The sequence below is a fragment of the Solea senegalensis genome, unplaced genomic scaffold (genome assembly GCF_019176455.1).
Source record: "Solea senegalensis isolate Sse05_10M unplaced genomic scaffold, IFAPA_SoseM_1 scf7180000013241, whole genome shotgun sequence".
NCBI lineage: Eukaryota > Metazoa > Chordata > Actinopteri > Pleuronectiformes > Soleidae > Solea > Solea senegalensis.
The window spans coordinates 96-72,184 of record NW_025320783.1 but is presented as its reverse complement, the minus strand read 5'-3'; the positions used below and the strand labels follow the sequence as shown (position 1 = coordinate 72,184).

Below are 72,089 nucleotides of genomic sequence, written 5' to 3'. Positions count from 1 at the left end.
GGGATTCGAACCAGTGTCCCTGGGCAGGGTGGTATCCAAAAGGGAGCAACACAGACCGCTGGGCCAATTGAAATGCCTTTATAAAAGCTGCACGGTCTAGTTTGTCATCTGAAATGACACCAAACCGTCATACTATAGTATGTAGTCTAAAATCAGTCAAACCATCATACTACAGTATGTCGTCCAATTAACCCAAAAAAGTCATAGTATAGTCATACTATAGTATGACTTTTTTGACTGATTTTGGACAACATATTATACTGTGACTTTTTTGACCGATTTTGGACGACATACTATAGTATGATTTTTTTGACTGATTTTGGACGACATACTATACTTTGACCTTTTTGACTGATTCTACTTGAAGCTCTTACTTACTTCTAGCTCTTATTTGTACCCAAATGTTTAAATGCACTTTTGTAAGTCGCTTTGGATAAAAGCGTCTGCTAAATGACATGTAATGTAATGTAATGTAATTTTGGACCACATACTATACTATGACTTTTTTGACCCATTTTGGACGACATACTATACTATGACTTTTTTGACTGATTTTGGACGACATACTTTACTATGACTTTTTTGGGTGATTTTGGTCGACATACTGTAGTATGATGGTTTGACTGATTTTGGACTACATACTATAGTATGACGGTTTGGTGTCATTTCAGATGACAAACTATACCGTGCAGGTGGTATAAAGGCATTTCAATTGGCCCAGTGGTCTGTGTTGCACCCTTTTGGATACCAGCCTGCCCAGGGACACTGGTTCAAATCCCACCGCTCACAGTATCTAAGACACTTTTACGCATTTTGGACGACATACTATACTGTGACTTTTTTGGCTGATTTTGGACGACATACTATACTATGACTTTTGTGACCAATATTGGACGACATACTATACTATGACTTTTTTGACCAATATTGGACGACATACTATACTATGACTTTTTGACCCATTTTGGACCTATATACTATACTATTTTTTGACTTTGAATACTATACTATGACTTTTGACCAATATTACATACCTATGACTTTTTGAAACGACATACTATAGTATGACTTTTTTGACTGACTTTGGACAACATACTATACTATGACCTTTTGACTGATTTTGGACGACATACTATACTATGACTTTTTGGCTGATTTTGGACGACATACTATACTGTGACTTTTTTGACCAATATTGGACGACATACTATACTATGACCTTTTTGACTGATTTTGGACGACATACTATACTATTACTTTTTGACTGATTTTGGACGACATACTATACTATGACTTTTTTGACCAATATTGGATGACATACTATACTATGACTTTATTGACTGATTTTGGACGACATATTATACTATGACTTTTTTGGGTGATTTTTTGAGGACATATTATACTATGACTTTTATGACTGATTTTGGACGACATACTATAGTATTACGGTTTGGTGTCATTTCAGATGACAAAGTATACAGTGCAGCCGTTGTAGCAGTATTTCAATTGGCCCAGCAGTCTGGGTTGCAACCTTTTGGATACCAGCCTGCCCAGTGACACTGGTTCGAATCCCACCCCTCACAGTATCTAAGACACTTTTACACATTTTGGACGACATACTGTAGTTTGACTTTTTTGAGTGATTTTGGACGACATACTATACGATGACTTTTTTGGGCGATTTTGGACAACATACTATACTATGACATTTTTGACTGATTTTGGACGACATACTATACTATGACATTTTTGACTGATTTTGAACGACATACTAAACTATGACTTTTTGAGTGATTTTGACATACTATACTATGACATTTTTGACTGATTTTGGACTACATTCTATACTATGACTTTTTTGAATGATTTTGAACGACATGCTATAGTATGACTTTTTTGACTGATTTTGGACGACTTACTATACTATGACTTTTTGACTGATTTTGGATGACATACTATACTATGACTTTTTGGGTGATTTTGGACTACATACTATACTATGACTTTTTTGAATGATTTAGGACGACATACTATAGTAAGACTTTTTTTGGTGATTTTGGACGACATACTATAAGTATGACTTTTTTGACTGATTTTGGACGAAATACTACACTATGACTTTTTTTGGTGATTTTGGACGACATACACAAGGCAATCAGAGATGGCAGATTTCACCCCATTCACGCAACAGACAGACACACAGAGCCACCAAAAACAATACTTCGCTCCCACTAACGGGGGAAATAAAAATGGCTTTCATTCAAATGATTGTTTCAGCATGTTCGGTTTAGTTAAGTTGATCAGGGTCCACAATTAGCACACATTTAAAAATAGAAATTTTGTAACTAAATCAGATGCAATAATATCAGCAAAATAAGGACGAAAAATTACATAATGACATGAAAATAGAATACAATGACGGAAAAAGAGGAATTAAGTGTAGGCCATTCATTTACATTCTCTGTACCATCAGGTGAGTTCCGTAATCTGTAATCATTAGTCTTACCCAGTCCTGTACCAGCGATCTTGTGAAATAACTTCTCTGGTTTTTTCTGGATCGTCCCAGTACCCGTGCATGACACAAGTGCCTCTGATCATAATCTCTCCTGATTCTCCCAGAGGTACAATCACCCCAGTAGTAGGGTCCACCACCTTTGCCTGTACACACAGTCACACTGTGAGTCACAGTGCTGTCATGGAGATGTCAAAGGTTGTGCAAAAAGAAAACATACCTCAGTGTGGCTCATGATGCATCCACCAGTGTTTAACTTCAGTTCATCGTTGTCTTGTGGAAACCCCAGAAATGCAACAGGACTAGTCTCTGTGGTTCCATAACCTAACTTAAATCATAATGATTACATGTTTGTATGCTGGTGAAGTGAAACATTTGCTTTATTTCAAAAAGGTATAGGACATGCAAATCAAATACTTACGACTATCTCTTTCATGTTCATGTCTTTTGTCAGTTTTCGTACAATATCAGGGGGGCAGGAGGAACCTCCCATCATTCCTGAAGCACAAAAAAACAGACAAGGAGGTTGCAATAATGAAAATACATTGCACTGAATTTAAGATGACATAGTTTTGTCTTACCAGACTCAACTGATGACAGGTCATACTTGTGTAAATCTGGTTGGCTAAGCAAGTCGATGAACATTGTGGGAGTGCCGTAGATGAAATTGCACCTAATGGAGTGGGGAGTGGGAGACGATTAACTATTTTACTGCATAGCATGCATATGATGCAAGTCATTTTGGCTGATAAGCTGTATGATGTACTTTTCACTCTGAATGGCCTCCAAATTGGCCTTCGTGTTGTAGCCAGAACTAGGAAAGACAAGCGTAACACCGTGCACTGCCATGCAAATCCCTCCAAGCACTGAGCCAAAGCAGTGGTACATTGGCACAGGGACGCACACTCGCACCTGGGGCTGATGAAAAATATAAATTAACATTAATTTAAATTAATTAAAGATCTCTCACATTTTTACTGTTGGCATTTTCTGTAAAGCAAGACTTACTTTTGATGCATAACCCACTCGAAGACCCATAAAGTAGGCATTATTGACAATATTGTGATGGGAAAGAACTGTTCCTTTCGGGCTTCCTGTAGTTCCCTAAAAGAAAGGCAGATGACTCAGTGTATATCATCCATAGATCAATTAAGACTCTACAATGTTGGGAAAGTTATGTCATTATTCAGTCACCTCTTGTCATGGCGGAGCATAAAATCATTCAAATACACAGATAAATCAGTGAGTTTTACTGTTGGAGTTTTGACTATATACTGATCTCTAAAGAACAATGAAAATTCAGTGTGAACAGTCAACATGTCAAACCATGAGAAACAGCCCAGCTGTTCAATCCTGTCAGTGAAAAACAGAAATTTAAATCTGTTTTGGGCACAATCTAAACAAATGGGAAAATCTTATTACATTCTTTTCCATTGTTGTTTAAATGGAACATTCCGAACAAAGAAGTAAAGCCGTTTTTCAGAGCATCTATCAGAGCACATTGGATCTTGTGCATGAGGGTTACCGATGTGAACTGAATATTGATGGGGTCATCGAAGGACAGCTTCTTCTGTAGCTCCATCAGCTCTTTGTGGTGTCGACTCTCTCCTGCTTGCATCACATCCTCCACGTGCAGCATCCCTGGCTGTCTGCTGTCCGTCACGATCACCATACGCAAGTCTGGCAGCCTGGCAGAGCCAAGAAACTTACGTTATAACAGAGGAAGTGAAAAAAGGGGAGATGATGGCAGGTCTGTCTTACCTGGAGCTTTGGATCATACCAGCTGGTGCCTCATCAATCTCTGGGCAGATCTCCCTCAGCATCTCACAGAACATCTGACTTTTAAAGTGAGTAGGGCAGACCACTGCCTTACACTGGACCTGGACACATCAATTCTGTACATTTAATGCTAATGTGTAAAGATTTAGTTTATATAAGACAACAAGCTTTCAGTCCAAATGGATGTGATCTTGTCTTTTTTGTGCAAATATGTGGTCATGAAAGTATGTTAAGTAAGTAACAATAAACAGAACAAAGAGCAATTTTACCTTCTTGAGTGTAAACTCCACTTCGTTAACTCTGTAGGACGGGTTCAATGAAACCTTCAGAGACATGAGTATAGTTTCAAGTCAAGTCCATTCATACGTCCTCTCAACACACATTACATAGGATGTGTCAGTGGTCAATGGCCCACAAACTTAGGAAAATAATGAAAACTAAAATTGGAAAAACATTTTCATTAACTGAAATAAAAATGAAAACAAGAGTTTGAAAAACTAACTACAAAAGCTGGAACTGAATTATGTTTTTAAGAAACTAATTAAAACTAGTAAGTAAAATTGCACTAAATTAATTTCATACATAATTCTTTTTACAAAAAACTAAAACTAACACTAAAACTAATAAAAACTAAACTAATCTTAAGCATTTACAAAAAATAAAAAAATTAATAAAAACTAGCAAACCCACTCTAAACTAATTAAAACTAACTTCTTTTAAAAACGGAATGTCAAAACGAAATCGAAAAAAAATATATGTATGTATGACTTGACAACATGAAGAAGTGCTCGCAGAAAGTTTCAGAATAGAAGCAGTTCCTGCTTCAGCAGTCGGACATAATAAATGCGTCAAGCACCGCCCCTGCCCAGCTGGTGTATACACACAAAAGCTCCCAGAGTTAGGACAAAGCCTGTTCTCTCTCGGATGAAGGATGCACTATATAAATAATGTTAAATTGTTTCTGTAAACAAAGTAAAAAAAGGCAGAGTTTTATATTCTCATTAATAACGCAAAAGACTATTTCGATCCACTCAGCTCTACTAAAATGCCATTTTAAAGATACACATGGTTCCCAGACTAACCAGTATAATCCCAGCCTTGGCTGAAGCGAACTGGAAAAGGATCCATTCATAAATGTTGGGTCCCCAAAGTCCCAGTCTGTCGCCTCGCTTCAGGCCCAGAGCAAGAAGACCAGCAGCTGCCTGGTCTACCTGCACCGATGAAAGTGGGGAAAAAAACATATAATAAAATGATTTATTCATGTTGCATGCCAGAGTCAGAGCTTGACATTGAAATAAAATGTTCCAGAAAGCCAACAAGGGAAACACACATCTTGCTGAAATTGTGCAAAGGATTTCCGGATGCCGTCCTGCAGGAAGACGACAGCTTCACGGTCCGGCCAGCGCTGCACTGTGTTGTCCAGGCTCTGAGCCACGGTCTGGGAGAGCAGAGAGACGGTGGAGGTGCCGTGGACGTAGCTGCAGGTCAGAGAGGGTTTGTGTGGAGGACTGTCCACATGGAGTGACCGGGACCTGAGAAAGAAGACCAACTTTAGGGACGAGTCAAGAACGAGAGAAAGGCACAATATAATATCTCTCAATTAGATTCTAGATTCTAGTCAACTTTTATCAACTAAAATAAGAGCAGTGCTTAACTAACTAACTAACTAAAACAGTATTTTAAAAATAAAATACCCAACTTACAAATGAAAAATAAACTACAAAATACAGCAACCACACCATGTATTAAAATAAACTATTGTATTTTTACTGTAAAATACTAACTCTTCATCAGTATCTTTATTTACTTTCTTGGTGTTCAGTGACAGATGAAGTGACGGAGTATCAGGGCTAAACTAAAAAGAAAAAAATATTCACAGAATAAAGTTGTAATATTAAAAAAATGCAATATTGCGAGAATAAAGTCATTAAAAATAACACAGATCTATGCCACGTGAGCACTAAGGGTTAAAGATATACGTTTGCACACACACATGCATGGAATAATACCATTTATTTATAAGAAAATCAAATTTACAAAAAGCCTACACTTTTTTTGTGTGTTGAAATACAGTAGTTTTATATATTCCTTCCATCCAATTAATTACAGTCAAAGGGTCAAATTACAGTTTCTTATCAATGCAACACCTCATGAACTAACGTGTGTGAGGACATGAGGGACATGAACTCACCAACGCTCCTGGAACAAACTCTTGCTGCATGACGCGAGCGCCGTGCTGCGTTTGAGTCCATCGACAAATCTGAGCCTGTCAACACAGAACCTGAGCACTGACGACGAAACTAGCCCAGACATTTGTGTGACTCTGTGTTGAATTCGGTCTGACTGGATATTGCCTCCAGTTTATTTGAGTAGATGCCACAGACTGACAGAACCTGCCTCTCTGGTTTAACCTGCAAATATTTAACACCCACTCATGATCACTGGATCAATGTAAGGCACACTGGAGTTTAAATCTGTGCTCACATTTAAAAAAAAAACATTGTGACATGTAACAAAAACCTAATATAATGAAATGAAATTTTAAAAAACAAACGTATTTCTTGTAGAAGTGAGCAACAACCTTGTAGGTCAGCTGTTTCAAATAGCACCCATCATCTTGGAATCTTTAACAGGAACATATTCCGTCGGGTTAATAAACATCTACTGAGGTGATCTGCAGACAGCAGACGTGCACGTGTCACAGAGAAACTACAACAGATGTCATCAAAAATGCTTCATCTACGTGTATCCAGTAAGACTTAATACAGAGCTGATAAAGAGCTGTGTTGAATCTTATATAAATCTGTAACACACTGGCACACAGAAAACTCATTCAGAGAAGACAAACAACCAAAGTCTAAAGACCAAAGATCGAAACACTTTTTAATCCAGCTGGACAGGCAAAGTCACAACACAGCAAAACAGTCTCAGTCACAGAGACGGGCAAGAGCGAGGCCAAATCCACAATCCGAAAATACAAACCAGGTTGTCGAACAAAATTGTGAGAGAGCACTGGGAGACAGTTCAGCAAGAACATGTTATGAAGCCTTTAGATTAATGATTTAACTGGTGCTATGTTGCTCTCATGTAACGGGGGCTGTTTTTGATACCACTCGTGTCCACTCATATGTTTATCTGCATTCAAATAATTTGCAGCGGTTGTATTAACTCTAGTCAACTCAGTTAACTCAAAAAAAATAAACAGAAATCGCTCCCTTATATTTTGACATTAAGTGGCGGGCCACATGGAATCGAGTGGAGGGCCGCTTGTGGCCCGCGGGCCGCTAGTTTGAGCCCTCTGCTCTGGACCTTTTAAGTTTATTTATTTAGTAAATCTGATCGTGTTTAATTTGAGTTAAAAATGTAAATACTTCACTCAAAGTAACTCTTCTGTCCTCTCAACAGGAGAGTTGAACGAGAATCCTCCTCGACCTGCTGTGAATGCTGAACATAAAGACTTTACTCTCTATGTGGATGAGAGAGTTGTGTTAACGGAGATGGAAAATGAAAAACACGACACATGCGTTTGCTTTCTTCTTAAGTAGACTTGAGTAACTGCTGAAAGTACAAAAATAAAGTGAGTTAAAGGTTGTCAGCGTCCGCAGGCCCATTTTTAAACGACCTCACAGATTTCTCTCACAGTCAAAACAACTGTTATTTTATTACTGGATTTCATAGCCGGCGTCGTGAACTCAACATGATCCGTTCGACTCTGTTTTCTTTCCAAATCTGCTACAGTATGAAACGTTCGCTGGAAATCTGACCCTTGCGGATAGCGCTGATGACTTTTTAAAAACATGCTCGGTCAAAATCTTGCAGAGAGGACTCATTCAGACAAGGACGAGTAAATGTCAATCCCACGCATCTTCTCCCTGTTTATTCACCCGTGTGGTGCAGGTGAGCATGAATCTGTGCAAATGAACTGACGCCTTGTTGTACTTGATGGATCCAGGGTTACATTTGACTGCTTCAAGTGCACGAACAATGTGTCCGCGGTGCCAGCAATCATCGTTAGACACCAACCCTTTTATTATGCAGTGTCAGTCACGGGCAGGCTTTGTTATTACTGCAGCGTAAAATCGACATTTCACCACGGCGAGAAATATGAGCCAGAATGACACTTTAAACTTAAAGCCTGTGCTTATTATGGCTTTGGTTTGTGGGTTAATACAAATGTATATAACAGCAGTGACACAAGCGACTGTTCCTGCAGGGGGCAGCATCTGTCTGAGAAACAGAGGACTCTTGTGTTTCAGTGTTTCTACAGTGGTAGAATCAACATTTAGATGCCTTGTCCTAACTTAAATGTCATGAATTTGAACATTTGATAGAAAGCATGAAGCATTTAACCCTTAGTGCACCACTAATACACAATTCCTTATATGGACATCCTGTGTTTACAGGTCACTTTTTTTCATGTTCTTGATTCGTGTTGTTGATCAAAGTTATGATTTTATATCACATATTATATATTAAATAATATATATATATATATATATACATAATATACATATTATATAATATATATTAAAAAACTGAGAGTAGTGATACAAAATAGACTTTTTTTTGTTCATAAAAACGATCCAAGCAAAGCTCGAATTATGATGTATTTCCAAATGACACATTTGATTTTTTAAGTGTGAGGTTCAGATTGCCTATAGGTTGAGCTGAAAAAAGGATATAAGACACTCCATATTGCACATTCTTATAGCCTCTATATATACGTTTTAATATAGTAATGGAAAAAAGTGGCCTAAAATAGAAGCACACTCCTGGGATCATTCAAATGTTGTCGTCTGTAAAGTTAAAGCTTGTTTTTTTTACAAAGGAATCACATTTTCTCTTTAAAATCCTGGACTTCCACTTAAACACTTTACTAAGACTGTTTTAACTGCATTTGATATGTAGCTAAATGGAACGACGACGATCAAAACAGAGGTTGATTTTCAGTCATGCGATGGGGTTTCAGTGGCAAACACTAAATGTAAACGCTCAAATAAGAGCAACTCAGATGTACAGTATTTCACACAGACTATCAAATAATTTCCACATGTGTACCCCGGATTAAAAACCAGTCAGTTATAAAAAGCAAATACACAGAGATCAATAACATTGATGGTTCACGCTGGTTATTTGCATATTAACAGACGCAGTAATAATAGCAGCAGCAGTGGAGATGAATGAGAGAAGCTTCTGTCGATCAGCGCTGTCACATTTTCTTTTTTCCAAATATTAGATACAAAGAAAAACTCCCAGTCGGCATTTTGTAATGCACAGACATACGGCGCATACATACGCGGGTCCTGAACTCTCACTGAGGGTCACTGCTGGTCACCTGTGCGAGGCCAGTATGTGAAACAGCCACACACACACACACACACACTCACACACACTCACACTGCCTCTGCAATTCTACTTTCCCTGGACTCAGCCATTTCCCAGCTGACCCCTCAGCTGTTAGCAACACATGTCCACATGATAACTGTTGCCATAGGTCATAACTCAGCACGCTGGTTTTACAGCCACTAATGATTTTCATGGAGTCCCCTTTGCTTCAGTCTGCGATATCAGGAGTGTCCTGTTTTGTCCTAAATTAGAAACGTTTCACTGGTTTCATTTTAGCCCAAACATTAAAAGTTAAAAGTTTTTAGTACCTGCTCCTGTGGTATTGTTAATATGAATTTCAAGTCTATATGATTTCAGTCTGGCACAGCTTTCCTTCTTTTATAATGTTTTTATTTCATGTTTCATCCCCCTTGTCAAAAGACGCCTCCGTCTTAAAAGTGCAAAACAAATCTCTTGGGTACAAATCAAGTGCCTTGTCTTGATATTTGCGATTTATAAATATGACTGAGGTCACAGTGCCAGCCACGGACAGAAATAATGATAAAACAACGCAGCACTAAGTTGCATCTGCTCCTTGAGTTATTTCATTTATTTATTTATTTATTTATTTATTTGCTGAGTCCTCGCCCCTCAAAAATGAATCAATCATTCTCCGTCCCGAAAGCAAACAGCTCACATCCGCTCCTGTGTGGAGAATCTAAAGTGTTTGCTTCCTACCTATCCATCACACGACCTATTTAGACATTCTTCAGACGTGCATTACATGATCCATCACGCTCTGCACTTGTCCCGCCATTGGCTGATGATCATTGTCGCTCCTCACAAAGCCCATAGATGTGGGTTTCCTTTTCAGGCGAGAGGGCACGGCCCTGTCTCCTCCAGAATCTGATGGCTGAATTTAGACACCCTGTCATCCAGAGGCCAAAGCCCAGGTCAGAGGTCATGGGGGTTGGTGTGGTTGCCAAGGAGGAGTCCAGCGACGAGGCAAAGCCACTGGTGCTCATTGGTCCTGTGCAAACAGCAGATCTGCCCGGCGTGACCGTGACCCTGACAAGCCTGAGAGCAGATGGGCCCAAGCCGATTGTATAATCACAATCAGACCATGAGTAGCTAAGTGTCGATGAATGATAGAGATGCTTATATGCAGAGTGGGGAGAGCTAGGGCAGAACTGACTTTTGTTATTGTGATCTGTGACAATTTCAATCCATCCATCCATTCATCTTCTACAGCTTTATCCTCCACACTGCTGGTGCCAATCCCGGCTGACATAGGGCAAAAGGCGGGTTACGCCCTGGACAGGTCGCCAGTCCCTCACAGGGCCACATAGAGACAAACAGCCATTCACTCTCACACTCACACCTACGGTCAATTTAGAGGGTCCAATTTGCCAAATAACCAGATCTGCATGTTTTTAGACGGTGGGAGGAAACCCAGAGGAAACTCACGCACACACGGGGAGAACTTCATGCAGAAATGCCCTTGTTGAAGCCGGGTCTTCTTGCTGCAGTGCATTGATTCATTCAAAGATATAATATGTGACATGAGCTAATGTTATACATTTTTGCATCAGCGCGCGGAAGGAAATATTTGACAGTGCATTTTTGACAGGGTATTTTTACTTTCCATTTTGCTCTGTGTATTTGTCATTAACTACTAAGCTCCATCCAAAAAATAGCAAGGGAAGCCAGATGAAAAGACAAGACAACAGATTCCACTACTTGCTACTTGAACTAGGTATTTTCCTACTGTCTTGATTGAGAGATTCCTAGCGGCTGAAATGATATACTATTTTTTAAAAGGGTAATGATGTTATAAACCAAATCTAATCCCTCCAAATCAAACAGTTATTATACAATAACACTTCAAGTTCAGGCCTCATAACCTAGAGACACAATTTGCCATATAATGTGCATGTGTGTGAGGAAAATGCTGTGATATTTTGGTAACTCACAGAGACTTTCATCTACAGCATCATACTGTGGTGACATCATGAGAAAGTTGTCCCCCCCCCTGTCTGAAGAGACTTGCTGTTGCCATGGGGCCCCTGGAAATTGTAGTGTGGCTCCTGGTAAATGAAGGCTGTTGGGGGAAGGGACACGATGGCAAGTAAATAAAAGTACCATTTGCATGGTGTTTGCTTGACACCCTTTAAGCCAAGTTCTGCTCCGTAACTGGGGGTGCACCCATGTAGCCTATGCAGCGGAGACCCCCGCCTCCCCAAAACTTGGAGGACATTGGGGTGCTTTTGCTCGGAACAGGGCACCCCACCGTGACTGACAGCAGCTCCACACATTCACCCAGTGAGAAAAGAGGACGATGTATGACAAAAAGAGGAAGGAGACGGCATTGTCGGAGCAGTCTGGAGGCAGCAACTCACCATTCACAACAACATATAATTAGCATTTGACATAGACATCAGCCAAGAAAAACATTATAAAGCTTAGTGGGGAATTGTATATAATATTCAGGGGCTCTGGAAGTAAGACAGACATGATCCCAAAAGTCTCCGCCAGCTTTAAAATAGCTTGAAATGTCTTGACAAACGTTGACTACCATCGGCCACAACTACAAGCAAATACCGTGGTCTGAAAACCTCATACTTCACACTGTACCCAGTCACTCTCTTCCCATGAGCCCCCTTTGATACCTGATATTAAGACACGCAGGCTCGTGCTGTGACCTTACAATCACTTTTTGCTGGAGGACATCTAACACCCCGACCCTTAATCCTGTCATGCTGCTGCAGCAGAGCGGGCAAGTGGAGAAGGAGGCGGCTGCGAAGGCATTTGGCGACTTAAGAACTCATGACCCGCTGGGATTAATGAGCATTCTGAGAGGCGCCTTATTGACTCGATGCCTATTTCTGCTGCGTCCACCTTGAAGTGCGAGGAAGCCACATACATAAAATTAGTAACATCTACATGTAATGTTGTCAAACTTAATCAAAATACTTCAGCAATTGTTATATTTTAGGCACAGTGTGGACTTTTTTTTTCTTTAGTGGTGTTGCTCCAAGAATGTCTGCTTGTCAGTCGGTTTACCACTTTAATCCAGAGGGAATTACTGGATGGATTGTTGTGAAGTTTGGCACAGATGTTGAAGGCTATTGAAGGATGTTGAGAGTGATCCTCTGACTGCCCATTAAAATTGAATCTTGCCTCGAATACCGGCAAAGCCAGTTTGAATTGTATTTTTAGTGCTAATGAGCAAATATAGGCAATTTCTCTGAAATAAAAATGGACCGGCTCAAACAACATTTCCAACAAAGCATCAGCATGTAAACATTTTGCTTATTATAGAGTGCAGACAGGACGCATTTCTACCTTTGCGTGAGTGGAATGATTCACAAGCAGACGTTTTACGAATAATGAAGATGATGACAGGTGACTCCCACTATCCTTAACTGAACTGTCACAAGTCAGTCATCATCTAACCGCTTTATCCTCCACCAGAGGGTCGCGGGGGGTGCTGTGCCAATCTCAGCTACATCGGGCAATAGGCGGGGTACACCCTGGACAGTTCGCCAGTCCATCGCAGGGCCACACACAACTAGAGACAAACAACCATTCACTCTCACACTCACTCCTACGGTCAATTTAGAGTGTCCAATTTACCTATTCCCCACATTGCATGTTTTTGGTGTCATAAGAAAATGTTGAATATTGCCCCGACTCTGCAGAAAGAGGTGTGGCTCAGTAAAGGTGGCAGTGACTCTATGTGTGCTGATGTTAGTTCTCTGCACACACAGGACACACACACACACAGGCACACACAGGCACAGCAAAACCACAGACACTTAATTGATTCCAGCTAATCGAGGCAGCAACACTGGGCAAGTTGCACGTGTGTGCGAGAGAGAGTGTGTGAAGTCAACACATTCCCGACATTCCCAGCTCTGCCCAGAGAGGCATAAAATATTAGCCACGACACTGAGCTCAGAGTCTCTGTTGAGTCCTCCTGCTCTTTCACTCCACTGAAGTTCCTTCTGCTAAGTGACTGTGCACTTTGCTGTGACGGAAATTTTACCCACCCCCTCCTTTCTCGTTCATGATTCCTTCCACAAGATGATCATGAATGTACTTCTTAGTGAAAAGAACTGGCAGCACAAAGACTCCACATAGTCACGCCTGGTTCAGACGGGTCCATTGCAACTGGAAGTGCAGCAAAATTTCACTATGCTGATTATGTGTGTAACATTTGGCAGAAATGTAGAAATAAACTCCCCAAAATGTATTTGCATAAACTTAGAACTGCTTTAAATTAAAAAGTACTATGCGAATGAAGAAGAACCGTATGCTTTTTGGTCTGTGAAGGCCACTGTAGTTCCCTGACGCGAGTCCTTCGTTTGTTGCACCATTAGATGCCACTAACTCTTACACACTGGATCTTTAAGACTTCTGCTTCCACATGTGCTGCTGTCGGTCACATGATTCAAGCTCGAGCCGGAGACGGAGGAGAACCGGGCTCCTGCGAGGCCAACGAAAACCCCGCAGCCAAGGAAATGCCTACCGATCCTCTTCCTCCTCATCATCCTCGTCTGAGGCTCCTTATCTTAAGGCCAGAGCCAGATGCCTCACAGTGAGGCACTGTTACCATAGAGACTCTGTTTGCATTTCCCAGTGAGCAATTCTGGGACGTCTAGCTTTCAGCTGGAATTCAGACATTTCATTTAACACACAGCTCTGTCTGAAAAGGTGATTGTCTACGTGGGACAATTCTCTGTGAAATTGAACTTAATGTGAGGAGAAGGTACTGGATGTCATTTTAACAATCCATATCTCGCAGGCTGCATCGTCTGATGCCAGTTCACATAAGCTGATTTTGGCTCCCTGTGTTTTATTTTCAGTTGATGAAAATGAAAAAGCTGTCATTGGGAGTTGAGCAAAATTGTGCCTGCCAATCAACATTTGGAGTGTGCTCTCTGCTGCGTGCCCAGTCACAGGGCTGCATTCACATCGGCCTTCAGTCGTCTCTCTCATACCAGGCTGCTGTGAGGAAACAAAGAGCCTTTTCACATTGACCTTGACACACGGCCACCCCCATCACCACAGGAACCAGTGCAGAGGAATCCACCGCGACTCTCTGATATCAATCTCTGTGTGCTTGGCAGACGGTGATGCTTGGAGGGGAGGAAAATGCTCATCATGTTGTGTTTTTATTCCAAAGAAATATGTTTTAAAAACATAATGTGTAACATTTTGGTATTAAAATATCTTAGAGTAATGTTTCCAACACTCGTTTAGAAATCCAGACTGCCAAAGTTATAGATACTTCAATTTTGGTCGGCTTTTAGTGACATTATCTGTGTTTTAACGCTCTCTGCTATAAATTCTGGGGCAAATCGTTAGGTACAACGAGTACGTGTGTTATCTTTTCATTTTATTGCGTATATTTGTCAGAAATGGTTTGCTGCGTCAAAGCTCTATCCATAAAGCGCAAATGTTTAGAGGAACCAAATGAGACAAGATAACAAATCTCACGCTGCTTCCTGACATCATCAGATTAACGGCGCTTTTCCACTACACGGTTCCGGCACAGCTCGACTCTACTCGGTTTTTTTTTGTTTGTTTTCCCATTAGCGATAGTAGCCGGTACTATTTTTTTAGTACCTGTTCTGGCGAGGTTCCAAAGCGAGCTGAGCTGATACTAAATGTGACGTCGTCAGACTGCCGGCCACTCACTGGCTGAGAGTGTCGGCACTGAGTCATGAGTGCGACGTCCGACACAGGAATCAAACCGGACAATGCGGAACTGTAGAGAAGTTAAAAAGACTTAAAAGTGCCGATCCGCTTCATAGAGCCCAGGAAAACAATAAAAGCCTATTTTCTCAGCAGTGGCTGAACTGTTTGTTCTGAAACTTTAGGGTTTCATAAACGAGCTAATGATGCAGATACACACACAAACACAGAGTTAATTGGAGCTTCCGGTCTATGTCGCCTTTAACAGAGGAGTCTGGTGTATTTATAGACCGCACTGCCAAAGTTTGTGTGTCGCGTATAAAACAACGTCATGGCAGTATGACGGCGGTTGACTCCGCCCATGTTGAGGAGGTACCATAGTAATGGAAAACGATACCAAACCGAGTAGAGCCGGGCCGTGCTGAGTCTTGCTGGAACTGTATGGTGGAAAAAAACGCCACAAGTTCTTTGTTATTGTTTTGAGAGACCTCAGTGGTAGAAATTGCATACTGTGTGTTTAATGCATCCACAATATTTACATAAATTAACAACCTAAAGTAAACACTGAAGCTATTACTGATGAACCATTGTTATCAGTTTTAATCTGCTACTTACCTACAGCAATTATTAATCCTTTGGTCACAACTCAAAATCTATTGACTCATTCACGATTTAGTTACTTATTTTATGTGTTAACACCACAGACGTAGTCAGAGTTCATCAGAATAAGCTTTTATTCTCAAAAGCAAAATAAAAAAAAAAAAAGAGAGAGATTTTGCTTATTGTTTTTTTTCCCAATTGTGCAGCCTGAAAAGCACATAAATCCAGGCATTAAATTGCGGCTCACTTTTTCCTTTCTTTTCTTTTTTAAACAAAATAAAAATAAGATGCTTTCACTTTTTACATTTCTGTCATAAGACATTACTTCAGGACTGTACATCAAGCTTTTTACAAAGCACGCAGAGCTTCAAAATATACAACGTCCATTCACATTTTATACAAATAAAAACCCAAGTGGTGTCTGCTACATTTAAATCCCGGGGTGTCCCGTCATCTGCGAATGAAGAAGGCCGTCCAGACACATTCCACGCTGCGTCACGTTGAACTCTGAGAACAGAGCCCGGCTAACATGCTGCTTGGCAACATTCAGGAGCTCCACTCATTGTCTCCAAAGGGTCACAAGACAGTCAGAGGAGAGAGGCGCTGCCACAGGGTCAGTCCATCAGCCTCTTCTCTCCTCAGCATGAACATTTGATTCAGCTCTCGTCATCACCCAGTGAGGACTTGTCCTAATTCCAAACGTGGGCAGGGAGTCCAGTCAGTCAGTGTCCATGTGACAGGGGTTGGTGCCCTGTTGCTCCGCCTCATGATACAGCCGCAGGAAGTCTTTGTAACGTGGGGCACAGCCCATCCAGGCCTCACCGAACCTCACTGTCCCCGTGAAGAGGAAGTCGCCCTCACCAGACCTCACCCCACAGTGCAGGGGCATCTTGATGTGACCAGTCCAGCTGCGTACCCTCACACCACCAGATGCAAAGACCTGGGTCTTCTGTCTGTAGAGGTGACTGATCTCCACAGTGATGGACGAGTGCTCCTCCTCTTGCTCCACCTTCCTAATGTTGCCCCGTGCCACTGGAAATACAAAACAGGAAGACAGGATTTAGACACTCAGTGTGCGTACATGACGTTAGAAAAAAAGTATATGTGACTGAAAGTGTACTAAATCAAATTTCTCCAAGCCAGATCAAGGGACTGGGAGTTGAATGTTTTCAGCTTGGTGCTCTGCGCATGCTCCACAGTTACCACCCCCAGCTTTGACCCTTCTATAACCCAGGAGGTTAATACAAGGGAAATAATAGAAGAGGCCGGCTACACAGAAGAAGACAACAGCAAGAAAAACAGGGTCATAAAAAGAGACCATGTATGCTCTGTCACTGTCAGCTTAAACAATTCAATATTTTGCAGTTAACTGATGGTCAAAAAACAATGAATGGTGCTTGACACAATGACAACTAGCCACAAGATAAAGCTGTTTGATTCTGTGATAATTCAACCTGAAAATGCTTAACTTATATCGCACCTAGTGTAGCAGAGGCAGAGGAACGACTCATAGTACTTGTTTACAAGGACAAGGAAAGTAGTATAATTAAACAACTTGACTGTGCACGGAATTGTACTGACTGGTAGTATAGCTAACACGCTATTTGAATATGTACATGTTCAAAGCAGCACTGATACTTACCAAAGTCATTGGTGCAGACTGCCAGAAGCATCTCAGCATCACTGCAGGGCTGACAGGGAGCTAAGAAGGAAATAAAGAGAGATGAGAGTGGATGAGTTTGGTGGACACAAAGAACTACAAACAGAAAAAGGAAAAGTCAATGATGGCTTTAGCGCTTGCAGCATGATTAAAAAAATCTAGTTGATGTGTCCAAAATTAAGTACATTTTATTTATACAGCACCTTGCACAGATATGGAATCACAAAGTGCTTCACAATGCAATACAAGTAACACAGAAAAAACACAAATCAAACAATAAAAACCCTTGTCTAACGAAAAGCCTGTTTAAAGAGAAATGTCTTTAAGTGCTTTTTAAATACATCAGGGGAAGGGGGACAGTGTTTTTGTAAAAAAAAACAAAAAAAACATTAAAATGAAGTTAATTATTAAAGTTAATTATTGCACATTAAGAAACATGTCCATATGTGTATGTGGGCATGTGTGTGTGATTGATGCTCAAAGTGGGCTGCTCCTTAAGCTTCCCCCACCACAACAGGAAACCCTTGACACCCCATGACAAACAAGGACCAGATGAAAAGGATATAAGGGAGAGAGACAGGGAGAGAGACAGCTCTGACCTGAGCTCTGTTAGCACTTCAGCGGGCTTGTTGGGACTGAAACCGCCAGTGCAAACTCGAGCCCTTAAAGTGGCAGATAAGTGGGACAAAATGACCCTGTTACCACCCCCCCCAACAAAAAATACACTACCATAAATGCAGGTTATCTAATAGCTAGAGGGTAAATAACCAGGTGTAAAAAAAGTGAAATAAATAGCCTTTAACTAGAGGCTACACAGCAGCAACTCCGACTGCATCCTCCCCCAAACAGCGTTTTATGGCTGGAGAAAGGACCTTAAATGAGAGCAGTCAAGTCAATTAGTTGAAACTAACTTGAACAGCTTCATTAGCCGTGGAACTGCAGCAGTATCAGTACCTTAAATTCAGTACTGGTACTTTTTATTCCAGTCGAAACAGAAGCAAACAGCCTGTTTTAAACTTATAATAACATTTGGGTCAGGCTCAGGTTGTTCTTTTTCAGAGCCGAGCTGTGAGCTCACACTTGGAGACAGAGAAGTTCATGATTCTCCGTGGTGCACGCTAGGCTCTTCACTTACAGTACAGTGCACCTTCACGACTTTGGAACCAACTGAAGGGTTGGAATTTGAAAAACGCCCTCATTTACACATCTGGCCATGAAGCGGACTGTTCAGAAAGTAGAAAAATATGTGTGGACCATTGACTGAAAAAATACTTGCTATAGAAGCAAGTATTTGTGTGTGTCCTCTGCCATGGGTGCAGGGGTGGAGCTTATTTTTAGCAGGCTGGTGTGTACGGGTGAGGGGTGAGCACGTCTTAGGTCAGCTTGTGTAGCAAAAGCACTGCCAGACCACTAAAGAGATCAGAGGTCAATCAGCCCCAAGCTCGGACGGTTTAAGAACAGCTGGAAAGCTGGGAGACTTCAGAGCGGCCGACCTCGCCCTGAGCCCATAGCAGAGTGCAAAAAAAGGCACTTTGAAGTGAGCCTTCATGCTGCCATGGCATCAGGCAGAGCAGCGAGCTGAGGCCTAAAAGCCAGCAGTGTTGTCTCTTTCCTCCAAAGCGGAGCAGGGCTCACATGTCAGACATGAAACAGAACCACAGGAATGGGCCAAGAGCCGAGTCAGCATCTCTCTTCTGGCTCGTGCACATGCAGCGCTGCTCTGATCAGAACCACTTCACAGGAGGAGAGGGGGATGAGAGATGGAAGGAGTGGTAAAGGAGGAGTGGAGGGGCACATGCTGTCCCTGCAACATCTGGGGCCTGATGCATTCCACTGTAATGGAGCACAACTTGCTAATACCACTCGGCACAGACAGAAACCACTTCAAACGACCAGGAAGAGAGTGGGAAGATGTATGGAAGGGAGAGGAATGAAAAGAAAAATACTAGAATGATAAATAGACAAGAGAGAAATTAAGAGGTAGGAAATGGGGGGAGGGGGGGCAAAAAAGGGGAGGATAATTTTAGTGAGCTGAAAGGGAGGCTGAGGGAGTGACATAGAGAGAAGAAGGAGTGGGGAAAATAAGCCTATATGTTCGCAGTAGTTCCTCCCAACATCTGGTTGGAGATACATTCCAGCTTGATGGTAAGCAACTCAATCCCAGCACAGCGGGTCAGAGAGACGGCAGAGGCAGAGCAAAGATTGAAGAAAGGGGGGGGAAAAAAAAGAAGAAGATGAGAGGGAGCAGAGGAGCAATCAATCCATTAATCCTGGCTTCACATGACACGAGACCACTGTCTTTGAGAATCAACCCTGTGTGATGTGAGGCCATTAGGGCTGAGGCACTGGAGACTTTGATATTTTTGTGGGTACTGAAAAATGACCTGTCATTAGAGATGACACCACTCTTTCTTGTCTGATACAGACACCAATATTACCAACATGACTATCTACTACAACACTAGGACAATTTCAAAAAAAGTGAAAACCACATAACAAATATTCCGCTAATACGCAGAAATACAAATTACAGATCGTAAAAGTATCAGATCGACACTGAACACACACTAAATTTCATCAGGACCAGAGCCAAACCCCTCCCCCCTCCTGCTGAGACGGATAATGAAGCCGAATGTTCATATAATATGAGAACCCAGAGAGCCGTAAAAACAGACGTGGGCCTGATACCCGCTCATGTTTTGTTTTTGGTGGAAAAAAACACATTCGCTCACACAGTTTGAAGCCGTGCAGGTTTGGCAGGTACGCAGCGTGAAAATACATGGCTGTTTTTCAGCGGAGGCCCACTGTTTTGCTGTGCCACATACGGCCGTCCAAAAAAAACGACTGCAGTTTCAGGGCCTTGCGGTGTTTTCAAGTCAAGTGTGGATAATTGTGAAACGGCTTGACATTTCAATATTTTATCCTCCGAGAGAAAAAAAAAAGGAAAAATGAAAGCTCCATAAAGCCTCAATGCTTTAAATCTCACAGTGAAAGAATTTGACAAGGAATATATTTTCTTCAAACCAAAGTGTACAGACAGTTCCACGAGAGAAATGGACTTTGGCCTCAAGACTGTGTTGGAGCAAATGTTGATTTTCCTACTATTAAAAGTCCAACTTCAGAAATGTTTCCACCAGTAGATGGCTGCATTTAGTTCCCATCACACACCACAGTGGATGGAGCACACTGGATGCCTTTATAATGGCTACAAGAATAAAAACCAAAGTTATTTATCTGACATTGTGTCGTAGAATAATAAAGGAGCTGCTTCTTACCACCCAGCGAGTTCGCCGCCGCTCCCAACCTGTCGCTGACCAGCTCGTACTGGAACGCCGTGATCCGCCGGCTGATGTCCAGGCGGGGAACGGCCTCGATGAAGAGCGCCCCCTCCCGGATGCTAAAGCAGTGCACTTTGCCCTGAGCCTGGTCCTGCTCTCGCAGCAGCAACCGCAGCTTTCCGTTGCGGTCCAAATAGATGTTGGTGCCGCTGGAGTCCGTGGAAGTTTTGATGCAGACGGAGAGGCGAGCGGCGGCGGGGGACACCGTGTTGGGTCGCAGGTTCACGATGATGGCCCCCGTGGGATAGAGCCACTCCAGGGAGCCCTGGGAGCAACGTAGGTAAACCTGCTCCACGTCCCTTGTGTGGCCTTCGTGAGTCAGTCCACTAGAAGAAGAGAAAAAAAGACATCAGCGTAGATCAACCATCTTAAACCTGCTCTTCAGCACAGAAGTTATTAAAAAATATTTCCTCATCATTTACAAGCTTAATTAATTAGCAAGAACCCGATGATGCAATGCATTGTCAGCCTATTCAAATGGCAGCCCGTGGGCCACATGCGGCCCATAGCCAGCTTCACAGTGGCCCAACCTGTGGTTTCACCAGAAACAACTGAAGAAATAACTAGAGAAAGACTTTTCTCTGTCTCTGAAGATGCCTACATCGATTTGGTCTTTTATATTGTGTTGAAGGCACTTTGAGATGTTTGTGGGTCGTATATAACACATTTTTGTCTTATTTCAAAGAGAAACAAATGCTTTTTGATTGTATGCACTTAATGCACCTGAGATGACAAATTTAAAATAGTTACAGCTTAAACTGTGTACTTTTTTATGCACATTGAGGTGTGGGAAGGACAGGTACGGCTAAAATAATTGTATTGCTAGTTCTTTTTTTTTAATGCACTTTTTGAGGTACATTTTAAATTTGCCATCACCTGCTGCTAACTGTGCTGCAGAATAAGTCTGGCCCAGCTAAATTTCTTGGTTTGAAACTTCGGCCCAAATGAGTTTGTAATTGAACAGTCCTGCCATATAGTGTGATATTTTTGGATACTATCAACAAAACCATATATTTCAAGTCCTCATGGTAACTAAAATAAAAACATGTGCATAAATAATGTACAATCTTCTTTGTGTAATGAGAGAAACAAGAGAGGGGAGTGATTCAAATGGCTGAAAGCTTGCTGCCAACTAGTTGGAGGCATAAATATAACTCAAAACCACTGTCGAGATTAGTGATTAATAAGGGTTTCAAGGAATCAATACAGCATCATGCCATGATGAAATATTGCAATATTTTAGTACATCAATATTTTCTTGCACCCCTATAGTTAACTGACCAAGGTGAAGACCTCAGGCAGACTCGAAGAACGATGCACTACATTCCTCCTGAGGCATTAAAGGCCATCTGCACACAAGACTGGCTGCATGACCAGTCACGAGCCGGAGCAGCCAAAATGACCTCAGCTTCCAACACACACTCCCCATGCCACATTGTTCCTGCCCCAGCTTTGGCAAAACGCACCACTGGCAGGCTGCCCCTTTGGGAAGAGTTTGGAGGCAGAAATGGATGAATGAAGGGGACACAGAGGCTTCTGGGCAAGACAAGAGCAGCAACAGTAGCTGGGCCTGCTGCATGCAAGTGCAAATGCAGGTCACGCACCGAACCTCCCCTTGCTTTCAAGCCACCAAAGAGACTGGAAGAGACTTGTCCGGGCAGCACTTCGGACTCTGGCGCCAGCATGACCAAATGACTCCCTCCAGAACTTAATGCCTGGTCAGGATTTGAAAGCTCCAGTCTGTCAGTCATTCTGTGGCAAAGCCAAAGGCAGGAAGCCATCAGCAGTCTACCAGCATGTGCATGCCAAGCTAGCGGTTTGACTCTCAGGCAGAAACGCCCAGTCTCCTGAAAATGAGATGCTGAAATTCAAATTTGCCATAGATCTAAAGTAACCCATGGCACATGCTGAGCATATGCAGCCGAAAGCCTCATAACCAGGCTCTCCTCAGCACGCCTCTAATTAAGTCCTTTCTAACTTCATCACGTCTGCATGCAATTAAAGGAGATTAGTCAACAGTCTCACTAATGAACAACAGATTATTGGTGGAGAGCTCAAAGTGCTGAATATCGTCCACCCCTCCTGAGCGGAGGATGAAAAACAAAAACCACACCATTTGAAGAGCAGCCTCTCAAGTGCAAAACAGATTTGGGCAGATGTTTAATGAGAGGTGAAAACTTTCCAGCGTAGCCTCAAGTTTTAGGATGGTTAACGATGCACCATATATTCTTGTTAGAGTTAAATGTCCACACGTGAATCCTTGTGTTTTTCAGTGTCTGTGAGGGTTTAGATAAGATGAGATCATTTAGTCCTTATTTGTCCCACAATTGGGAAATCTACAGTGTCACAGCAGCAGAGACAGTTAAGACCAATCATCAAATACAACATAAAAACAACGACGCTGATTCAAGATCATACAATCCAATCCAAATCCACTTATATATAAATAACACAGTTGCCCAAAGTGCTGTGCAAGAACATTAAAATGACAAAATCTGTATCACAATCTGTATTCCATCCACACACCAATATTAATGGGCAGCTAAAAAATGACATTTTTGAGTTTTATTTACTCAAAGATCAGAATGAGCAGCTCTATCTCACACACAAAATCCTTACATTTGATGCTGCCTTCAAGTGCTGCCAGAACTTTGCATTTTCATGTCAGATGAGCGGAAAAAAAAGGGGGAAAAATATTCCATAAAATGTGATTTAACAAATGCTGGATCTTCTTTCTACCAGTTTCAAGTGATCAGTGTGTTTATTTTTGTACACCACTGAGGGAAGTGAAATTAATCCGATGCAATATATACATTTGTATATAAAAATAAAAATTATTATAATAATAAAAAAAACAGTATGAGCGGACATCCACACGGCTCAGTGAACTCACCTGCCCTTCCAGCTGCACTGGTCGCTGGAGTACTGACTGGAAATCACCCGACACCGGAGCAGGAGAAGCAGGAGAGGCAGCAGGGAGACCAGCATCGGCGCCGGGGTGAGCATGTCGACTCTTGCCACTCACTTTGCCTCCTCTCGAGCGAAACTGCGATCAAGTCCACCACCGTGTTCCCAGCTACATAGTGTTTCCATGTGACCCCGGAACGCTCCTTCCGCGCCTGTCTCCTCCACCCGGAGTCCCTGCCTCTGTTCCCGCAAGATTAAGGTAGTTTTTCTCGCTTATTGATCGCACTCGGTCGTGGGGGAGCCGCGCTGACATCAGTGTCCGTGAATGTGAGTGGAAAAACTTCAGCTCCGACTCCGAGTGTGTGTGTGCGTGTGTCAGCAGCAGCAGTGAACGCTCTCCACGTCACACCCCGCTCACTGTGCTGCGTTCAAGTGTTCAGCCGAGGCTCGGATTTCAGACAATGTCGGTATAAAAAAGTTTTACCCATGTTCATACTACTTACATGCAGTCTTGTATAAAGTTCATAAAAGTATCTTACCAGAAAATTACTTTGGTAGAAGTTTACTTTTTTTAATAATATTACTTAAGTAAACGTCTTACAGTTTCTGACATTTACTGTACTTAAGTATCAAAAGTAATCTTCTGATATAAATGAACTTAAGTTTTAGAAGTAAAAGTGAGGAGTTGGTATTGAGCCATTCAGCCATTCAGTTCAATTCCTGGCTTTGCTAGTCTATAAGTGTCCTTGAGCAAGACACTTAATCCCATGTTGAAGCGTGTGAATGTGTGAATGGCAAAACTGTAGTGTAAAGCAGCACATCAAGATGAGAAAAGATCTATATAAATACAGACCATTATCAACACTACTGATAATTATATTTGGTTGTAACAAGTAGATTCAAGATTCTTTATTGTCATTCCAACACACATTCGAACATGAGGTGGGAACAAAATCGCAGTCTCTTCAGAATGATTAAGTAACAAAGATAGCGCAAATGTAGTGGAGTAAAAGTTGCTCAAAATATTAATAACAAAGTACAGATATGTGAAATTTGTACTTAAGTACACTAACAAAGTATTTGTACTTTGTTACCTTACAACACTGACAAAATGTAATATTCAACTCTTTCTTTATGTTATTTTTCTCTAGTGATTACATTTATTTAACCTAATTTGATCACTATGGACATGGAACCATTCTGTAATGTTGAATCCAACTTCTATGTGCTTCGTATTATATCTTTGAATACTTTTTAAGGTAAAATGTTATAAAGTAATGTTAATTAAGAATTACATTTTTAATTGGTTAAATAGCCTTTCAGACCATCAACACTGATCTATGTTGTTCTATGCCTCAAACTCAAAATGAGTCAAACTCAGTAGGGGGCCAGTCAAGTGGGAAAATTACAACTTTTTGAGAAAAAGAAATCAAAATAATAATATTTATGATGATATTTCACACAATTTCAAAATAAAAGTGTTTGTTTTGATATGGAACGATAACTAGTTCACAATAGAAACTTACAGTATGTATGATGCAAAATGAATCCATAACAGAAAACAGAAACAGAAATCTTTTCTGTAACAGACAAAAACAAGCACACACTGATCACTGGAAACTGACTGGAAAGTGTCCAGCTTGAAAAGCATTTGTCCATCAATTTTATGCAATTTTTTCCCACCCTTTTGCTCAGCTGACATCGAAATGCAAAGTTCTGGCAGCACTTGAAGGCAGCATCAAAGTCAAGGATTTTGTTTGTGAGGTAGAGCTGCTCATTAATTTCTTAAAGACAGTAGAAGTAATTATCTACCTACCTATTTATATTGGCTTGTGGATTGAATATAATTGGTCTAATTAAGTCATAATCTCCAACAAATATCCTATTGAACTAATTTGCAAGGGTTTATCCGCTGTGGTTCAATATTTAAAAAACTCTATGGTACAATGTGTAATGTTGCTGGGCGTTTACCAGCTGTAATTTAATACACACTACCCCTAAGTACTGTATGATTGTATAAGTGTGTAATCACGTTAAAATAAAAAAACTTTTCATAACATTAGCATAAGCATTTTTTGTGCACTTTAGACTAGGGGCTTGCTTTACAGGGTCTGGCATAGTTCTTTGGCTCTAAGGGACATGCATTCTATGTTTTGATACGATTTTACAACACAAATGAGGAGAGACAGCCCCGCCCGGATGAATCTGATGCACAAAGCAACAAACGAGAGGCAGGAAACGGCACAGCGAGGAGGAAATTTGAAAAGAACACTGAGTGGAGGAGTAAATTGTTGCACACTGGACCTTTAATGGCTGATGATTATTTGTGGGGTTGTTTAATAAAGAGTACATTTGCAAAAAAGCAAAGCAGAACATTACTGAATGCAGGGAGCTTACTTCACTTACATATAAAGGCAAGAAGCAACTGATGTTTGTTCCTCTGCTCTCCCACGGCAATCTGCAGAAAATAAAATAAAACCACATTGAGAGGTGAATGAACAAGTGGGGAAGAACGTAATGTCATCTTTCTGAAATATTAATGGCAATGTCTGTGAATACTGAATAATGCCACACTGGTAGTAGAATGTGGGAAAACACCAAATTGTTAGAGATACACAACTTTTATAATAAACTTGTATCATCTAATTACTTTAACGATTCCCCAAACTGTGCTTGACAAACCCGCGCCTCGTGGCTCGTGCAGAGCTGCCTCCAAGTGCAACCAGAGCTGCAGGGACTTGTAGAGCGGTGGGGCCCGTTAGCGATGGGTGCATCTGTAAACAAGAACTACTTTTTAGACGATATGTTTTGCGTGTGCCTGGTGTTGGGCATTAGGAAAGAAACCTGTCTGACGAGGAAAACCAGAGCAGTTTGTAACTGCTACTGTTCCTCTTTGGTTTCTTGGTACATGGAATTGGTTGTGTGGCGGGTTGATGATCGACAAGTCTGGCTGGCTGACCTGACATGCAGGGTACATGTCCTGGCTTGGGCTGCATGCCACCAATGGGCCCCACAAAACCCTCTAGATGTGAGAGCAGATAGGCATTGAATCGTAACTGTCTTACATATTGAGCAACCTTATGATGTATGATGTGAGTAATCTGGATTAGACTGTGTGCGCTCTAGTTTCTGTATTGTCTGGGAGTTGTACTTTTTAATGAGGCAACAACCGCAAGGCGTGTGAGGACATGATGTCTGAGGATCAATCACGGTGACACCTGCACTGTTACACCAAAGCTACACCTGTAACAGTATTTCAATTAAGTCTTTGAGCTGTAGTTTGAGATTGGAGTGTGACGCATCAAAATCCTTTATATGTCTTGGGACCGCTTGTTACTTAAAGAAAACTTCCAGTGATAAAATTGCAAGTTGTCTGGGCTGATGTCACTTGAGTCAGCGCTAGTTAAGGTTGTAGAATGTGAGCTTGTGGCCATTAGTAAAACACACCCAAACCTTACAACAAGTTATAGACTGTGGATGGAAGTTCTTAAATTTCCTCCTGAAGCCAAGAAATAAGAATATGCTTCACTCATTTCATTTAGGGGCCACATACAGCGCAATTTGATCTCAAGAACTCCAAAAATTAAGTGCAATTTCAACAATATTTAGCCTAAGTTTATCATTTATACATGCACATTACAACTAACAGATCACAGTGGATTCTACAAAGGCACAAAAAATATAGTATTTCACATTATGATTAGATTCTAATCATACAAATTCATCCTATGGTGCCGGATTGGACCCTCTGGTGGACCAGTTCTAGCCTGCGGGCTGTATGTTTGACACCCTTGGTCTACTGCTTTATCCTCCACATGAAGGTCACAGGGCTGCTGGTGCCAATCCCAGCTGACATAGGGTGAGGTGAATGGTGAGTCCATCACAGGGTGGTCCACCTGTCGCACCTATGGGCAATTTAGAGTGTTCCATTTTGGACATGTGGGAGGAAACCCAAAGAAAACCCACGCACACACAAGGAGAACGTGCAAACTCCACATATGAAAAGTTATGCTATAATGGGGCTTGAAAAAGCTGTGGAAACACAGGGCAATATTACATTACTATCAAGAATAAAAGCAATGAATCTTTTGTCTAGCCTTTTAGAATAGTGCTTATATGTGAATACATAATGTGACAATGACTGTATTTTAGTTTTTGGTATGTATATTGGTGCACTTCATCTAAATGGCTTTACATAACTTTGATAATGTAGTATTCATTTAATTTAAAATTGATTGTTGGTCATTTCATCTCTGAACTATATAGTATAAAACAATATACTCAACAGAGGAAGAGTCTTTCATATACTGTGAAACAAAAAACAATGAGTACATGCCGTACAACTGTGGGATCTCATCTGTTTAACATGAAGAGCACATTTGTCCTCATCTTGTTATTCCAGTTGCTCAATCACTCGCTGCGTACGTGTTTGTTATTTTCACTGTCTTTGCTGCTTTAAAGGAAGCAAGTTAAGCACTTACTCTCCACCTGTCGGAGGTTTCACTGCCGGTGGGAGTGTAGCAATGGGGCACAAGGAGGGGAGAGATCAGATCGATGACAGACAGCAGGAGAGTGAAAAACAGAAAGTTAATCAGATGGTGTGCTCCTGTTGTTGGTTTTTAGATTGAAACTTGGCAGAGGAGCGCTGACATTTAACAGCGAGGAGCAGTTTAAAGTAGGGGATTAGGTGCGTTGGGTAAATATGTGTTATGTTGCCTGGGATAGTGAGGTTGAAGTAAGGTCTATAAAATGGTGAAGTTTGGGGGAGGGGAAGTTTTTTTTTTTTTTCTTTGTCACGCCTGTTGTCCCGACCTCTTGCTGAGCGGGACTCACTTTTATGCCAGGAGCTCGCCTCCAGGTGGAAAAGCAGTCGTAAAACAAATTAGGCTACTGACAGGATGTGATTTTTACTGTTGCTTGTCCTTGCAGTTCCTAACTGTGGCTCATTGACGGGTTAACAAATCCTTGTGAAGAGAGCTGTATTTTGTAGTGCCTCAGACGGTGAACAAAGCTCACACTGACATCTCCTCCTCTGGGTTTAAAAGTACAGCTCATCGATCTGTTTGGCTGAGTTCTTCCCTGTTGGTGAATGTTGAGTTAATTTTCAACAGCCTTCTAGTCAGCGTCCAACCTCCGTTTGATGGATACCTAAACTGTTGCTGAGCCAGACCCGACCTGTTTCATTTAGCCTGCTATCGCTGGAAGATAAACTGTAAACTGCAGTCACACACGCATGTCCGATATCTTGTGGAATGCGCGAGCAGATTGCAAGGTGCTGATACCATCAAGAGGCCGTCTGCCTGTCATCATCCCTCTCTGGCTTCTTTCCAGACCGTCAGAAATGCAGCTGAGCTCAAACCTGCGTCCACATTCCTCTCAGTTAACAAGAACCCTGTCATTTCCAAATGTCAGCCGTATCAGAAGACCGACATGGTGTTTGTATGTCTTCCGACACCTCGCACGGATTTGACAGTGTTTTTCTCCTGCGTAGACAACACGGCAACAAACATATAATGCACTCGCTCCAGTGTCTCAGTCGCCAGCCGTATGCAGCGATTGCGTTGCTCATCTAGTGAAGTCCAAAAATCCAGTCAGTGCGAAAATATGTGGGAAGTGAGTGACAAATTTGAAGTATGCGGCAACTGGCACATCTCACTCAAAATTCCCTGAAGTTTTTGCAAGCCATAGAGACAAGGCCTGTCTTTTGTTTTAGCCCTGATGGTGATGTGTCTATAGGCGTATGTATATAGAGTATGTGTGTAATTGGAGGAGGAAGAGAGGGAAAAAAAACATTCTGATATACAGAGAAAAGAAAGGCCAACGTGAAGAAAACCAGAAAATGTCACGGTTGTGCTCCTAAGCTGTTAGGGGTGGCAGAAGAGATTAGATGTTGGCAGGACCTCAAGACAGCGACATGCACAAGTCCATGCAGAATTAGACCTTGATGCCTTCAAGCTGTTCTCAACACCATACTATCAGCTCCTTCGTATCCATCTCTCAACAGCTCTGGGAAACTCAAGGAACCTCTGCACTGGGGGGCTCTAAAGAAAAATGTGGGTCAGAGTCTGTTCTGAGAGGGCGCTCGGAGGCAGGTGGACAACTCAGCACAGCAAACGCGAAGTGAACTCTGCTCTGCCTTTGAATTTCACAGAGCTCAGATATGGATTAGGCCCACAAATCTGAGCGATTGTGAAGCTTAGGGATTAGGAAATCAGTGACCCAACATAAGGACCATAACTGAACATGGGCAGAGGAACCGGCCTTCAAGGTAAAACGTGACTTTCTAAGGAAAGTAGTCCCAGTGACCTTCCTTCAAGACGATGTCCGCTCTCCAGATTAGCTCTAGTGCTGTGATTCTCGTGGCTTCCTCCAGCCCACGTCCCTTCCTCTTCTTCATGGCCCTGTGACATGAGATTTTCCTTGATGGGCACACTCATTCTTCAATTCACCCAGTCATCCTGGAATGCCGCGCACAAAGAGCATCATCCATTAGGCTCGCTGATACCAGGTGACAACCATGATAGATTCAGCGGCTGTAGGGGGAGGTTAAGGATTGGGAGCACTCTTCTTTTTTTAATACTCAATTTCTTGAATTCCCATAGGGGAGATGGGCTCCTCCTGTTTACCCACAGTCTCTGGCAGATTTCCTGAATAATACTTTGGCCTCTTTCTGGGACATTTAGACATATGATTATCCCACTAATGCATGCATTCTTACTGGGCTTTGTTTTTCTTTTCAGGAAAAGGAACTCCATAATTACAGTGATTAGGTTTCCTTTATCTGTGATCTTTACTCGTTACTGTTGTTTGTTTGTCACACGCTACATACACATAACAATAGCAACTGAGTGTATTTACTTTTCAAATATTTCAACTATTGTATTGAAGTAGAGTTTTGATTTACTCTGATTTCTTTACTAGAGTTTCTCCAGTTTCTATTTCTGTAATTAGTAAAGTAATTAGATGTTGCTCAGATGTTTATTCTGGTTTATTCTGGCTTTGGATTCTGTATGTACACTTAGCTGATATTGTATCTACAGAATAATAATGTCACATTGTGATATTGTTACTTAAGGATCTGGATATGTCTTCCAGCTATACTGCACAGCTGACACGGCCAGCCAACAAGCAGAGTTCTCTCTCTATACAAATTTCCATTAACAAGCCCATGTGTTTACATAAGTAGAGAATGAGAGAAGCAAACACAGGAGAGGAGAACAGTCGGCCTATTGTGTCCATCCACATGCAAAGTGTTATATTAGCACATGGTTTGCCTTAAGAAAAAAACCAATAAACTATTCAGAACAAAACAATCGGTTAAATCTCGGTATAAACTAAGCATGATGGCTGGTTATAGAAATTCTGACCCAGTGGCCTTGTTCTTGGAGTGCTCGTACAGAGAAGCCTTTATAACGTCCTCTGAATGGATCTCATTCTGCCAGTAACGAGAGCTGGATTTCGGAAACCCAGTGTTCTGACACCAGTGTGGTCTGAGCTGAAGGTGATTCTCGCCTCATCTGCTGAGTCACAGTGCGACGACAGCTGTAAACACGGGTGACAGGAGGTGACAGGCTCATGGGAAAAGCAGAGGTCAGGAAAACAAAAACACGTCTTAGTTCGGCGGAGAAGACCAAAGACGTAGTGACGTGTTTCGGGTCCCTCACAGGCACAAACTTACACTCCTCAGGACTCTAATGAGGAGTTATTTTATCACCCAGTGCAGCTCTGTTGTACGTTTTCATGAGGAACAATCACGATTCACACTTTTTCCTCTTAGTTCTTAATGGTCATATGTCTGCACGTGGGTTTCAGGTTAAATTTGCTTTCCCCTGAAATGTGGAGCAGATGTTTCGTCATCACCGCCACTGCAAAACTGTCACATACTGGTATGTTTTCAAGGAAATGCTGCGGACTAACGTAAACAGAGTGAAAGGGGTGACACACACACAAGATGTGTTCAAGATGACTCAGTCTCATCATCATCGTCATGTTTTTCCTTGGTGTGTACGACAAAAAAAAGTTTCATGCTTAAAGATCCATAACGTGAAGTGGTTGCTAAATATGCAAATCTCTGTTTTGTTTTCTGGTCTCAGGTGAAAAATATCACAGGCAAGCCAAGACATGAAGCATGGCACTAATAAAGCAACACAAAAATAACCTGTTTCGGATCTGAGTGTTCCCGAAATTCAGCCTGAAGTCATGTCAGACAGCAGAGCCTGTTATTAGGACACATTTTCAACTGAGCAGGTAAGAGAGTTAAGGAAATCAGCTGCTGGGGGTTTGTTTGCCGCATCATTACACTCACCCTGCATTAGTTAGACTGTGCTGAAAGAAGGCCACATTCACATGGAGAGATCATTTCACGGTCTAAAGCAGGTGCTCCTGGACGCAGAGAAAGTCAGAAGAGTGAGAGTAGTCACTATTCTGGACGGAGATGAAAGTGGCCGATGTGCTGACTGAGTGGAACATGAAGGCCTGGATCAGCTGCACGATCAGCTGAGGGATCATGGGAGCTGAGCAATGAGGCCGTGCACTTAGTGTAGTTTGTGTTCGTCAGCACTCAACTCCAGTATCAAACCCAGCCAAGGAGATACACAGAAAACACGCACGTCTACAGCATTAATCAGCAAGTTGTCTGGCCGGTTTGTCTGACTGTCTGACTCACATATTCTCCAGGCTGCCACACTCCACACACACTCCGAGGGTCAGATGCCCCAGACACGCTCCAGCAGGTCAAAAGTCATGTGGAGTTGCATGTGGTAGCGTTATCAGATGTGCTCCCAGAGGAAGACAGAAAGTCATACATTTACAAATACAATTGACTGATTGAAGCAGAGGCATCGCAGCAGAGTCGGGGGAAAAAAAAGAAGGCCTGAGCCGACACTCGTGTCCTCATTCAGGCCTAACTGAGGGGGAGCTTGTTGTGTGTATACACCAGCAGTGCAGGGGCAGGAGGCATTCAGTAGCACAAACTGCTTAAACTTTTCAATGGGCACTTTGTTTGTGTTTTCAGTCACACTCCAGCCAGTTTAGAGTCATCTGTTCTGACATAAAACAAAACACATCTTGGAGTTTACTCATTTGACAGAGGTTTGAAGCTAACAAACATCTGTGTATAAAAAGTTACACAATACACTTTTAATTTGTTTCCATGTTCGGAAACCGCCTAACAAGATCCCGCACCACTAATTTAACAACGATAACAACAATGGAACATAAAAACGACAAGTCAAAAAATCAATGGTGATATTTTAAAGACACACCGATGAAACTGTTGGTTAATCCGTCTGCTGAATGTGCCCTGATGCGAGGCAGTTAATGTTATTGTGCGAGCAGATACCTGTTGAAACACGGGGAGAGTCCGTCATGACGAGACATGCGTCTGTGCAGGTGAATCACAGCCGGCTGAAAGAGTGGCAGCAGGTGACACGGCCACACACACCTTCTCCTCACAAAGGAGGCACGAGCAGAGTGTTGCCTGTTGCTCAGCATCTGGCTCAGATTGTTACAGAACACAAATTGTGCAACACATCATTTATACAACTTTTTACGATACAATACATTATAGATTATAATTTACCACAGATTAATATAATCACGCTTGTCTGCCTGGAAAGTCATAAAGCATAAAGGGATTTGATAATATGTATGGCAACATCAAATGTGCGTTCACATATGTCTGACACTGCATGCAGCCCAGACTACAGGCAAAAGCTCAGCAGCTGTGAGCTCCAGTCATTTCGACCGTATGATCAAAATCCCAGGATATGTCTGCAAACAAAGCCAACGATTCAGCCGTGGGCTCGCTCTGCACCTCAACCCTGTCCCGCTCTTTTCTCGCCAAGCCTCAGAACCGCCAGCAGCCTGGGGAATCAATGGTTCCATTGTATGTGCTGAGGTAACACCATAATTGTTACAATCTTTCCATTCAGGTGAAAAGCACACCCTCTTTTGACTGCCAGTGACATTTTGAGAGGATGTGTGGCCTACAGTGCTGTTGCATTAATCAGATGTAATGAAGAAGAATGTGAATGGCTCGCACACCTGAGGCTGTGGCTGGAGCCTGCCCCCTGTTTTTCATGCATGCCGGCATGAGCCGAGGGACCAGGCCACAAGCTCTGTGGAGCCAGAGTGACACATTTAATAACATCCTGATAATTCCACAAGGTGAATCTGAGATCTGTGATGAAAGAACGGGTCTGTTGGAGAAGTTTAATCAGTCTGTGCTGTGAATCTGAAAACACTGTGTTTTCTCTCTTTGGATCTCTTTATTTCTTCTCCTTCTCCTCCTCGACCATCTCTTATCATAGGGATCTAAACATAATGATAGGGATGTCCGCCTACTTGTTCTCCCCACGCGCCGGACACATCCTGAGGAGATAAATCATGACTACAGGCCTGCTGCTGGGAGGGGCCACTGAGGAGGGAACAGTATGGAGGCCTGGGTGGTTCCAGCTGGTCAGCTTCCAAATAATAGTTGAGTCTAACGCAGGCCTGCAAGGAGCTTCCCTGCCTTTCATCCGTTTAGGAAACATCTGGAATCATCTGCCGGTTGAATGAAAGTGTGCACGTATGTGTGTGTGTGTGTGTCCTCGAGAAGGTTTGCCAGGAATGTTATCACAGTGCAAAGATCACCCTCGCCGGCCAGAAAATAAATTAAGGAAAGTCACTGGTGGGTTGCCAAGAGCCGTGACATCATCTCCATCTCCTTGCGGTGAACAAATTCCAGCGGAACATCAACAAGGAGTTTATGACCAGACTCCTCCTCATCACGCACGGCACGATTTCAGTCATTTTTTATGGCTTTTGACTTCTTAATGAAGAGACTGGATGATACAATAAGGAAAGAGTGATTATGGAGGCTGGGTAGACAAAGCGCAGTTGCACTTGTATACTGTTGCTGTTGAGCAGAGTGGATAATGTATCCAGCGCGAGCAGGTGAGCAGACAAAGCCTGTGGCTTGTTTTGTTTTTTTTCACCGGGCCTGGCTGTGTTGACAGAGACAGACGGAGGCAGGGTCAGGAGTCACACCTGTCGATAAAATACCTCTTTCTCTGCACACGAGGTGTCTTCACCTCAGGGAACAAGAGCTACACCCCCCACCCCACCCCCAAACTAACTGACAGTAGCCTGTACACAAAGATGTTAAATCCTTCTCATCCAAAGACTGGAAAATCAAGAACAGAAGAAAAAAAAAAGCATTGCAGAGTGTGTGTGCTGTGTAGCTGTAGGGTAAAAACCTTCTGCCTAAAAATGTGTAAAAGACCAATAACTCTTTACAGACTTTATACTTCACATAAGTATGGTTTTATGAGTGAATAACTGATGTACAATTTAGAAACAAAAACAACAATTTGGTTTAATTTACGTAGTCAAGTATCATTTCTCATTTGTACCCCCACCACTTGACAGAGGGGGGTTGGGTAAAATCTACCCCTATGAAATGGGACACCCCATTCATTGTGTAAGCAGCATTATGTTTGCACGAGATTCCACATGCTGTCGTAAATTTAAGATATGAAATGAAATAAAAACGTGTCAACTGCCAACTGCACTGAGCAATCATGAACTAGCCCTCACGCTTTACCCCACAACAACCAGGACACCCTCAATGCCTGCTGCAATGCAGTCTCACAGTGACATGTCACACATTCTAACACACTGGAGCGTTATCTAAAACTAAAGAAAACAATATATATAAGACAATATCATGCGAGGATCTCTCCCTCTGTTTCTCATGTGCACAGTGTGTAAATAAACAGAGATAACAGACGTTTCTGTCAGACGTTACAACCTAAATGTTTTCACAGCTGAACGTGTCCGTGCCGTGTTATTGGTTGCAGACTAGGTGTGTGGGGAAGAGAGTTGCTGTGTTTGGACCAGGGAGAGGATGTTCAGGTCTGGCTGAGATGACACCGAGGGGAATGTGATTTTTGGGAGCATTGGGGAGGATGTTTTGCCTCCTGTGTGGTGACCCCTGACCCCCGCCATCCTCTCCTAACCTGTGTGACCTCTGTCCTATTGTAACTCTTATCAAACAGCTGAATGTTGTACATACATCCAGTCCACTGGCCTGAGTGGGAGATAACACTGGCTCTGTATCACATCACAGCAGCCTGTCTCTTGTTATAATTGTTTTCTGAATCACGGCGCAGTATCTGTTCCATCTTTCAGCTTCCCCTTCCCCCCTTCCCCCCTTCCCCTGTCCTCTCTCTCTCTTTCTCTGCCCACTTGTCCTGGTGTAGCCCAGCTCCTGTGCGTCGGTCTTTTGTCAGAGCGGCGTGACGTCCCCGCCTGCTAAGACAACAAGGTGTCATCCTGAGGGCCGCACCATGGCCCCTGTTGATCACACTCTGCCGAGCGGCCCTCATACAGCGTCTCATCTCCACTAACAGACACTGACATGGGCCTTTGAAGTCATGAAGAGCAGCGTGGACCTGGGACTGGCCCAACAAAAGCAATCTGATCCCCGGATGATGTGTCCAAGCATGCCTGTGGCCTCCCGACAATGGACTAGGACAGCGGTGGCCCCTCTCGCAACTCCTGTGTGTACCTAAGAATGGACCTGCATGTCGTCTGCAGCGGAGAGGACATGTGAAGATCTGATGAGAAAAGATGCTGCATTGTGAGTTCAAACTGAAAGAGCTTCTTTGTCTACCCGCTGGCGTGAGGTTCAGCCTGTTCCCGGATAAAAAAATAAAATAAAAAGATTTATGGAGCATGGCACAATGTGGAGCGTGTTGGCCTGTTAATATCTTTTAGACTTGCAGGTCTTGATGGAAAGTCAATGTTCTCTTTTAACACCAAACACTTGGGTGTGGGAGCACAGGCTCCACTCACCTGCGGCACCCACACAATGCAGCTTCTCTTTGCCTTCTTTTTGTGATTGGAACTGTTGCAGCTGGCTTTAGCAGAACTCCAAAAGCAACATGTTACTCCACACAAATGGTATTGGTTGAAGGGGAGGTCAGACAATGGAGTGGGATATGATTTTTTCTCCCCCCTAAATCCATTCATTTTAGCCACGTAGTATTTAATATGTGATATTAAACAAGAAAGTGTGCACAATAGTCAGCTAACGAGATCAGTATGTCAGACATGTGGCTCGTTACATGTCACTCGTTTCATTTTATCTCCAGAAAAGATTAACTGAAAATGGTAACATAACAAGTTTGTTTTTTTTTTTTTATAAAACAAGCTATAAAAGCCTATAAACATGTCTGTGCTGCGTCATAATTCAAGCATAAAATATGAGATAAGTCACTGTGCTCTTACTCTGGGGAGGGCCTCAGCTATCAGACTTGTCTCCTGTGGAACCATCTTTCCCTTTGGTCTGGGAGACACACACTCTCTCCATGTTTCTCCACTTTTCTTTTAGTTTTGAACCCAGTGTCTGCACTTTACAGGTGACTGAATCTGGTTCAGTCACCTGTTTTTAAAGCCAACAGGATTTACTTTCTTTCTCTTACACAGCCCAAAACAAACACTATGACGGTCATCATTATGCTTTAATGACCTGCTAAGAAACTCATGTTACTGTTTTCCCAGAATCACACACACATTTTAAACATTACATATTTACATATTACAGGGTCAGAGGGGTGAACCTGAATCTGTATTGTTCGTCTTAACAACTCTCCAGACAGTTTTCCAGCCTTCAGAGGCTAAGTGGAGGATAAAACCTTCACACACAATAAATATGCAAAGCTAACCCCAAAACAGTATTTACATACAAGGAAGAGCATTGGGTTTTGAGCCAAATGTAATGTTTGTTGATACTCCATCGTGTGTTGTGTACATTGATAAAGTTGGCATGTTAGAGCGGCTTAATCCCTGGTGAATGTCTTGTGTTTATCACCTCCCTCCTGGAGAACATGACAAAGTAACATTTTGTTACTGTTTGCCAACAAGGTCTGATGATTGTCTGGGACATAAGGAGAGAGAGGGAGAGATTGGCAGCTGATCTGGAAAGAATGAAAGAAAGAAAGAATGAAAGAAAGAGAAAATCCAAACAAGGCCTTACACCAAAGGATTTACAGTCTTAATCTGCAAACTATCATCATTACTCATTCACCATCCTTTTTTCCCCTTGAGTGACACTGCATTCTCCGCCATCTCAAACATGCAATTTATAAATAAGCTATTTATATTCTCATCGCATGTCGTAAATTGCCGATGCTGCTCAGTGTCTGTGAGTGACGGGTTTAAAACGTGGCGGCGGGGACGACTGCATTCCATCTCACCATAAATGATCCTTCAGGAGATGGAGCACAGAACCTGCTTTTTATATCTCCACCTCAAATGTACAGCGCCAGGGACTCTGCCAAACAAAAGACTGAAGACTATCTCTGGTTTCCATTTCATGGCTTCCTCACTGCTCAGTTATACAGCGTATCCTCTTCTGCTGCTGCTGCACTGAAGTGATCCCATTCCTTCAGATCACTCGACACGCTCGACACCAGGAGCCATTTCTTCAACACCTGCGCAAAACACTTCCTTGTTTGTCTTCAAAGTTTACACCAGCGCGAGTGTGGAAATTATACACCAGTGCCAAACGAGAGCCCAAGAATTACCTCAGCGCAGAGCAACGCGGCGTGCCCCATCCACTACATCTGGTTCGCTTTAGTTTCAGCATCAACAAGTGCTTCCACTTTCACAGTGCTGCAGCTTGTTTTTAAATCTGAGCCCCTCTCTCTCTCACACACACACACACAGAGACACAGAACATATGAATCATGTCGGACGATGTGCCACAAAGCTTTGTGGGTCACTCTGACAGCATAGCACCCAATGTATATTTCATGAGGCATTAAATGCCATATCATTCACGCCGGTCTACTCTGCTGTTTTGTTTGGGGAGACAGACCTGAACAATAGATTCACCGCATAGTGTTGGAGGATTAGAAATGCCCCGAGTCTGCAAGAGCCCACGGACACTCTTCATTCAGCGCAGGGCTCCATTCATAATTGTATAACGTGATTTGCTGTGGAGGAATTTGCACTAACGTTTCTGTGGAATTTCTTTACACGGCCCTGTGATGGACTGGCGACCTGTCCTGGATGTAGCCTGTCAGCTGGGACTGGCATCTTCCAGGCTTCTGGAAGATACTGCAGCATGAGGTGGGACAAAAACAAGCTTTCACCACAGATCATGATGTGTAGGAACATCAGTGCAACTATAAGTACTCACTGACCTTAGCCAGGCAATATGCTCCTTAACATTGAAATGACCACATCTATGAACCTGCCTCTACTGTCATCTCTGTGCCCGGAACAATGGTCCCTTTGTCTCCTTTGTGCAAAGAATGAAAAACCAAGGACACTGTGGTGTAAATCAACTCAAACGGACACAGGTTTTGCTTGCACTTCATAACACCTACAAGTATCTGCCCTGTGATCAGTCTCTTTAGGAGCAGGCAGCTGCTGCTGCTGCTCTCTGCAGAGCTGAGTGCAGGTATGGCGTTGGCGGCAAGCAAGAGCTCACGGCGACATGTCAAAAAGCGTGTACAAAATAGTTTGTGAAGGATCGCCAGTCAGACACGCTGCTCTACATCTGCCGGTACATTCCAGCCGATGAGTGACTGGTGACAAAATGTGCTCGAGGCTCATTGTTTTTGGGGAGGAATGTTTACATCTTTAAAAATAAAATAGTTTCTTGCTCCAGTGAAAGAATTTCTAAAAGCTTCACAACTAAAATACAAATATGTTACAGAGACGTCAGCAGCTAAAAAACAAACAAAAACAAAACAGAGCCGTTTCTCTTTTTCTCCCCATGGTTTTAATTTGCTCCACAAGTACTGGTGTGTTTCCCCCCCTGTCCTCCAATTTCCTTATTTTCTTATATAATCATATTAAATGGAGTAATTCTTCATATTCTATATAAACACGTCATCCTTCTCTGTTGTAATTTGATTTCCAAGACACACCTAATAAGATAAGGAGGATTCATGGCTGAGTTACTTAAGATCTGATGAATTGGTGGTGGATGACAAACTTTGTTGCCTTTTGTTTTATTATAGCTGGCACATAATCGTTATCATGGAGCATTTGTCATATAGAGCCGGGCCTGAAGCACACACTCGACAGTATTAGTTACAGAGATGAAATATTTCCCCCATGAGCAAGTTTTTGGCAACAGAAGCAAAAGGGGGGAAAAAAAGGGTCCTTGAAGTTTCTTTCATGTGGGAATTAAAAGACATGCAGTGTCCTAATGTCATCAGGAATCCCTTACAGTGTGCAACGCTGTCTAGACAGACTTTTAGACAATGTGTTTCTCCAGTTTTAAGTTGCTGGTCATTCAGGCCTTTGTGTCCCGAAGACAGGCCTTATTATTTTATGATTTTATTTCTTATATATTACTGGAGGGAAGAATTACGGTGGCCGACAGGGACAAAAAACACGCTAAAAAGACCCAAAACACATGCAACACTTCATCTTAGTTCACCTTATTGTCTTTATTTGGCAGTTTGTTCCTCATGGAGTATTGTCCTTGTCGAGCACAGTCACGTGAGTACTACCAATTTAAAACACTGATCATAAAAAACCGCAGGGTTAGAAGAGAACTTTTATCCTCTTGTTCAACATGACCGGGATCATTTAATAAAGTAAGAATGAAGTAGTCCCCGAGTATCGTAACAGCTAGTCGTAGAGCTGCACGACAGCGCCCCCGCAGGCCCGGAGAGCTTCTGTTGTTGGATATGCTGGTGTTTTAGGATTTGTGTGCGGTTTTCGCTGTTGCATCGCTTTGTTTTTGCAGCGTGTTTCTGTTGACGCGCGTGCTTTGACATCTACAGAGTTTGTAAACTGTTTCTCCTCCTGCGTGTTCTGTTTGGGGTCTTTGCGGTGTTTAGTGTGTCCACTGTGGGCTACTGTAAGAACACGGTGGTCCAAAATGGTGGCCTTCGTAGAGCGGATCCTGCTGGGGTAATGTAAAAACAGCAATTATTCAAATCTTCACTTTCTGCCAAATGAAAATAACTGAATCTAAATGTTACGTACTGTTCCTGTAAAGCAGCAGAGGGAGCAGGGGCAGGTAAGTGCCGTATGACTCATTGTATTCATTTTGGTTGACATCTGAAAGGTTAATAAGCAGAATGAGATTCACAGCAAGACAGAGTCAAAAAAAAAGAAAAAAAGAGGCTGGAACTGATAAAAGCAAGGAGACAAAGTGAGCAAATCCAATTTAGCCGTATGTGATCCGATCTCCACAGCAACTCTTTGTGTTTGCACTGAGCAGTTTGTGAGCTTTGGCACCGACTCACTCTACTCCCCCTGCTATAGCCCCTTCCTAATTGCCACCCGAAAAAGACAAGCGGACAGATCGAAGGGGGACACGATAACGGAAGAAGATAAAAATGCGATGTTGGGGGAACGGGGGGGGGAGGGATGGAGAGAACGTGTGAGGGAGAGGAGGCAAAAATAAAGAGCGAGTGGGGGACAGGGAGGTGATGAAGTGAGTGGAGACCTGAAAGGGGAGTCGCAGGACATTCCTGAGCCAGCTGCGGGTTGGAGGGGGAATTCTCACTGAATGCCTGACAAATAAAACAAGACACAGGCTATTTCAGTATTCCAAGCAACAAAAAAAAACACTGGCACATCACAATGAAATGAGGGGGGAAAGTGGGATTTTGGAAGGAGAAAGAGGAAAAAGTCTAATGAGAGAAGCAGCTGGCTGCACGGTCCGCTAAGGAAGGGTTATAACCACAGCAGTCCAGCGGTTAACCTTTCACTGCCTCTCCCCTCTCCTGACTCCTGCAGCAGCAGCAGGGGATGTTGGGGCCTCACAGCACACACACACACATTCCTCTCGCACAGACAGGTGGTGGAGCTGTTTAATAAATACAGGATTTGGTGGAGAGAGTTAGTGAAGGGGGCTGGGTTGGTCGGGGTCTAAGGCCGTTGAAGACTGTAAACAGCAGAGTTGAGCAGTCATCACATGACTACTGCTCTTGGGGGGTCTGAAACTCCACTCATAATTCCTTGTTAATGACTCATCCATTCAGCAGAAATGCTGCTGACTTTATCCAAACACTGGCCACAGATAGGTCACTGTATTAAGTGGGTAAAGGTTTAAGAAGAAGCAGCTTTAAATAGCATAGTTTGCATGTAGAATTGGAAGTTACAGTCAAAATCAATGGAGTCCTGTGATGTGTGATGAGCTCCTTAATATAACATGGATGTTATTTAATACCCTAACATAGATCAAAGATAATATTGTCATAAAACGTCCTCATACAGTTCATCATGTCAGTGGTTTAAGGACATTTCAAATAATTCTCAAATGATGGCATCTTAACTTATTATCCTTTTTCACTTGACTTTTAGTAAATAAACAGTGATTTTAACGCACTGATTCAACTTCTCTACTTCTTTGCTAACTTGGATTCAACCACCTCACATAACATGAGGTGTTCAGGTGCCATGGACTCAGTCAGCTCAGTCAGAACACAAACAAATGAACTACTAGGTTTTTAATGTTCTTTTTCCCCCCACATGGCCCTCATAGGACAACTGGAATGACTGGGTTAAATATATTGGACACAAGCACCGATGCCGTATAAGTTATCATATCTTTCAGTCATTTTGGTGTTCTCAAGAACATAATCATTTAAAATAAACGGATGATTTTATACACTCTTGGATGAAATGATGATGATAATTGTTACTTCTCTTTCCTCTCTTTGTAAATGTGATGTTTGCGATGTGAGGGTCTAAGGACAGAGGGAGTCACTTTCTGTACAGACTGTAAAGCAAATTGTGTTTGCGATGTTGGGCTATAACATTGAACTTAATTGAATTGAATATCCCCAATGTTCGTTTAATGGGCATCAAAAACCAATAAGTTATTCCTTTATGAGGAAAAGCCTCGGCATAGTTCATGTAACAGTAAAAAGATGTTTTACTTCTGGCAGTTGCTCACTTTATAAATCCCTTGATATTGTTTTCCATCTATTGATGCAATGCTTCACATTTGATCTATTGTTCTAAATCCAACCTGGTGCTGCACCCACAGTCAGGAGCCCATGGTGTACTCCTGCCAGAATGTAAGTTGGCAAACATGGACTGTTTCTTCAAGATACATCAGATAAAAAAAAATTGCAGAAAGGAAGAGTATAAAGAAAAGAAAAGCACCACATAGTGGAACAAAATACCAAGTAAACCATTAAAGGAAAACATGTATAACCCTGCTGTTTGGCTGCTGCACTTGGTATTTATTAAACAATGTTTTGCCCACACGAAGAACATTTACTTTTCACACTTAGACCCACACACAGAAACCTATCATCACTGAGTCAGTGTCTGTGCATGTGGGAGGAGACAAGACCGACGAACCTGGACAACTGCCACCAATGTGACTGTACCTGTGTGTGACAATGATGACTTACTGTAACTCGCATGCAGAAACAAAACAAACAATAGAGTGCCGTTTGTAGCGATGCTGTCACAGTCAACACCTCATGCGGGTCAGTGTGTGTGTGTGTGTGTGTGTGTGTGTTGCATCACTCCCAGTTGTTTAGTTTGTCTCTGCCCGTCAGAGCCCTGCAGGACGGCAGAGGAGGCAAACGCCCTGCAGCTCTTTTAGAGCTTTCTGTGTCATGCAGCAAGAAAGACGGGGCTTTCCAGTGATCAGCACTCCACTGTTGCCACCCAGGGACAGAACACAGTGTCCATGTGTGTCAGCAGACCGCCACATCACAGCCGTCCTCCCACTGAAGTCTTTCTGATCTTCCCAACAGCATGCAAGCTCACTTTTCCTTCCTTTGCCTCCTCTCTCTCTCTCTCTCTCTCTCTCTCTCTGTCTCTCTTCCCTCTAACCACACAGATGAGAGAGCAAGAGGGAAGACAGGGGGGAACCACATCCTGCAATTTTATCTTTTGTCCATGTCTCAGAAAAATGACACTATGTACTACTCGGCTGCATCAGAGACAGTGCTGCTACTTTTTGCATAGGGTGAATGCAGTTCAATGCAAACTAAGACGATAGAACCGCTCGTCAGTCTAGTGACGTGTGCACACTTCCTTTGCTGGAGACTGTATGTCATAAGTCACGTCCCTGAGTTGAGTCACTCATTGCGGATGACAGTTCCTGGTAGACCGCCGCGACCGCATCAACTGTCCCTCGTTCTTCCTCCGTCTGTACTCATCCCAGCTCTACTATTTTTCTCAGCTCGGCAGTCGGGCTCCTCTGCTCTCGCCGGGTCAAAGCATGAGTGACGCAAATCACAAGTGGGTTCAAAGGCTCCACAAGATGGCAGACTGTGCGGTGATCCCCATTAATCCGTTTGAGAACATTAATGGGGGGAATGGTGGACGTGCCTCATGGAAAAAGCCCCGAGAGCAGCAGCAGAGTTCAGTGCCGACTTCTCGTCCCACAGGGCTGATGGAAATGATTAAGCATATTGGAGTGTAATTCTACCCCCCTCGGTCTGGCTCTTAAAATAGAGAAATAGAGGGTGGCTGGTCCTGGTGGATGTCTGAATTCCGCTGATTGGAACGAAGCAGCAACTAGTTATTAGGGTGATGTCGACCTGTGGTCACGGCAGCAGGCCTGCCATGTGGGGGGGAAAGGGCCAAGGCCCCCTCTCTCATGCAAGGAAGTTTTATTGCCATCTTGTGGTTTGCTTTTCTTTGTGTTTTATTGATTTCAAAGGCATTCCTTACATTCAAACGTAAACACACGCAGTGCTGTTGACTCTCGCATCGTTCACCCACAAATGCAGCAACAATGGAAGGAGGCCGTGTCTTTGAAGCAGTCCTGTTTGGAGTGGTTCCGTGTTTCTACACATGTATTGTACAGCGCTTGCTTATGTGAAACATGTGTTTTGAGTGCCCTGTCCACAACTGGGAGTTGGAGCCGTGTAACTGTAGTGGGATTATTTATACTGTTAATAAGCCACGCACGTCTGGCACGGTGTCACTGCTCCGGTTGTGTTGTGTTCACTGACGGCTGGTAGGAAATGAGGCATGAACAAGTGGGAGAGTTTGAAAGGAAGTAAGGGTTACGCTGCAACCATACTCGCAGCTGTCAGGCCAGTAATTTGGACCACTGCTAAACGACAAGCTGATTGTTGCAATAACAGCAGAAAGAGTTCACCAGAGTCACATATGACTCTGGTGTTTTTCAAAGCTGAAGCTGCTGCGCTATCAGAGATACACTGCTCTATCTTGGTGAGGTTCACCACATTATACTATACAGTTATACAGTAACAAAGAGCAGATTATTAAATCGAGGAAGAAGTGATGAAAATACAAATCTCACCAAGTGATGTAAACTCCAGAACTGTAACAGAGGTCAGTCGTCGAGTCAGATCTCGACGTCTGATGCCACCTCTAATAGTATGGTGCAAAAGACGCACCAAAGCCACAGAAGCAATTTGCATTTGAAGTGGCTTGGATCTGTTCTTGAAGATGAGCTTCACGAGTCCTTGTAATCGTGTCCTTCCAAAAAAGAAAAAAAGAAGAGTCCCCATTTTAAAAGGCTCCTTGGTTCCAAAAAACCCTGAAAACAAATCCATCACGACATGACTTGTCACTTAATAAGACGAGATGAAAACCAAGTATGTGGCTGGACTGTGCATAGTCCCTGTGAGAGATGGAGGATGTAGTTGAAAACAGTTGTGGAACTGCTGTAAACAATTATTGTACTTTCATAGGAAAGTATCAAAAGTCACTGAATGTCACGAGATGACATTTCTCAGTGTTTTTATTTGTCTGCGACTTAGTGTCAGCTGGATTCAGCCTTTTATCCGTTTTCCCCTCTTTGTGATCATCTATACCATATTTAAATACAGCTGAAAAAAGAATTTGCTCTCACTTCTGTGTCTGTTGTCAGACAGTGACTCTAGTTTGAGACAGTGACTATAAATCAACATAAGCACATTCAGAGTATGGGTTAAGGACTCTTCATACTATAATAGAGAGTTGCATATGTGCTCAGATTACCGCGCACTTATGCCCCAAGGTAGAGTCACTCCAGAAAGAGTTTTAGAGCCACCAGATCATCGGATTTGAGAGTGACAAGCTTTGGGGCCCCGCGGTGGAGAAGTGCCTGTTTGTTTGCGCGACCATCCACGGTTAATGTGTCACCGTGGAGAGGGCAAAAAAAATTGTCTGCACTCCCAGCAGACACACAGAGCGGCAGCCTCATCATCACATGCTCCAACCGCAGACCGGTGACAGACTGTGACCCAGTTCATGCTGCTCATTGTTAACCTAAAAAGATTCGCCAGGGAAACTTAACTTAACTTAACTCCAGTCACGGCAGACAGTCATCTAAGATCACATGCCCGCTCCCAGCAGATGTGCGCACATAGATAAGGAAGAGTGAAAAGTGACTCATATTATATGAAACCCGAAAGTGATGCACTTCCTGTGAACCGAAGCTATCTGATGGATTCAGCTGCTTTTCGGACAGAGAACTGCGTGGATTTACATCATTCTTGGTGCTGCATCAGATCATTTCTTCTCTACACCACAGCCTTTTCACAAAGATTTCATTTGAGATCATCTGTCCAAAAAGACGTATTTGGACAGATGCATTATGTAAACTGTGGCTCTCATTAGAGCTGTTGATTTTCATTCCAATATGCCGTAACTTGGATGTTGAAATAACAGGTTACATTTCAGCGTCTGGGGAGAAAGAGATGGAATGCAAATGCCCGTTTGAGCCAAGACCTGATAATAAAAATAAAGTCAACGCTGTCCAACACAATTTTGGGGATGTGGAATGAACTCAGATTGACCAAAATGTGCCTCTGGTAGGATGGTTAGATGATAGTGTAGCAGTGTTTCTGACCTGTGTGTCAAGCACTGCAAGCAGATCCAACTGGGTCCAGAGTTGACCCAAAAGCCCAGAATAGTACCTACATTATGTGACAGATGTTTCTGATTGCCTTTTCTTTCCCCTCGCCAACCACAGCTATGACCTATACTTCAAGTTACACTTCCAGAACACCTCTCCTCTATATTTCCCTCCCACAGAATCCCCTAAGGACCCTTCCTGAATCCCAGCTAACTTGAGAAAACTTCTTCCACTCCAGGAGTTGCATTACCTCCACATACAGTGCCGATCTCCATCCGTCCAGCCCTGGAGTCTCCAGAGCACCCACCTCTCCCTGCTGCGCTTGCCCTCCCACTGCCTGATTCAAGGGAGCAGCAGTTCATCTGAGAGGGAACATTGGAGAACGTCTCCTTTTAATTATCAGAAAAATCCGAGTGGCTCAGATAATGGATTCCAAATGGTGAGCTTGAGCAGGAGTGGGTGCAGGGTTGAAGGAGGAGGCCGTGGAGGCGGCAAAGAGATATGACTCCTTCTCCGGTTGTGACCTTTGGCTGCCCCCTGCACTCATGTGCTTCGCCATAGATTAGGAGCAAATTTACTGTATTGGTCCAGGGGATGATTGAGCGACAGAATAATCTAACAGAATTGGTCATCGCTCAGTGGAACTATCTCTGCTTCAGAGATGTTTAACTCGTGCAGATATGAGGGAAGTGGCACTTCTCCACGGGTTTCTTGAAACAGAACTGGCAACTTCCTCTATCTGTCCTCTGACTAACACGGTGTTCCCTCAGGACCAGAAGCCAATAAAACATCTATCTTCATAGAAATTGTTGAACGTGATAGAAACACAATCTTTTATGTCCTTCCTGCTATTCCCAGGGCGCCCAACTAAGACGGAGCGTTCTTACAGCCCAAGGGCTTAACACCAAAGCAAAAACAACAGAATCACACACAGAAACAAAACACAGGCCAATTATTATTATGGCTCCGAACACATCAGATGTACACAGACATTCACACTCCGACTACAGGACCACCCGTGAGAGCTGACCTGGCCTTGCCCCCCCCTACTGCTCAGCTCTGGCGTGTGTCCAGAACAAACTGGGCCTCTCTGTAGGGAACGGCACAGGCCTGAGGCCATGCTGCTGAGCAGGCGCCGAGAGGGCGGCTGGCTGCCAGTGGTCAGTCCCTGCTGGAGCTCCTGGGAATAGCGTCACACTCACACTCACACTCACCCCTGTCTTCACACAAGCCAGCTCCCGGGTTCAGGGTTGGGGGGGGGCGGGTGTCGAGGTCAAAAATGAACAGCACTCCTCCAGCTGAGCAGCTGGATGTGCTGTCATGGATGAGCTCATTCTGGCCAACGTCCAAACAAGAAGTGAGCCAGACCCCGTGTCGTCTGAGCTCTCATCATGGAGTCACTCTCTGAGCAGCAGCAGCAGCATCAGCAGAAGCAGAAGCCGAAGCAGAAGCAGCAGCAGCAGCAGCAGCAGCTCAGTCTCTGCACACACACATAGTATTTCTGAGGTTCATCTAAGGCCAGAGTGGTGAAAGGAAGAGGAGAGGAACATCTTAACTGGACTGAGACTGAAACCAACTGCATGCTCCAAGGCCCAAGAAGTACTGGATTTGCAACACAGAATAAAAATACTGAAACATTTACTGAAGCACAAACTGCTTTGAGGGCACAGAGGCAAGGGAAGAAAAAAAAAACAGCTCATCTTCAAGGCTAAATTTGGTCTTATCATACTCATAACCAGCCTACTGTGGAAAAAAAAAAAAATCCCAACCGGTCTTATCTGACAGATAGACCTTGATGGCTCCTGGTGATGGTGAGTAATCAGGCCTCAGCTTCTTTCATCAGACCCAGCACCGAGGGAGACATTTCCCAGACGACCGTGAGGAGCTCTCAGGAGGCCTCTTCATATCATTTTAACCCAAACAGTCCCTCTGGGTCCCTGCTGCCTCACACAACCATTGGGCTTCTCAGTGTGCACAGGTCAGACAGATATTGTACACATACACACATACTATATGAACACAGGACAGTGAGTGAGGAATCTGGGAGGTGCCGGAGCTGGCGTTGGCTGTCCGTCCACTGCAGGCCCAGTAGTGATAAGGAAGGCTAATTGGAGGCTGCCTGCTCTCCAACAAGGCCAGTTAGTCCTCGGACAACACATAAGCCAAGGAAACAGTTTAAGAGGTCTAAATCAAATCTTCTGACTGCTACGATAAAGTGGTCAGAGCGCAGACCAAGTGACCGCTGAGGAAGTAACAAAAACAAAACAAAACAGGACCAACGCAAGAATTAGAATTAGCCAAATTATCCATAAGATATAAAAACACACTGCCCATTAACCTGTGGTCTATAAAAGGACACAGGCTTCGCAATTAACCCACATTCCCAAACTTATCCAGCTGTCTCCATTTTCAAATGACTATAATTCCAAACAACATGGTAATTTCCTCGGCAGAGAGCGCATGCCTGGTGTGCTGCTGATTATGGCTTTTGGAAACTTATAAAGACTGTGGTTTCCTGAAGGGAAACCGCATCAGCTGTCATATTCATAATTATAGCATTTCTGCTATTCCTCTCGATCATGTAATTATCGTATCTCTGCTATTTCTATCAGTTCCACTATTTTCTACCTAAACGCTGCGTCTGAAATTTCCCTCGTATACGGTTTTCTTTGTAGTTCTTCGTCTTTTTCTGTCGGTGCTATTTTCAGCTCAGCTTGGTCTCGATATCAATGTGGTTTATTCGCGACACGCAAAACCTGCGACTGTTCCACTTCAGTATTACTCGTGGGTCCACAGATGTAGTGTAATGTCTGTGTACAGTAGCTCTCCCCCTCAAATCACATGCAAGTGAAAGCAAAAAGACAAACCACGACAACTCAGCCCAAACTGGAGTGCAGTAACAGCTGCTCCACAGGACCACCACTCCATAAATTTGGGGCAATTAAGCCGTGAGCTCCACTAATGAACCAGACGAACAAGCTGGAGGAGGGCATTTGCTGTTGCACCAGGTGTTGAGGCCACGCACAGGAAGTCCCAGCGGGGGTAACACCTGGGCATAATAAACTCTCTACGTAGACAATGGGTCATAATATGGCAACAGCTTAGGAATATAACAAAGTGAAGTTTAACAAAACTCCCCCCGTCAACAGACCTGCATTATGCTTTCTTAAAATATGATTATTCAAACAGTTTGCAGCTGCATAAACGTTAATATCGTGGATTATTCAGTGGTCACATTAGCCTCTGTGCATAGTGCTGCACATTTGTTTGATATTATTAGGTTATGGCAAGAAAACGTCGCGGTGTGATCTTGGACGTGTCCTCAGTTTCCTTTCACCCACAAAAATATACAATCTGCATAAAAAGGCACCGAGTGCAACAGTCACTCCTGTTTCCTGCTGCGACTGTGAAAGAGGAAGTGACTTTTGATTACTCGCATACAGCACAGGCTTGTGTGATGTTGATACCAATCAGCGGATCATGGGGAAAATAAGAAACACACCGTTTTCCTCCGAGCAGAGAGAGTGATAAGTATTCTCACAGAGAACTGACTTCATTCACGGGGAAACTGCACAAGTGCTCACATTGTCCTCCTGCAGGCCATGGGACACGGCACAACAAAATGAATTTCAGAAGAGAAGAATGATAATATTCCTGATCTTTAATGTTTTAATGTAAATCTCACATTTATGAGCTTCTCCGCTCCATAATCATCAGCTGAGGCAGTGCTATATGGCCACCACTTAATCTCCTAATGACCAGAGCAGCGGGAAGTGCAAGTACGCCTTTCCTAATATCGCACCAAACTGAGTCAGGGCAAGGGAGAGGGAGCAGCCCCCCCTCCTTCTCCTGCACTCGGCTAAAAGGCCACCATTGTATGTGCAGAATTGCCATGGCTACTGCCAGCGAACTGTAAGCCTTTTAGAATTATTAGCATTCCTCACTACCCTGAGCACTGTAGCAAAGCTGCTCGCTTTACCATCAATCCGCCTTGAGAGAAAACACACCATTTCTTTCATTAGCCAATACAGGAATTTCCATTTGGCTGGGAATTAATTAAAGTCGAATTATGGGCTGCAGCAATATTGAGCCGCCCAGAGAAATTCAACAACCCCCATGCAGGGTGAGTGAATGTGGCCTTGTTAATGAGAAACGTAAAAAGGGGCCTGTGAAGACACTTCCTCAGTAGTTGTTGTCCTCAACACCTACACTGAATGAAACGTCTTTTCAAAAGCCAGAAGTGTTCTGGTGCCCCGATGATGACAGAATGCAATGTTTGATTAAGTTTAACGTCTTATAATGTGCAATCTTTGTGTGTCTAAAGGCTGGTTAAAAAATTTCTAAAACAGGTAACATTTAATAGTTGGCAGAGACACACTTTATGGCTTTTAGAATAAATGTCTTGATGAATGTCAGCTGTTTAAGAATAACCAGTAAAGTGCATGGCACTGAGGGCCAGATGCTGTGGCAGCACATACTTTTACAGGAACTACTGAAATTTAAAAAGCTAATTTAAAAAAATAAAAATCCTTGCATTTTCCAACAGTTTTTACAAGGGTTCAAACACACTTCAGTTGCGACAGCAAAAGACAAACACAACAAAAACAATTGAAATACATAAAGTTCAAAAGTTACGCAACAACTGAAGAATAACATAAAATCAAGATTTAGCAATGTCTGACAAATGGGTTGCAAAAGAAATGCAACAGTTGGACCATTGTTAGTGACCGGGACACCGGCTAAAACAATGTGGTGGCTATCAGATTCTAGATCTGGTCCACAGGGACCGAGTGAGGCTCCACTATCAGGGCTCCGCCAGCTCCTGACACCCTCACTGATGCAGAGAAAGTAGGTCTGCACGGTACCCAGGGGAAAGCAGGGCCCCAGTGACCATTTTCTTGAGAGTGCACTCTTCAGTTTCAACTCTCCGTGTTGTTCCAGGTATGCTGGAAGTAAACAGCTCTGGTGGAAGGCACAGGAAACCATGATGGAACACAGATGTGCTGAGGTTTGCTCAGTGTTTGGAAGGTGCAATAAAAACACGGTAACTCTCATTTTATATCACCGACGTTATATCATCAAAACACAGACCGCGGGACAAAAACATTGTTGGTAAAGCGGAGACAAATGATTCAATGAGCGCTTTTTGGTTCATCAAAGTCCAACTTACAAAAATCTTCAGACGGTGTCCGATACAGATCACAGCCTCGAGTATCTACAGATATCAATATCATCAACATCTAGGGGTGCAGCTAACGATTATTTTCATAATTAATTAAGCGACAGAGTAACAGAGTAGTCGTCTGGTCCATAAAATCTTGAAAAATATAGATCAGTGTTTGTCAAACCTGCAAAGGACGAGGTTCCCAATTGTCTTGTATTGTCCACAAACCAAAATGATTCAGTTTGAATGATTTCTTAGTTATATGGCGCAAAGAAACAAGACAATATTCACATTTAAGACGCTGAAAAATCACAAAAACTAGTTTTAATTCTTTAGAAAACACTCAAACCGAATAATAGATTATATCGATATAGTTGACGCTTTATTCAGTAATCGATTAATCACTTCAGCCCAAGCGATATCGATGAGATACTGTCTTAATACTAGGTAAAACTCATCCGTTTTCCTCATTTCTTCTTTTATCTTAAAAATAAAGAATCCTTCACTTACATCCTGGTCACATGACATTTGTGGCATTCATCGTCATTTACAGCCAGTGCTTCACAAACCATTTATTGTATGTGATCTGTAGGGTTTTTGGACTCGATCAGATTCTATTATCATTTTTAGATCCTGTCATTTTAAATAGCATTTGACTGATTCTAAGAATTGGTAAAAACAACAAAAGGGGGAACACAACTAATGTTTTTGTGGCTTTATTGTCACATAAAACTTGTACATGATTACATTATTCTTGGTCTGTTCCTAATTTTTCTGCCGCTACATATTTCCCCGCTGAATTTCACAGGCAACTCAGGGACCCGGAACAGGATTCTGCTGACAAAGACAGTAGTCAGGATTAAGACTGTGGGACAAATGGTTATAGAAAAGCATCTACTTACAGAAATCAGGTCAAAAACACAAGTTTTCACATCATTTTAACGGTTACCTTGGCAACCACCCTCGGCCTGCAGATTCCAAACCAGTCACACAGCTGATTCCTGTGAACCCGTACTGTGTCGAGGTCATTCCCCCTGAAACAGACACCCAGCACATGTCACACACTGTATATGAGCAGAATTCATCAATCTGGTTTCACCACTAACCAGTCAGTATCGCTCAGCAGGGTCAACACATCATCCAGCAACTCTGGATCGACGACATCGTCGTGGATCAGCAGCATCTCATACATTTGACTCGCTGTGCTCCTTCTTACCTAGAGTTGTCAGAGAGGAAAAGTTCATCTTTTTGTTTATCACCATGCAATAGTCGACAAGTCGTTTTGCCCCAAACCACAAATAAATCCAGTATTTGACTGAGTTAGTTGCATGGCTAGAAAGCTGAGCAGGCTCAATCATAACAATGGTAACGATAAATATATTCATATAGAACCTTTAAAAACACAAGTTTACAAAGTGCTTTGACGAACAAAGCAAGATACGGGACACAAAGGGAGAGAAACACAAAGACATGTCAACAACAGAGAAACAAAACCAAGAAGACAATGTCCCGTAAAAGCAAGTAAGTGATACTATAAATAATACAACATAAAAATAGGTTAATAATGGCTACTGATGAACCGATTGTACATCTTTTAACAAAACATTTGTTTTTTTTTGATTTTAGGTCATTCTTGTCGAGTTTGTGTTTATGCATTTCAGAAATGTTAAGACTTGTTTATACGTTGTTTATTTGTGATTGCAGACCTTAAATTGGACCCATGGTGGAAGAAATAAATTTTTTTTGTAGTTTTTTTTTATTCTAAAACACAGTCTATCATTTAGATACAAGTGTTAATGTGAGCAGCCGTTATCTTGTGAACGTACCACAGGGAAGTAATGGCAGAGTAGCATGAGCAGCTGGGACAGAACCTTCTTCCTAACCTCACCCTGGAACTGCATCAGACCACAGAAGCTGGGAAACACAGCTCAAAAGAGTCAGCACAATCACCACCGACAGTTTCAATTCATTCATTCATTCATTCATTCATTCATTTTCATTAAGTGCTATACTGTATATAATGTTCACGCCTCTCATTGAGAGAGATACTTACATGGCTATACAGGCATTCAGCTTTGTGACATCTTTGGATTTCCTGAGCTCTTTGCAAAGATCCAGAATATCCACACAGAACTGATGACTAGAAAAACAAAACAAAAACAGAAAAATGTTAGTTCTCAGATGGCATGCAATCTTTTTTACACACATATACATATATATATATATACACACACATATATACATATATATATATACATATATACACACATATATATATACACACATACATATATGTATATGAAAGAACACATACAGCAGCACTCACTTCTCTTGTGTGTTGAAGATTTCAAAGCAGCCGTTTGTGAGCAACAGATTGAGCATCTTAAGAAAAGGAATATTTACCCTAGGAAATGACACAGATGACCAATTTAAATTTGCACTGCATATACATATATTTTAATTATTTTTCCATTTGCAGCCGTATAAAAAATAACTGTGTGTACCTATCATTGTGGAGATTGTCTCTGAAGATGGAGAGCAAAGTATCTCCAAACTGTGTCAGAGCAACACTGTCGTCTTGGATTCCTTTCAGGTAGTTGAGCAATGACTGGGAGGAAAAATTTACCTGAATAGAGGCAGGAGAGCAGCAGTTAAAAGTAAAACTTAAACTTAAACATACACATTTTTTGTTATATCACTACCACATTGTAAAATGTGTACTCGCAGCTTTTTAGTGCGCACCTGAGGAAGGCCTTGGAAAGACAAACAGGCTGCAGTAAAGACCGAAAGAGTCAAACCCTGACTACATGCTGAAGATAAACAAAGTCACATGGAAGTTGATTTACTGAGCAATAGAAAAAAGTATATAGCGCATGTACGCTGTGAAATATGTGTTTGTCGACCAGAGACAGTTTTTTGCAGAGCTGAAATGAACGCTCTCACTCTCTCTCCACATTTATGCCGACCGTGAGTGCAATTCCTGGAAAGTTGGTGGACGCTCCGTCTCTCTCTGGCCTGTGGTGTGAGAACGGTAATCTTGGCCAACATATTGATGCAGCCTCGGCTCAGTTTCCTTAACGCAACCCTGTGTAAACATACCAGGCCTCCCCGTCTCTGAGGATGAATCTGTGGCAAAGAAAGGCCAGAGGAGCAGGAGGTAAAATCATGACGAGCGCCAGAGACCGTCTCCAAGGGAATACGTTTACAGCCTCCGTTGGCAGATGAGTTCAACTTAACTGGCCTCGCTGCTGCTATTACATGCATTACGCGTTGAAAGTTAAAAATAACCTAACATTACAAATCTTTATGGGAAAGCCTTTTTTTAAATGACCGCTAGTTCACACAAAGGGAGGAGGGAGAACTTGATCAACACTAGTTTGAGGCCCCAGCTGAGTGATGGGGAGAAAAAGGTCAGGAGTGGAAGGCAGCAAACCTGTTTCTTAAGACGTCATTCAGTTCTGTATCGTCAACACGCTGAATCTGAACTGATGGGAAACTCTCGCCACAAGAGACACATTTGATTCATTTATCTGGACAGTTTGACGCTTGATGCTCAAGTGGCTGCAAACTGGCAAAGGTTGTAAGATTCAGGAAATCATAATCAACAGACTGATCACTGAGAGAGTCAGGCTTTCACAAGAATACACAACATTTAACAAACGGCTCCCTCTGCTGGTTTAAAGTCATCCTGAATAATACCAGCTAAGCAGGACTAAACACCAGCTACAATAGATAAAACAAAGCAGCACACACTGAAAAAAAGAATGCCATTGACCATTGAGTTGACTAAAAAGTAGTTTCATGGCCAGGTAATTTTTCTGTTACCTCACTATTCCCTGTCAGAACAAGCAGATAAAGGTCTGCAGTTGATTGCAAGTGTTGATTTTGCATTTGGTGGCTTTTCACTGAACGTTTCAATATGAGGTACACAGATATGTCAATGCAAGTGAAGAAGGCCATCATCAAGACTGAGAAAACTAAATAAACCTATCATAGAGAGTAGCCAAATCAACAATTTAGACCTAAAAGACCAAGGACGACAAGTAAAGAGGGTGATCACAGAATTCTTCTGAAGGTGAAGGAAAACCCAGGTACAACATCCAACCAAGTCAAGAACACACTTGAGGTGGTAGACGTGTCAGTGTCAGATCAAGAGATGCTGTCATCAATGTAAACAAAGAAGGGTTTACAACAAGGTGCAAACCACTCATAACACTAATGGCTAGATTATAATTTGCAAGAACATATCTTGAAAAAAGCCTGTAGAGCTCTGGAAAAAGATTCTCAGGACAGATGTAACCGAGCTGAACTTGTACCAGAATGGTGGGAAGAGAAAAGTAACAGCTCATGATCCCAAGCATACCACGTCATCAGTCAAACACGGAGGAGGCCGTGTTATGTCATGGCTGCCAGTGGACCAGGCTCACTTGAGTTTATTGATGATGTGACTGTTGATGCAGGATTATAATCCTCTCTGCTCAGATTCAGCTAAATGCTGCAAAACTGAAAGGACGGCATTTCACATTACAGATGGATAATGACCCAAAACATGAGGGTAATAAAGGAAACCCAGACGTTAGGTATGTAGTCATTGACTGCAAAGGATTTTCTAGCAAGTATTAAAAAGGAGCCTTTAATTTATCATGATTTGAGTTTGTCCACATTTTGAGGCGGAAGCTTAATATGCAAACGAAGAAGAACGACATCATTCAGGTTGTGCAAAGGCCACTGCAAGACCGTGACCCATGTGGGAGAGGAAAGGGGTGAGGGGGGTGAGTCACACTGAACGTATTATAAGATGGGCCAGGAAGTGGACTTCGCAACTCTCTGTATCATAGATTGTTTATGGTGGAGGGACGGAAAATGTTCTCGAAGACCATGATTCCAAATTTGGTGTTTTGTTAATGGCCTTTCTAATAAGTGAGTCTCAATTCGTCTATTGCTATTTAACTGGGTTGAGCTCCTGTGACTAATAAGGCTACATGTATTCACTGAACCGGTTTGTCCCTCAGTCTGTCCCCCCAAGTATAACACATAATGCTGTCATTCGACTAAGTTACTCCCTTCAAAGATGACCTACCGTAGACTCGGTGATCCCTCCCACAGACACGGTGAGCCCTAGCAGGGTGTGGTAGTGATACTGTGGCAGTCCCAGCAGCTGACTGATATAGTGGAATGACTGGGATGAAGCGTTCCAGTTCAGACTGGTTATCGTCTCACTGAAAGATATGACACATTTTAAATAATCTTACATTTACTTGGCTCCACGTCACGCTGATACGTTAAATGTTATGTACAGTATTGTGTAAAAAAATGTAGGCTTTTATTTACAATGTGAATAATGAAATATCCACAAACAAAACATCGTCTAGAAGCACATGGAGTTTCCACAGAAAGTACAACGGTGGTAAAATCTCAGAGTCGCTTGGAACACACAAACTGATATTTAAATTAAAAAAATAACTAGTACTGAAAATAACTAGTACTGAAAATAACTAGTACCGCGCGCGGTGAATGAACGGGTGAGAGCGCGAGGCACGCGGGGAGCCGTGGCACACGGCGACCCGCGTGGGTCGGCTCGAACCCGTTCAGAACCGCGCGCGGTACTAGTTATTTTCAGTACTAGTTATTTTCAGTACTAGTTATTTTCAGCGGCGTCTCCGCACATGTCGATCCAAATTTCGGGGGGGATCGGCAACGTATGGCAAAGTTATAGGGCACTTCCTGTTTAAAATGGCCGACTTCCTGTTCGGTCAAATGCGCGTCCGTAAACGTGTTCAGGGAAGTTCCCTTGTCTTACATATCAAGTTTTGTGCAGATCGGACAATCTTAGAGTTTACTTCCTGTTTCGGGCATTCCACTTCCTGTTGGGAGGTCATCTTTTGCAGACATGCTCAGGACAGGTCCCTGGTGTGACATATAAGGTTTCGTGCAAATTGGACAACGTACGGCAAAGTTAGCGGGCACTTCCTGTTTAAAATGGCCAACTTCCTGTTCGTCTCTGGAAACATGTTCAGGGAAGGTCCCATAACTCACATATCTAGTTTTGTGTCAATCGGACAATGTAAGACTTTACTTCCTGTTTCGGGCGTTCCACTTCCTGTAGGGAGGTGACCTTTTACAGACATGCTCAGGACAGGTCCCTGGTGTCACATATAAGGTTTTGTGCAGATCGGACAATGTACTGCAAAGTTAGAGGGCACTTCCTGTTTAAAATGGCCGACTTCCTGTTCGGTCAACGGCGTCTCCGTAAACATGTTCAGGGAAGGTCCCGTAACTCACATATAAGGTTTCGTGCAAATCGGACAACGTGCGGCAAAGTTAGAGGGCACTTCCTGTTTAAAATGGCCGACTTCCTGTTCGTCTCCGGAAACATGTTCAGGGAAGGTCCCGTAACTCACATATCTAGTTTCGTGTCAATCGGACAATGTAAGACTTTACTTCCTGTTTCGGGCGTTCCACTTCCTGTAGGGAGGTGACCTTTTACGGACATGTTGAGGAAGGGTCTGGGGTCCCACATACTAAGTTTCAAGTGGATACAACAATCCCTGTTGGAGCAGCATCAAAAACTATAAATGTAATTCTGTCTGCTGTCACCAGGGGGCGCTGTATTTGAAAGTTAATATTTTCATATAGACGTGTTCAGGGCCGGACTGTCATCAATCCTTGCAAGTTTGGTTCAGATCGGACCAGGATTGGCAAAGTTGTTACAGTTTGTTTTTTTAGAATTTTCTACCACCACCAGGAGGCGCTGTTTTCAAAATGTACCGTTTCAGCAACACAGTCGTCTTCAGGAAATAACCATCATCAACTATAGCAAGTTTGGTTGGGATCAGACCTTCCATCGCAAAGTTATAAGAGTTTCATTGTCTGTTGTGAAAAATTATTATTATCTCCAACTTTGGCGCCCCCTATCTCCTACGCCATACAATATTTTAAAAAGCTTTTGATAACTTTTGATGCTCAACTCGTCCACATGGATCTCACCAAGTTTGAAGGTGATCGCACAAAAGCTCTAGGAGGAGATAATTGAAATACAAGCTGTCATATTGTCTGCTGTCACCAGGGGGCGCTGTTTTCGAAATTGAATATTTTCATATAGACGTCTTTAGGGCCGGACTGTCATCAATCCTAGCAAGTTTGGTTCAGATCGGACCAGGATTTGCGAAGTTGTAGCAGTTTGATTTTTTGTCCCAAAAATCCGACTTTGCGTCGTTGCCATGGCAACACCGTTAAACGATTTGTCGTCATATTGATCACACATCATCTACCATGTGTTTTGACTGTTGTCACCAATTTTGAGTGCGGTACGATTATCTGTGTAAAAGTTATTCCCGAAATCGTAAAAAAACTTTTTTTTGGTGTATTTTCTTTCACCACAAGGAGGCGCTGTTTTCAAACTTCACCGTTTTTTCATAGACGTCTTTAGCCATGGCCCATCATCAATGGTAGCAAGTTTGGTTCGGATCGGACCTTCCATCGCAAAGTTATATGAGTTTTGTTTTTCTGATGCGAAACATCAGAATCATCACAGACTTTGCCGCCCCCTATCTCGTGCGCCATGCGACATTTGAAAAAACTTTTGATACCGTGAGCTCCTCAACTGGTCCACAGGGACCTCACCAAGTTTGAAGGTGATCGCACGAAAACTCTAGGAGGAGTTAGTTCAAATACCATTGCTGCGAATTCGCCAAAATCGCCAAAAAATCGCCAATCAACCCAAGATGGCGGATTTCCTGTTGGGTTTGGATCATGGTCATAATGTAATTTTTTCTTCATCCTGACCCACTACACATGTGTACCGAATTTCGTGCATGTGCGATATTTGTGTTGGTCATGGTGAATTTGGACAGGTGGCGCCGCACTTATTGGCCCCTCCCACATTCAATTTTCGACGCACATTCCCCGAACCTTTTTCAGACGTAAATTTACACCAGGATTGATGCGGTCACAAAAATTGGTGAGTTTTGGGGTATGGGAAAGGCCTCAAAAAGGCGATTCATTTGGGGGAATAATAAGAATAATAATAATAAAAATAACTAGTACTGAAAATAACTAGTACCGCGCGCGGTTCTGAACGGGTTCGAGCCGACCCGCGCGAGTCGCCGTGTGCCACGGCTCCCCGCGCGCCTCGCGCTCTCACCCGTTCATTCACCGCGCGCGGTACTAGTTATTTTCAGTACTAGTTATTTTCAGTACTAGTTATTTTCAGTACTAGTTATTTTCAGTACTAGTTATTTTCAGCGGCGTCCCCGCACATGTCGATCCAAATTTCGGGGGGGATCGGCAACGTATGGCAAAGTTATAGGGCACTTCCTGTTTAAAATGGCCGACTTCTTGTTCGGTCAAATGCGCGTCCGTAAACGTGTTCAGGGAAGTTCCCTTGTCTTACATATCTAGTTTTGTGCAGATCGGACAATCTTAGAGTTTACTTCCTGTTTTGGGCATTCCACTTCCTGTTGGGAGGTCATCTTTTGCAGACATGCTCAGGACAGGTCCCTGGTGTGACATATAAGGTTTCGTGCAAATTGGACAACGTACGGCAAAGTTAGCGGGCACTTCCTGTTTAAAATGGCCAACTTCCTGTTTGTCTCTGGAAACATGTTCAGGGAAGGTCCCGTAACTCACATATCTAGTTTTGTGTCAATCGGACAATGTAAGACTTTACTTCCTGTTTCAGGTGTTCCACTTCCTGTAGGGAGGTGACCTTTTACAGACATGCTAAGGACAGGTCCCTGGTGTCACATATAAGGTTTTGTGCAGATCGGACAATGTACTGCAAAGTTAGAGGGCACTTCCTGTTTAAAATGGCCGACTTCCTGTTCGGTCAACGGCGTCTCCATAAACATGTTCAGGGAAGGTCCCGTAACTCACATATAAGGTTTCGTGCAAATCGGACAACGTACAGCAAAGTTAGAGGGCACTTCCTGTTTAAAATGGCCGACTTCCTGTTCGTCTCCGGAAACATGTTCAGGGAAGGTCTTTTAACTCACATATCTAGTTTTGTGTCAATCGGACAATGTAAGACTTTACTTCCTGTTTCGGGCGTTCCACTTCCTGTAGGGAGGTGACCTTTTACGGACATGTTGAGGAAGGGTCTGGGGTCCCACATACTAAGTTTCAAGTGGATACAACAATCCCTGTTGGAGCAGCATCAAAAACTATAAATGTAATTCTGTCTGCTGTCACCAGGGGGCGCTGTATTTGAAAATTAATATTTTCATATAGACGTGTTCAGGGCCGGACTGTCATCAATCCTTGCAAGTTTGGTTCAGATCGGACCAGGATTGGCAAAGTTGTAACAGTTTGTTTTTTTAGAATTTTCTACCACCACCAGGAGGCGCTGTTTTCAAAATGTACCGTTTCAGCAACACAGTCGTCTTCAGCAACTAACCATCATCAACTATAGCAAGTTTGGTTGGGATCAGACCTTCCGTCGCAAAGTTATAAGAGTTTCATTGTCTGTTGTGAAAAATTATTATTATCTCCAACTTTGGCGCCCCCTATCTCGTACGCCATACAATATTTTAAAAAGCTTTTGATAACTTTTGATGCTCAACTCGTCCACATTGATCTCACCAAGTTTGAAGGTGATCGCACAAAAGCTCTAGGAGGAGATAATTGAAATACAAGCTGTCATACTGTCTGCTGTCACCAGGGGGCGCTGTTTTCGAAATTGAATATTTTCATATAGACGTCTTTAGGGCCGGACTGTCATCAATCCTAGCAAGTTTGGTTCAGATCGGACCAGGATTCGCGAAGTTGTAGCAGTTTGATTTTTTGTCCCAAAAATCCGACTTTGCGTCGTTGCCATGGCAACACCGTTAAACGATTCGTCGTCATATTGATCACACATCATCTACCATGTGTTTTGACTGTTGTCACCAATTTTGAGTGCGGTACGATTATCTGTGTAAAAGTTATTCCCGAAATCGTAAAAAAACTTTTTTTTGGTGTATTTTCTTTCACCACAAGGAGGCGCTGTTTTCAAACTTCACCGTTTTTTCATAGACGTCTTCAGCCATGGCCCATCATCAATCATAGCAAGTTTGGTTTGGATCGGACCTTCCATCGCAAAGTTATAAGAGTTTTGTTTTTCTGATGCGAAACATCAGAATCATCACGAACTTTGCCGCCCCCTATCTCGCGCGCCATGTGACATTTGAAAAAACTTTTGATACCGTGAGCTCCTCAACTGGTCCACAGGGACCTCACCAAGTTTGAAGGTGATCGCACGAAAACTCTAGGAGTAGTTAGTTCAAATACCATTGCTGCGAATTCGCCAAAATCGCCAAAAAATGGCCAATCAACCCAAGATGGCGGATTTCCTGTTGGGTTTGGATCATGGTCATAATGTAATTTTTTCTTCATCCTGACCCACTACACATGTGTACCGAATTTCGTGCATGTGCGATATTTGTGTTGGTCATGGTGAATTTGGACAGGTGGCGCCGCACTTATTGGCCCCTCCCACATTCAATTTTCGACGCACATTCCCTGAACCTTTTTCAGACGTAAATTTACACCAGGATTGATGCGGTCACAAAAATTGGTGAGTTTTGGGGTATGGGAAAGGCCTCAAAAAGGCGATTCATTTGGGGGAATAATAAGAATAATAATAATAATAATAATAATAATCCTTCCAGTTTCAAGAGGGTTCTTGCAACCTTGTTGCTCGAACCCTAACAATGCAGTGTTTCCCAACATGTCTTAGACACTGGGACGCTGGCCTGCTCCAACACACCTGATTCAGATGAACAGCTCGTTATCAGGCTTGTGCAGAGCTCGATAACGAGCATCAGGTGTGTTGGAGCAGGCCAGTGTTGCCTGAGGACCCGGGTTGGCAAACACTGAAACAACGAAACAAGAAAACTCGCTCATCTGTTGGTCAACGCTTACTAGCAGTTGTGATATACTTTCGTCTGACCGCGTTTCTATCAGAGCTTTTACTTCGTTTACCCACAATGCCCTGTGTTGTAGTCCGCCTCCTGCATTCACTTGAAGTTAACCGAGACCTATGATTTTTGGCGGACCAGAGTTTGCTTCTTTGATTCTTTGACTCTTCCCCAAATGAACCGGACTGTGAAGTGCTGCAGTGAATGCACCCGTGTCAATATAAGGACGGGTTTTTATGGACACACTCAAAAAAGATGACCCAGAATGTCACAGTTGAACTTGTATGTATTGTATGTATTGTATATAATGTATTTAATTAGAGTGTGAGTACTGCTTCTTTCTTTCTTTTACTTTATTGTGTTTTTATTCTAGTGTTTTTCACTAATTTTCTTTTAATTTTTTCTAATCATTTTTTGGGCTAGGGGTTGTCGTCTTTGGACGACAGAGTTTATTTTAAATTCCACTGCAGATTGAAACAAATGGGGAGACTCCTCCTCTCACCCCTCCCTCTTCCAAGCACACCAGGGAACTATGGTGGCCCGTACACACCAGAAAGGATGTAAACAATCTTTCACACCTCTCTCCACTCACACATTAGAAAGCATTAGAAATATACTGAGCTTTCACAAAACACTGCATTCAGGAAACAAAATGGTGGACAAAAAGTGATTGTAAACGTATACACACAAACGTATGGCTAGTATGTTCCATTTCTGCCAATAAACCCTCCTAAATGTCACACACTGAAAATGTGCTACATAAATAAACTGTAGACACGTAGACGCCTCATTCGCCATACGTCAGCGTGTCTACATATTGTGAGAGGCAAGGCGTGGAGACTGGGTTTTCTCAATAAAAAAATAAAAAAAAAAAACCCACTAACATTTACATTCTATTCATATTCTATTATTGACATTCATTTAAGTACTAATAATGGCAGTCACAGACGAAAAATCAAAATAGTAAGACTATTAACTGACTTTAACTGACTGTGTTTTCCACAGTGAAATGATGCAATCCAATATTATTCTACACAATAACATAGTACTTAACATAATAATAAGTGCCGGTACTATGCTTAAAACAAAAGAAGCGGAATTACTTAAGCGTTAAACACTAAATTATGATGTTTTTTAATCATAAAAGACACCAGAACACCTATTTATTTGAATATTTACTCCATATTTTGCCAACTTGTATGTTAGATTATCCTGAACATTTCCAACAAGGGTTTAAACTTCATATGTATATATATATATATATATATATATATATATATATATATATATATATACATATATACACGTTAACTTTATACATTGTTCACGGATTGTGCTCAGAAAAGATTATTCTGGGCTGTAATAATGCTGTGGACAAAAATATGGGCAAATAACAATAATCACAATACAGCAACAACATCCAGAAAAATAAACTATAGCCTTTATACATATTCAGCTGTTCACGGATATACGATTTCAAGTTATAAAAATGTGCTTTTGTTTCTATGGATCTCTTTAATAACATGCTTAAATGAATGATTTGAACATGCTTAAATGAATGTGTATATTTATGTCAGAGGTGATGAAGGTCAGATCATGTGACACCTGTGAAAGAAGGCTGCCCTAAACTATGCAGAGAAACACCGTTTTTTTTCCTCATCTTGCTGTTGTAAATAAATGATGTGAACTCATTATGGTTTATTGTGATAGTTACTACAATATGTGCAAAATGTTGAGGCTCTAAAGGGAGCTGCAGGAAATGTGTTAAATGATGGCGCGGGGGGGGAAATAAAGAAGCTGTATTTTAATCCAGAGACAATGTGACACTTTGGGAAAACCTAATTACGGCATTAGCTTTGGCGTAGATGAGAAGATGATAATGTTCATGTCTGGACCAGTCCATGTTTGTAGTCTGCTGATTTCACTTCTGCTGAAGTGACACATGCAGAGCAGTTTAAATAAGCTGATGTAAATATTGAACTCTAATAAAGTTCAGGATTCATGTCCATGAGTTTGAGAGTTTCACAAATGATCTGTAAATTCAGATAATGTCGATTTAAAAAAAAAAAAAATAACAACAATATTTGCTCTCACAAATCAAATAAAGACGATTTATTACACTGTACCTTTATCCTGTCCATGCAGGCCTCCATCTTCAGCTGCTCCACAGCTTTCCTGGCCTGGGAGATGCTGGCCGTGCTGTTGTTGGCGATGCCGTCCTTCATGATGCTCCTGTGACACCAAACACACGCACAAAGGTGGTGGTGGGGGGGCGACACACATATATAGAGTCAATGAACATCCCATTAGACCCAGAATGCAGCAGCCCCCAGGGTGATGTCTCTGCCCTCACAGCGACCATTATCCACCACCACTACCTTTTCTTTTTAATTCAGAGCACCCTTTTTGTCCATAAGGAACATGTTTTACAGCAGCCCAGCTCCATTTTACCCGAATAAACAGCTCTGACAGCGGCCGCTGGACACGTGACGGACACTGCTCCAACGTCCAGTGTGTAAAACGCAGGGAGAGTTATTTTTATTTAGCCAAAATCCCCCCAAAAAATTACACTTAATACTAATTTTTTTTTTACCCCAGAATGAGCCTTTTATATTTATATACAGAGACTGCCATGCTCTTACAATGCTTTTAGGCTTTTTACTTTTTAAAAGTTTTAATGCTTTTACTTAAAGGGCCGTTTCACCCAATTGTTTTAAACTTTTTCCACTTTCAAATGAAGAGTAAGCTTAACAGTAAGACTGAGACAATTACTCGATAAATCGATTATTAATGGATTACTGAATGAATCGTCAACTATTTAGATGATTTTTAAAGGATTTCAACCAGCTTCTCTGATTTTTCAGCTTCTTAAATGTGAATATTTTCTGGGGTTTTTTGCTCCACATAAAGAAATCATCGAGAAAATAATTGTTTATTTCACATTCTGTTACGGAATTGGATTAAATTTGACCTGTTTTTTTTTTACTCATAAAACATGTTATAATTGACAGAAACACAGTGAAGGACAGTGTCTGGCTTTTATTTTCTTTGAGTGCAGTCATTTAGACGTCAACTTTTTGTCAATTCTTTTCAATCACAACTTCCTCTGTTGTTGTGGGAATGAGACATGTAGCTCAGATCCACTGTCTGATGATCAAATAACACATTTAGCTCTGGAAACTAGTAAGAAAAACTGTTGGTGTCCCTTTAAGTTTAACTGCAAACTAAAGGATACACTGGTTCTCCCAACACTCCCACAAGGGAAGCCAACACTCCAGTGTGCCTTTAAAGTTATAAACTGGGTGATGATGCAGGGGATTAAAGGGACAATTCCAGTCTGGGACACAGATGCACGCTCTCACTCTCACTGTGAGGTCCAGTGTGTGACATTTAGGAGGGTTTATGGGCATTACGTGTTTGTCGTGTTGAAAGTGAAACCTATTCTTTGTACTTTTAGACCTAAGGGCCTTGTGTCATGATGGCCACCATCTTGTGTTGCCATGTTTCTACACAGGTTTTGTTACAGCACAGATGAAAATGAATGCCCCCCCCCCACATAACCACGACACATGAACCAATGAAGAAGAAGGGGGACAATGAGCGCGTGAGAGAGTGGTTTACACTCTTTGTGGTATGCAAAGTAAGGGTGAGGCTCACAGGGTCCATGGTCGAGGATACCAATAATATCACAATACAACGATTCTGTGATAATCAATATATTGCAAGACAATCATACAGCGATACGTCACGATATCTGGAGAAAACAAAACGTTCAAAAGTGCAGGATTTCTCTATCTATTCACAACATAGAGAACAACCCATATCTTAACGTAGCTTTCTCCACCATTATGACGCTGTAAATTCCCTCTTCCGCCACCAAGAGGAGATATCGAGCAGTGACATGACTTTAATTTATTCATTAAAATATCGATATTGCATGAGGAAGGACGACGATATATCACCAAATTGATATCCCTAACACAAAGGCCACTGTAGTTCCATTACGCGCTTAAAGGTTTGCTTCATAACAAGTTCATGCTGTTAAATCTCCCGAAACCAAAGTCTGGAGAGAAAACCAGTGTTTTTACGCAGCAGAAACACAGGAGCTACTGGTCGAGTGCTGTCTCCTTTGGTAAGTTTGTGTCACTTGGGTAAATCCGAGCACAACACTTCACAAAAGAACACATTTGAACTTGTAGAGATGCAGGAAGCAGTGGATCAACCACTTGTGTGTGCTGTGATGTAAAAATATAGATTTCCTCTCTGAACCCTGTTGTCTCTCTGTATAAATGACACCTGACCACATGTCAGTGGGGAGGACTCACGCTGCCCTTTATCATCATTTATTTCCTTTCTAACGCATTGAATCGAACTGTATTTGTAAGTGAACAGATAATAAAATGTCTATGATGCACAGGGATGCAGACGAGGATTTTTTTTCTAAAGCCAATCTGTGGATTTGAATCACTCCCTCGTAGGAAGCTACCAGGCCTGTTCCACTCAGGTTTCCCCTTCGTTTCCTGCCATATTTACACACGTATGCGCGTGCTTTCACTGGATCTGTCTCATCCCCACGAAGCGACGGTGATGACTGTTGGTGCACATCAGTCAAACATGGTGCGACTCTTATTTCTAAAGGGCAGTAAATTGTGGAGACACATCGTGGCGGCGCGCGCTGCTGCGGCCCTGCCTGTGTGTGTGTGTGTGTGTGTGTGGTGAGAGCAGAAATCAGCGAAACCAAAAACACACACATCATGGAAAATAAACAACAAGAAGAAGGAAATAAACACAAAAGGAGCCGCTCGTGGCTTCGCTGCGATGCCCAGATGTATAAGCTGACTAATGTAGGCTGACCTACCTGAAATGTGCCAATGGATTTCCAATTTGGAGGATTCCGGGTTGACTCCACCCAACACACACACACATACACACACACACACACACTTACTCAAACACACTGAGAAGAGAAAAAAAAAATCTGTCAAATATGAAATGAGAGGTGGAGGAAATCCCAGCAGCCTGGTTTCACTGTGGACTGAACCCGCGGAGGTGAGTGACTGAGTGAGTCCTGGCGTTTGGATCTCGATCCCCGTGCGTCGTGCGTAATCCGCGTAGGAAGATGAAATCTAAAGCGGCGGGGTCCTGGAGAGCAGCAGCAGCGGCAGCGGCTGGACCTGGAGAGATGTTTCGCATGTAGCGGGCGGTGGGTGGTGGTGATGATGGTGGTGGGGGGATCTCTGGTGACGATCAGACTCTGTGGGGCGGGGAGCTCGATCAGTGGAGCAGAGACACACTGACCGTGAACGCGCCGCACAATTAAAACAAACGTGTTTTTTTTTTGCTTTAACGCTGCCTCCTGCAGCAGATTCTGTACGTGCAGGCTTCCTTATTTTATTTTGACATCATCTTTGACATCACCGGGTCCCCCCCTCCTCCCCAACATAGCAACGGATACGGGCCTCATCCATAACAACAACACTGCACTTTTGCATCCACATGAAAAACCTCCTGATCAACCAATCATGATCAATATTTACATCTATTATTTATTTGTACCAATGATTTAAGGCTGCACGACAACCACACGTCATCTCAATGAAAAAAGGTTCAGTTGATATTGTTGTATTTAATAAAGCATTCAATTGTGGGTTTTAAAGATCCAGTGTGTACATTATTTTCATTTGGCAGTAAATGAAGATAAAATAACTATATTTAAGTATTTATAAGTGTACATTTAAGAGCCCAGAATGAGCCTGTAATATTTATAATGGCAAAGTCTCCACTGTGGACCAATATCCCACAAACTTGTCTTTATTTGTGATGCTAACTGGAGGTTACACAGGTTCTCCAACACAAATGAAAGGGAGGGATGTATTGAGGGACCTGCAACATGCAACTGCAACAATAAATGTGGATCAAATTTACTCACTGCACTTCTATCGGTTATGTCTCAGTATGTGTAAAAAAAAAAAAAAAGCAGAATTATTGTGCCGTACAGTGATGATGGTGTTCCTGCCCGACTGTCACACCTCCACCGATGCCCATGGAGGACTATGCATGGCAGGGACGTCCGTTTCCCTGAGTCAGGCCTAAGCCAGACCGCATACCAAAGTTGGTAGCTGCAGAGTCATCAGCCAAGGCTGATCATTACTTCTCAACCAGAACCAGAAACTCGCCTTCTACACCTCCTCTAATATCACCTTAGTGGCCTTGTCAAGTTTGGCTCCCTGTAGCCCCAGGTCTTTTGAGAGACGTAATGTTGAGCCCCCAACAAAGCCTCGAGCTCCCACCCCCAGTCCACCTCCATCTTCCCTGTCCACTGCCACCAAGTCTGCATACTTCACCTTCTTCCTTTCATGGGCAGCCTCCATCCCATCTTCCCATGGCACTGTTGGCTACATTAGAAAGGCAGATCTTCCAGCTGGAGTCCACAGCACCGTGTCAGGCCTTAACGTGCTGCTGCAGATCTCCCTTGGGACAAGAAATTGTCCTCCCAGATCCACCACCATATGCTATCCCGCCTCTGCAGTCTGTTAGATGCTGGTCTTCTGTAGGTGTTTGGAAGAGCATCCCCCCCTTTCTATATGAGAAAGGATGACGTAGGAAGGCTGCAGTAGAAACTTGGGGGGACAAGTTGGCTGGTTCAGTCCCAGGATGGGCCACAGGACTGGGGTGCCCCTTAGCAAGGCACCCAATTCCCCGTGCTCCTCGGGTGCAGATAAGTGCCCGGCTTGTGTGTGTTCCTTTTAAATAAAATATATAATACACAATGATGGGATTTTGATTTTTTTTTTTTTTTAAACGTAGAACTTGGAAATGTCTGATTTTACGCATTCAAAATCTTATAAATAGTAGGTGTTAGAGAAGTGGCAGTAAACACGATATATTACGCACAGATGTATAGTTTGTCATGTTCAAACACAACGGATAAGAAACAGACACGAGACGAGATGCAGTAATGTTTCTTCAAATATTTATATATATATTTATATATTTATAATATACTCATCACTTGTTGGTCCATACATACACACAAACACACACACACACACACACGTACAAAAAAATATGACCTTTCAGAAGTTACCAAACTGCAAATCCTGCCCAAAGAGGCCAATGAAATTACACAATTCAAGCAACCTAAGACGATGATCTTAAATTATGCATAGCCTAAGGTAACAAAAATATTTCCTTCTTCAGAAAGCACAAACACATCACTCATTAATCACGCTTTCCTCTCCGATTTTTTGCCATTTTCACAGAACAAAACATAAACAAACAACAAAACAAGAACACATTTTCACCCATGGATGTTAAAGGGAGAGAGAGAGAAAAGGTTGTGGTTCTTATAGACAAACACTGAAGATTTCATGGAGGAAATGTATGTACACATGCAGGCGTGAAACTCTGTAAACAATCTCAGTAACTTCATGTCTCGTTACAGGCCTGACTGAGCCGAAGAGGAAGAGAAAAACAAAACCAACAGCAACACCAAAGGAATGACATCATTACATAAGAAATATTCCCTTTCTTGAAAACAAGTCAAAGACAAAGTGTAAAATGTAAGAAATCATTTCCTAACTGAAGGCTCACTGCAGTCACCATGAAGGTTGAACATTATTTCACAGCTGCTGGAACAAACTCCTGGTTTCTAACATCGATGACCTATTGCATGTTCGTGACAGATATTGCTTTTCTCGGTTAGATTTATTAGTGGATTTAAACCAAAGCACAGTTCATATTAAGACCACAGATCATTGGCTCTGACTGAATTACATGGTTTTTTTTTTTAAAAAGTGCTTCTGCTACCATTCGACTCTTTAATGACTGACAAGTGAAAGTGCAGTGAGTTGAATGGGAATGTAAAGAATGGTCACATGGATTGGGTTAAGGAGGGAGACGTTTGGTCAACACTGATCAGTGTAGTGTCTATAAATCAGCTGTAAACCTCTTCAGCATATGAGACATCAATGCTTGGACCTCAGCTGGCAGAAAATGATGCAACGTTTATTTTAAAGTATCATTGTTTTGGTTTAGAAGGTGAGATATTTACGCAGAGTCAGTGTAGACTGTGTCCAGTGTCTGTTTGGAGAGGGCGACAATTGAACTAGAACATGATCTGTGTATTGTTTGGATGTGAAACAGGGGCAGCAGAAAAAACTGTACAGTGTAAGTGTTTAAGGGAGCAGCGCACATATAATGTTACATCATTTCTGAATGTTTTGAATCATTTTTAAAGCTGTGTTTTAAAGCAGCTGTTTGGGTTATACTTCCAAAAACAGCGTCAGACAGCGTTGCAAACCCCAGAAAGTGTTCTAAATGTAGCAAACAGCTGGAAAGTTGCTTATTTTCTCAGTTGGGTTTTGGGACATTTTCTCTGCCGTCCCCCCCATTAACTTTAAAACAAAGCGTGAAAGCAGTTCCAGTTCTAATGTCTCCTATTAACAGGCATCCCACAAAATACAACACATTAACTCTGCATACGTACCTCATGCATCGCCACTTAAACTGAATAAAACTAAACTGTCCCCTAAAAGCTGCACAGGTATGAAGCTTCAGTGAGGATGAGGAGGTTTACAGGATCATCTTCTCTGCATCTTTTCTAGCTTTAGGCAGTCGATGCTGTTTGTTAACTGCTCTCTGGAATTATCTCAGCGAGCTTGCTGACGGAGTGAAAGGTTTTAGTGCATTTGAGCAGCAGAGAGTAAAACACAAGGGAAGGGAAGATTTTTCTAATAAATAAATCATATCTGGATGTAAAGGGAGAGTTCAGCAAAGACAGGCATTAATAAAAAGGAGTGCCATGACAGTAGAGGTCACAGAGTCAAGGTCAGCATCATCCTAGCATGCAGGAGTAGGACAGAACAGCCAAGGCGAGGTACACTTCATTCCCAGGTTCTCCCATTATCTTCCGCTGAGCGCAGATACACAGTCATGCAGGGACGCGACACAAGAACTCAGACGTGAGTGGAGCAGACAGCCCATCACAGCAGCGTCTCACTCCCACAGAGCAGGTCGTCTCCTGGTGACAGACGCGAGGACGGGCTCCCACCTTCCTTCCCTCCCTTCCTTCCTACTAACTACTGCAGCGTCAGCAGGACACTCTTACTGAGCTCTGGCACCAATTTGTCAGACGACGCGCTGCGGGAGATCCGAGCGACGGTGAAATGGGAGACGGGGGCGGACGCGAACACTTTCGATCTGACTTCAGCCATACCATAGCAGCTTACCAGGACAGAGCAAAAAAACATATACATCGCACAGGCAACAGAAACTCAAGAGTAGGAAACAAACTAACAGAAAAACAAAACACAAAAGACCAAACATACTTGCACAAATGCATTTTGTGTAAAGTGTCTGTTGCAGCCTCAACCAAATATCCATCCTTTCCACCACAATATGTTTATA

The 72,089-nt window shown here is 42.6% G+C and overlaps 3 protein-coding genes and 1 long non-coding RNA gene across 4 annotated transcripts; all 4 read right to left on the bottom strand.

Annotated features, from left to right (window-relative positions):
• Positions 1–2,180: 2,180 nt before the first annotated feature.
• On the bottom strand, positions 2,181–6,897 carry LOC122760229 (medium-chain acyl-CoA ligase ACSF2, mitochondrial-like). Its single transcript, XM_044015312.1, has 12 exons — positions 6,483–6,897; positions 5,622–5,823; positions 5,374–5,502; positions 4,561–4,614; positions 4,274–4,392; positions 4,038–4,200; positions 3,521–3,616; positions 3,279–3,430; positions 3,094–3,185; positions 2,934–3,010; positions 2,733–2,840; positions 2,181–2,658 (listed from the first exon to the last, which is right to left on the bottom strand). Exons 1-12 carry the CDS (start codon positions 6,602–6,604, stop codon positions 2,503–2,505), a joined length of 1,470 nt encoding a protein of 489 aa, XP_043871247.1. The 5' UTR covers positions 6,605–6,897; the 3' UTR covers positions 2,181–2,502.
• A 9,135-nt stretch (positions 6,898–16,032) lies between these two features.
• On the bottom strand, positions 16,033–24,200 carry metrnla (meteorin like, glial cell differentiation regulator a). Its single transcript, XM_044015313.1, has 4 exons — positions 23,808–24,200; positions 20,852–21,240; positions 17,559–17,618; positions 16,033–16,948 (listed from the first exon to the last, which is right to left on the bottom strand). The coding sequence occupies exons 1-4, from the start codon at positions 23,918–23,920 to the stop codon at positions 16,635–16,637; spliced, it is 876 nt and encodes a 291-aa protein (XP_043871248.1). The 5' UTR covers positions 23,921–24,200; the 3' UTR covers positions 16,033–16,634.
• A 13,110-nt stretch (positions 24,201–37,310) lies between these two features.
• Positions 37,311–38,417, bottom strand: LOC122760230. The gene is made up of 2 exons (XR_006358347.1): positions 38,065–38,417; positions 37,311–37,785 (listed from the first exon to the last, which is right to left on the bottom strand). It is a non-coding gene; the product is annotated as an uncharacterized LOC122760230 (long non-coding RNA).
• A 14,069-nt stretch (positions 38,418–52,486) lies between these two features.
• LOC122760228 (tubulin-specific chaperone D-like) lies at positions 52,487–57,031 on the bottom strand. Its single transcript, XM_044015311.1, has 8 exons — positions 56,867–57,031; positions 54,291–54,412; positions 54,113–54,190; positions 53,840–53,926; positions 53,613–53,700; positions 52,893–53,002; positions 52,736–52,820; positions 52,487–52,620 (listed from the first exon to the last, which is right to left on the bottom strand). The coding sequence occupies exons 3-8, from the start codon at positions 54,166–54,168 to the stop codon at positions 52,600–52,602; spliced, it is 447 nt and encodes a 148-aa protein (XP_043871246.1). The 5' UTR covers positions 54,169–54,190; positions 54,291–54,412; positions 56,867–57,031; the 3' UTR covers positions 52,487–52,599.
• Positions 57,032–72,089: the final 15,058 nt, after the last annotated feature.

Bases quoted from the DNA above. Each gene is read 5' to 3' on its own strand.
- LOC122760229 (XM_044015312.1), bottom strand. From the start codon at position 6,604: ATGTCTGGGCTAGTTTCGTCGTCAGTGCTCAGGTTCTGTGTTGACAGG. The intron at 5,824-6,482 runs GTGAGTTCATGT...CTTCTTTCTCAG, and splicing joins AGTTTGTTCCAGGAGCGTTG to GTCCCGGTCACTCCATGTGG. The intron at 4,393-4,560 runs GTAAAATTGCTC...TGATGTGTCCAG, and splicing joins TGGAGTTTACACTCAAGAAG to GTCCAGTGTAAGGCAGTGGT.
- metrnla (XM_044015313.1), bottom strand. From the start codon at position 23,920: ATGCTCACCCCGGCGCCGATGCTGGTCTCCCTGCTGCCTCTCCTGCTT. The intron at 21,241-23,807 runs GTGAGTTCACTG...CTCTTCTTCTAG, and splicing joins CAGTGCAGCTGGAAGGGCAG to TGGACTGACTCACGAAGGCC. The intron at 17,619-20,851 runs GTAAGAAGCAGC...TTTCCTTCTTAG, and splicing joins GGCGGCGAACTCGCTGGGTG to CTCCCTGTCAGCCCTGCAGT.
- LOC122760228 (XM_044015311.1), bottom strand. From the start codon at position 54,168: ATGCTCAATCTGTTGCTCACAAACGGCTGCTTTGAAATCTTCAACACA. The intron at 53,003-53,612 runs GTACGTTCACAA...TGACAACTCTAG, and splicing joins TCTGCCATTACTTCCCTGTG to GTAAGAAGGAGCACAGCGAG. The intron at 52,821-52,892 runs GTTAGTGGTGAA...TGTCTGTTTCAG, and splicing joins CTGCTGAGCGATACTGACTG to GGGGAATGACCTCGACACAG.